Here is a 72,089-nt window from a genome sequence, read left to right as displayed (position 1 = left end):
TCTCTGTTCACAGCGATCTGTTTTGGTGCATGTCTCTTTAAATGATAACGAGCTACTGCTCACCTCACCCCTCTCTTCTGTTTTTTTGTGTATTCGTCGGCGCTTTACCATCAAAAACAAAACTAATCCACTGCGTCCTCATTGGCTCTGATGTTGCGAGAAAATGAAGACTCTTATGTTCACTTTTACATCCAAATACTAAGGGCGGAAACATGTTAATGTGGGACAGTCCGTCAGCGGTCGTGGGCGGGGCCTGAGCAGTATGACGTCATCAGGGCCGCATTAAGACCGCACTGGGCCCCGGGGCTATGACTTACTGCAGGGCCCCCCATCACAATAATATATATATAGGGTACAACGGGGCTAAAGGCCCACCTTAAGAAAAAATGTGCCATTCACTGCGCCTAAAATGTATAATTGTAGAAAAAAAAAAAATTTAATATAATAATTATTATATATTGAACATTAATGGATCAACAGATTTTGTGTGAAAATAAATCCTTCAAGTTGTTTATTTTGTTTAAAAATCGTATAAATGTATGAGGTGGCAAGAGGGGCCTTTTACCCCACACACGGGGTAAAAGGCTCACCAGCATGGGGTAAAAGGCACATGGTATTTATACAAATACTTCAGCTAAAATAATGTTTTTTAAAAAAATAATGTCTCAGTTAATACTTGTTCAAAACAATCACTTTAGCAAAGTTTGTACTCTCGCAAAGACGGGCATTTTGACACATAACTATGTGTATTTGACCGTTTAAGCACAAGGAGCGAAAGTTTTGTCAGTAATATGAGCAGGTGTATCAGGTAGAAACCGTTTTAACGCACGCATTTACCAGAATGAATTCTGCCCCGCAGCGTAATGTCCATGAACAGTATAAACCATTTGTTTTAAAACCTGCTTAAAACGCTTTGAAATGATAAGCTTAGACTACATCATGACGCGCTTCAATCAACGATTGATATATTTCTACCGGATTATCTCCCAACCCTTAAATTAATATAGTTTGTTCAAACACAAAAACAATATAAATCCAGTTAATAATCAAACTAACCTAAAATCTGTGTGGACGATGACACTGTTTTTATCTGCTCCATGTGCCCGGTTCACTTGCTGTTCCAGCAACTTCCACTCCATCACCAGCTTTAGTAAAATAACCTGATAGATACGTGCGCATATCGTTCAAGTCAAATATAGAATAAATGCATTTGATTGGTAAACCAAATTCAGACTTTACGTTTCAATCTCAAATGGTAATGCATGGAATTTACGGAAAAGCTCAACTAAATAACAGCGCTAATAAGTGGGGGGCGTGGTGGCTTTGGCGATCGGCGCTCCAGTCAATCTACTCCACAGCCAATCACGGGCCCCCTCCTTGCTCGGGCCCCGGGGCTTCAGCCCCACCTAGCCCAATAGTTAAAACGGCCCTGGACGTCATACTCAAAATAAAAATCTAAATGGCTTGATAATGGAGACTGTTTAGGTTTTTGGGGGATTTAAAAAAAGGAGTGAATGCATATACACACTGCTAAGACACATTTACCTGTATATGCAAACACCACATAAAAGTGAATTTTACATCTAATTTCCCCTTTGTACAATGGAAATGTCCCATGGATGTTAAAGGTTCTTCATGGAACCGTCAATGTCAATAGACACATTTTTAGGAAATATTAAATATGAATACATGACTATATTAGTATATATAAATGGTTTTGGCAGTGTATACTGAACCAGATATTAATTACTCAGTTCTCTTTATTTCTCTTTTTCAGACGTGCCTGACTACGACTTCTCTGATTTCTCATTGACTTGAACACAGCATTTAAAGGTCTAAACTTATGAACTACAAACTACCAATATTAACAACTAAGATCTGTGACAAATAAAGTTTACTGAGCTGCTTAAAGAATCCAATCATTTTGGGAAGTTTTTGTTCCTATGCATGCAAACAACAAATGCTGACATATCTGATTTTTTCTTTGAGTGCCTGTTAATTTTTGTCAGAAAAGTTACATTACATCACATTCAATAATTTACAGCCATAGTAAACTGTCAACAATTTATGTGTTGCTTGCAAATTGTCCGTTCTATTGAACATTAAGGTAATTCTTAAAAAAAAAAAAAACAGCCCGTGAGATTTGAACCCTTGTTATTATTCATAATGAATAGGTGTGGCTTCTAAGAAACAAAAACACTCATGTATTTAGTTGAGTAAGTTCTCATCACATATGCAAGCACAAAGACCCCACCCCAACACCCTCACCACAGTTTCCCGACAATCATCTCCCGCCTTAACCCAGACTTTACCCACAGAGAGTTTAACAGCTAAACCAGTTGTCACAGTCACTTGGGTCACTGGGTTCTTTCTCAGATTCAGGGTGTCCACTCTTGAAATTTCTATCCTGCTGTTTAAAGCGAATTTACCCAAGAACAAAATAGAATCATGCTGTGGAAACCTGAGATACCTGCAAGCGCCCATATGCACTTCATAAAATATGAGGGGGACCCATGGAATGATAATGACAGGAGAGTAATTGATGAAATTATTGCTCTGCACTGAAGATCAAGAGTCATTCACAATCAAGAACTTTCCAAGTTTCTGCATCAAGTTTTTTAGCTCATGTTGCCTTGTGCTGGTTTGGAGTTTTAAGAAAACATAGAATGCAAGTAACATTGTTATCTTTTCTGTTCTTTTTTTTTTGTCTTTTTTCTTGAAAAAGACAATTGCCAGGAAGATGAATCGGTTTTTTTGCAACACTTTGCAGAACTTCTTCAAGTTAGGTACTTTTTCATAGGTGGGATGTGGACAGACACAGTGGGAAAACCCTCTGGACTCTCTGCTCAGACTGATTACTGTAACAAGGCAGCATTATCTTTATTTTCAAAACATTTTTACTGATTATGAACTTTAAATATAAAGGGACAGTTCACCCAAAAATTAAAATTCAGTCATCATTTACTTTCCCTCATTTACTTACCAGTTTTAACATAGGCAGTGGAACAGAAATACATAGTAAGTTTCTTGGACATTTCATGAACTACGTAATGGTAAATAATACTTCTGAAATATTACATGCCATTACATGAAACACTAATTGTGCTCTAAAACAATAAACAGTCATTTATGCTCCTCAACCAACAATTTCAGGTAAAAGGCAGAAGGCAGAAGGCAGACTTTAGTCATGGAATGCAAGCCATTTTGTTCAGGTATCTGAATTATTTTCACAGAGGACTGATGAGCTATTTCAAGATAATTCCAACTTACATGTTCTATTTTTAGCTATTATTTTTTACTTGATCTTGTCTGTATCATTAGAGGAAATAAGTGTTATTCATGCATCTGTAGCCAGTTAGACTTTCTTTGACACAAGTTAAATAATTATAATTTATATCAAGTATAATATAAAAAAACTGTGTATATTTTCCTTTAAATGAAAGAATAAGAAGATAAATAAAAAGATGTATGGTATGTTAGGTGGAGGAGGACATGCTAGTAAAATACTGTTCTCGTTTTGATGTAGAAGGGAGTTCCCTTTGTAATTTCACAGCAATGAAAACAAAAAGAGACATTGGTAATTCATAACAGGGTGCTTATTCGTACTTGCGTGGAAAGTATTCAAATTAAATTTAAAACACTTGGGATGTGTTGATTTAGATTTGAAGTTGCTTTACGATCTGATTATTTATGGAAGGCTATACCCCAATGAGCATGAATTTCCATTCAAAGCATGTTTGCCTGGTACCAGTAACCTTAATTCATTCAGTAAAGAATATAACTCAATTAATTTTGTGTTAACATGCTGCTAAGCTGATGTTGTGATTGCATAACAACATACAGAAATATTGGTTTAAATAGTTGGATTGAAGTATTTGTTGAGGAAGATCAGACCTAAACCATTTGTTAGCACATCGATGGATAGGGTAAATTCTGCCGTTGTCACTATCGAGGAATTACAAGCAGTGACGCCTCGATTGCTTCAATGGATGTTGAGGAAGAAGTCTAGCTGACAACTGGACAGGAAGAGGAAATTAAATGATCTAAAAAAAAATCAACACAGGGGAATGAAGTGTTCTTCCACACAGTTAATTGATTAGATCTATATCTATCTAAACCATTTTTTTCAAAATGATTAAACAGGACAACATTCTTTTAATTCTACTTCATTACTCTGAAATTTTAAATGCAATTCTGCATCCTGTTTGCTACTTCAGTTCAAAATCAGAAACTGAATTCAAATGCAATCACAAGTCTGAATGCCCATCATGTTTTCTGAAGGCCACTGCTGCAGCGGCACCACTGACGGCCAGCGCAGATCTTGTTCCTTTTCTCCCAAAGGCTGGTTTGCAGTTGAGACATCAAAAACAAAAATGAAAGAAAACAAATGCCATTATCAGAACACTTTGTCATTACTGTAAAACTTAATATTCTGCATTTCTAAGAATATGCAAATCTGAAATTCAGATTGCAGACTAATTATGACTATAACTGCTATCTGATTATGAGTGCTGTAGAACCTCAATACCTGGAACGGCTTGAAACTCAATGACTGCTGGCCTAACATTTAACATGTGGACAAGAGGTGTACAGGCAATCTTTCTGATAACTTGAAAACTCTTCCCCTCATGAAGTGATTTACTTTGAGCTGTAATACTTCATTTAGCAATATGCATTTCACTAATATTTATCCATATTAAATGGCTATGAGGTATGGGACAATAAATGCAACGCTATTTAATGTCATTTTTGTAATGCACAGTACACTCGTAAAAATAAAAGGTCCAAAAACATTTTGGGATCCTTTCTGTTAACCGTTCTTAAAATACCATTGTTTCTTAGTGTAAAAAACATTTCAAGAATCTGAAGAACCTTTTCCCAATACAAAGAACCTTTTGTTCCATGGATGATCTTCAATGAACTATCAATAGGGAACCTTTATTTTTAAGAGTGCACTAGTATTAGTACACCAAGGTATCATGGGAGGCATCATGCTATTGAAGGCAGAGTGACTGTTGTTTTACACTTGTTTGCTTAAATTATTGTTTGTAGCTGTTGGCATCTGGTGGGAGGACTGCACCAAAGCCACTTCCTGAAATGTTTAACGTCTGGCAAAACCAATGTGAGAATCGTAGATAAGGAACAAATAAACCCACCTCACCTGTTTGAGCAAGGAGCCACTCCAGGTACAAATACTATGCAACAGGGGTGGGCTTAGCTGTTCAGGCACACCCTACGTAAATGTTCTGTTCCCCCCATCCAAATCCAGTTCCTCTTGTTAAACAGTCATTTACTCACAAAAGAATTCTGCTATGAAACATGCACAAAAACTTGGGGATTCTCTATTAAGGTGCTTCACCAAACAGCCCATGAGTGCTGTCTTTAAAAGCTTGCTGGACATGCAGACAGGTAATTAAGATCAAGATGCTAAGGAATGTGAGAAGGAGTCGCCCTCCAGCAGAGCAATATTCACAAACTGACAATTATGAGCATACCTAGGTAGTCAAATCTCTCATTCTGCAAGCTTGGCTGCATTACATCGACTTCCATACCTCTACTGCACTTGTTACAACAAGTAAGAACAGGAAACCCTGCTAGAGAAACGGTTCCTATGCTTTCAGGTAAGGGTGAGTCAGGTGTGGAGAACTGCCATAAGTTTACATACCATTCATAGCAAGTGTCAAAGGTCATTCTGGCATAACCCACATACCTAAAACACAAATTCTAGCTTGTTGACATTTGTTTTATAATTTAATGAAATACACAGTACTGTTCAAAAATCTGGGGTTGGTAAGATTTAAAAAAAAAAATCTTAACAGTAAAAACAGTAATATTATGAAATAATATTACGATTCAAATTACTGTTTTGTATTTTACTATATTTTAAAATTTAATTTATTCCTGTGATGCAAAACTGAATTTTCAGCAGCCATTACTCCTGTCTTCTGTGTCACTTGGTGATCAAGAAGTATTTCTTATTATTATCAATGTTGAAAACAGCTGTGCTACTTAATATTTTTGTGGAAACCATGATGTTTGTTCAAGATTCTTTAATGAATAAAAAGTTTTAAAAACACTATCAATTACTGCATCCTTACTGAAAAAACGTATTAGTTCCTGTTGCTTCAATGATAATACAGTATGGACAATGCAAAGCAGTACAATAATCATTAACTACAATAATACAGTAAAAAGAATCTTGTGTGTACCTTTTGTTACTACTAACTGTCTTCCAGCTTTTATTAACAGCCACAATTAGTCAAATCCTCAAACATTACAAGTGTTAATGGTGGTTGCAGACATGGATTTGAAGCTTTAATTTTACAGAGCTGAGATATCACTTTAATTTTAATTTTAATCGATTTGGACTTGGATAAAAGGTATTATACACTGGTGTTGCTGTTGGACACTGTCACTTTATTCAAAACTTGAGCTTTACACACTACTTGATCTGTCATCTTGTAATATTGCTCAAGTACAACTGTAAAAGAATAAATTCCCAAATCTTCATCAGAACAGCAGAATCCATCGCAGTATTCAAGAAATAACAGAAAACACATTTCTATTCTACTTGTATTGCATTTTTCGTTGGATTGAAGTGTGTCTGCTAAATGAATAAACATGGCCATGCTGGCCTTGAAATAAAATTTAAAAAATCAGTAAAAAAAAAGGTAATTTGATTCAGTCTTTCTTTTATTTGGGGTCAGGGTGAGGTTACAGATCAAAGACGGTTCTTTGGAATGCTGTTCTCCCACATGAGGACTCATGTGATTGTGTGTTCATGCCCACTATCTGCCATCCTCTGGATCTCCCTCTTATAACACGATCTATGACTGTGCCAATTCCTCGTTTGGGTATCATTTACGTAGGATTCCCTGTATCTGCTCTGAAATATCCCACTGCCACTATGAACGTCTCCCCCATGTCGCCTCTTCCCAGGGCTGAGTCAGTGCAGATGAAGCTTCCGGTGCCGTGACTCACTGAACATAGTGATCTACTCAAAACACAAGCTTGGCTGCTCCATTCAGCTGAGAAGACCCAGGACGGAATGAAAAACTTGTGGAGACCTTTTAATGAGACCATATGACATGAGTGTATGTGGCTGCCAGTGCTTAGAGTAAACACCTGGATCCACATTAGAAACTTGTTCAGACCCACAAGACACAATCTTTTTAATGTATTTGTTCCATCATGCTTGTTATGGTGTCATTTTGTTTTGATAGGAGAGAGATCAAGGCTATATCAAGGACATTCCTAGGGAGGAAAGTCAGGGATAATTAAGAAGTGTTTTCACACATCTCAAAACATAATGGCACCAATAATGAGAAATGGGATATCAGGTTTCATGCCATGAGGTTTCATAGTAATAAAAAAATATTGCCATTCATATTCCGCAGCCAATGACTGATGAAATGTGTAAACCAAAGGCCATGGGATTAAATGGGAACAACAAAATAATGTGAGAAAATGGTGATTCTGACATACCCGTTTTACACATTCATCAATACTCTGTATGGTGTGAAACACTGGGAACGTCTTGTGCACTGTGAAGTGGACTTCACAAGGTGTTCAGCCATCTTAAGTGAGATTCCAAATCACAAAGAGCATGTTTGCTCAGTCCAATGGACATTGTTTATTTCGCCTCCAGAATATCAGAGTTATCAAATTTACACAGAAAAAATGGATACAATTCACAATAAGGTTCATTAATATTAGTTAATGCATTAGGTGTCATGAACTACTAATTAAAATTTTTTGAAACATTTACTTATACTACTTATTTTAATTTTTCACACAAACATTAACCAAGATTAATAAATGATGTTTGTTGTTAGTTTATGATACCTAATACATTAGTCTTTATTTTAACTAAACTCAACATTATTGTAAAGTTTTACTTTTTTACAAAAAAAAGTACATTAAAGTAACTAATCATGATTAGCCTCTTTAAATGTTCAAATTGTATTTATGAGTGAAAAAAAGTCAAAAGGTTTTTTTCCCCTAATGTATTAAATCATATTGCATTGAATTTTGCAGCATTTTTAATATTAAAGATGATGATGGTGAAAAACTCTAAATATCACAAATATTTACTATAAGTATCAAACACAAATAATAAAAAATTCCCTAACTTAAGGGATTAAGTGAGTTTTGACAATTTTGTATATATACATAACTTTACGCATATACTGTACATACAGTATATATACAGTATCTATATATACACCCACACACACAAATACATCAATACATACACATACCTACATAAACTTTTTTTTTTTACTTTTGAATACATTTTATTTTATATACAAATGGTTGAATTTAATAGATTTATAAATATGAATAAATCAGTTTAGATTATATACACAGTATATACACATTTTCATCTTTGAAACCCCTTCAATTAAGGTGAACTTTTGCAGGTATTTCCTACTCAGTGTAAGAGCAGTGAACACTATGTAGGGACCATGTGAATTTCATTGGCAGCTACTTTCAATACACAGTCCTCCCTCTCTCCCTCCATCTGCGGCTGAGCAATCTGTGTCAGCCCTCGTGCCTGATTATGAACATGTGCCATTGTTATTGAGGAGAGGTTGAACCGGGGATGATCTTTCCCTTCGATGTGCATATGTGTTTGTGAGTGGGGGTTTGCAGGGTTGTTAGGTGGGATGTCAGTCACTGAGGGGAAGTGAAGGGTGGAGAGGGACGTGGGTGGATGGAGGCGGGTAAGTAGGTGGTGGCTGCAGGAAGCCATTGCAAATGTGTGTGTTTACGCTTGAACACGCCTGTATGTTTGTTTGGGGTCAAAGTGAATCCGTGATACACATGTGGAACAATTAATGCAAGTATTGCCCATGATGGAGTAGGCATGGCTTGCATTTACACCCACAGAAGACCACTTATAGCCACAGAGTTGTGCTTTAAATGCGCAAGAAGCTCTGCAAATCTGCACGAGAACTCATCGGTTACATTATGAAGGTTATTAATTATATACCAACATTATGGCCTACATAAGCAGCTGTCTTCAAAGGCAACATCTAAACTTTCATGGCATCTCATAAGTTACTGATATGGAACATTATTCATATGCAGCAGCTCTGAATTTAATATAAATAGCAGTCCTTATATGAAGTGCATAAGACTTGACTCACAATTGAAATGCATTTGCTCTTAGAATGGTTCTTCAATAAGAATGAAATTACATGAGAATACATGGCACTCAAATATATAAAATAATTTTGTTTAGCAAGGATGCATTAAATTGATCAAAAGTGGCAGTAAAAACATTTATAATGTAACAAGATTTCTATTTCAAACAAATGCTGTTATATTGAACTTTCTATTTGTCAAAGAGTTCAGAAAAAAAAGTGTATGACGGCTTCCACAAATATATTAAGCAAGCAGACCGTTTTTAATATTGATAATAATAATAAATGTTTCTTGGGCACCAAATCAGCATATAGAATGATTTCTGAAGGATCGTGTGACACTGAAGACTGGAGTAATGATGCAGAAAATTTAACTTTTCCATCACAGGAATAAATTACATTTTAAAATATATTAAAATAGAAAACATTTTTTCACAATATTACTTATACAATATTATAGTACATTAAAAAAATCTTGCAGACTCCAAATATTTGAACAGTAATGTATATTAATTCTATCAATGGAAACCCGGTAACTGATACGTGAGTTCATATTGAAATATAAGAAAAACACAGATATGGCATATTACTAAGATAAAGATGTGTCCACCTTTTCTAGTAACTTAAAAAAAAACAGAAAAAAAGGCTTAAACCAGATAATTATTTTAGTGATATACAAAAGAAATGCCATCACATATCTGCCTGGCGCAGAGTATCATGGAGTTTCTCGACTTCAGCTTGCTCTCCCCAATACTCCACCCAGAATTCACCCCGTGTACCAGATAACAGAGACCACAGGCTGACAGCGCCTCATCTCCTCAGTGGGAGTGCTGGTGGTAAGTAAATGAGAGAGGAGGAGGTAGCATTGACAGAGGTCACCCCACACAGCCCAGCCTATAACCCACACACTAGCACAGGGCCATGGCCTTTCAGCCGTGTCTCCAGAGATGCTGCAAACCTCACAGCACAGCTCAACACTCAGTAGGATGAAAGTCAGTGGAACTTCTTGTACGCGCCAATGTGACACCCACGTGCACACTGGAAACCACAACTTATTAAACAGAAAAATTGAAAAGAGGAAAAAAAAGGCAGAAATGCTTTTGACGTGGGGTAGCCGGAAAAGTAAAAAAGCTGTAGACAGCGGAGACAGTCCTGCCTTTATTTTGAGAGAAATGTTAGTTTGTGTTGTCAGCATTTCAGATGATATATTTTTTGCGCTGGATACTATTGGGTGCTATAAAACAAGCAGGTGGCTGACAAATGTCCCACACTAATGAGGCAAGGCTCTCTGGTGCTCTCAAGCTTAGATTGCTGCAGCGTCACAATGGCACAGTAGGACAACTGAACAAGCTGGCAAAACTCACCTGGCAAGCTGCAGCCCATTGCTAGCTCTGTCATTGAGAGGTCACCAAATGCTAGAGAATGCCAAAGCACACTGTAAGAGTCTGGCCCCCTTGCTTGTGGCTTTTAATGTCTCCCGGTGAAAAAAAATTACTGATGTCAGTGAAAATTTAGCCTACCAAGTTGTACCAAGGAAGCATTTACAAAAATGCACAATTCAGCCAATATGATGATGGATATGAGCTCTCATATAAAATCGGACAACTTATTCTTCACAAATTGAATTTTCTGTGTAATGTGAGCACAGTGCAGTTAATGTAAAATGAAGAGCGTTGAAGGAAAAGTAGGCAAGAACTTTCCACAAATATGGTACAAAATACAGCCCGGATCAACTTGTCAACAAATGGTCAACAAAACCTACTTAAACTTGAGGAAATATTTATGTCAACCTCAGGAGGTCAAACTAAATATACACAAGCCTTTTAGTTTTCTGTGGCTATACATTCCCCAAAATAGAAGACTGTTTGAATGTAAATTCATTAGCAATAAACATTAAAAGTGTAGTTCAACCAAAAATTAAAAACTGCTCAATAATTTAAACTTTTTAATTTACTCACCCCCAGGCCATTCAAAATGTAGGTAACGTTTTACTTCAGTAGAACACTAATGATGTTTTTAGCTGAACACATGGTCCTTGGTAATTCATAATGTGCAAGTCAATGGTTGCCGTCACTCTAAGTGTCAAAAAGGCAGGTACAAAAAATGGTACAGCACTCAAAAAAAAACTAATAAATAACATAACAATAATAAAATAATCTCCATTATGTTCACTCCACTTAAATTGGCTAAATCATTTTGTGTTGGGAATACATGAATAATTTTTGAACAGTGGATGTGTAGTTGCCAGGATGCTTTGCATGGGATTGCATTAAGAGGGAAACAAATTGGACAAAAGAGTTGTTATACATGTAATGGTGAGTTATTTTGGAAATTTAGAAGAGGTTTGGAGGTTAGAAACAAGTTTGGAGGTTACCAGTATGCAGAAGAGCAGCGCTCATGCTTAGGGTGCTGGTGGCTTCATTGACTTAATGATTCATTTAATGAACAATAACTCTGCTAATGCCAGTTCTGAGAACAGTCTTCTTTGCTCAACCCTTATGGTATATATTACTACTATACACCTAATTGTCATTAACATGCCAATGTGTGTTTTTGACTAAAGACTAAAACAAGTCCATTTAAACAAATAATGTTTTGTTGAACCAACTTAACACGAAACTTGTTTTAGTTTTGTTGTGTGGACCTGAACTAATTGCGTGGAAAAGTTTTACTTAATTTAATTAAGTTCAAGTTTTAATTAAGTGAGGAGCGTAAGCTTTCTATTGTGAGTATTTTGTGTTCTTACACTTTATTTTGATAGTCCACTTCAGACATTCTATCAACTATAACTTTGCAACTACTCGTCAACTAACTCACATTAATTTGCAACTACACGTCAATTAACTTTAATTAATTTGCAATTACATGTCAAACTAACTCTCATTAGAGACTGTTATGTTAGGGTTAAAGTTATTAGAATAAACTGACATACTCTAATGACTTGTTGATAGTTGCAAAGTTACTTGTAGTTAGTAGATTTTTCAAAGTGGACTATCAAAATAAAGTGTTAGCTTTGTGTTTTCTGTACCTGCTTTTTTGACTCAAAAATATTAATCATCATCAAGGACCATGGGTTTCTTCTAAAAATCTTCTTTGCTGTTCTACTGAAGGAACAAAGTCATCAACATCTTGGATAGCCTGAGGGGCGGTAACTGCATATTTTCATTTTTGGGTGAACCATTGCAAACAATCAATCAATCAGTCTGCACAACACAACACTGGTAACAGTGTTGGAAATTTAGCCTACCAAATCAGTAGGGTTTGTATTATCAATACTCTTGCTTTTCTTTTTAAATCAAGAAAAAACCTTAGATAATAGACTTGCAAAAACTTAAAAAATAAAGAAAAAAATTCTACAGAAAGTCTAAATAAAGGTACTTCGTGTGTCATAATTTTAAAGAATTTAAGAAATGTTTTCAACTGGGGGGGGCGGGGGGTTATGGTTATAAGGCTGCATTCAATGCATAAAAATCACAATTAAAAAAGTTTTTACTACAATTAATTGATTATTAATTCAACAAATTAGCAAAACAAAAAATGTGCTTTGAATTTGTATTTCTGAATGCTTTAACAAGCCATGGGATACTAAAGTGTATACCAAATTGAGGAATGTGACACCACATAATACCAAAAGATGGATGAAACCCAAGAGGCCAATGGAAATCTGATGTGTTCAATTATATTTCAAGGTGGTGAAGTCATGTGAACACAAAAGATGTTTTAACACAAGTGAAGTGACATGTGGCCAAGTATGGTGACCCATACTCGGAATTAGTGCTCTGCATTTATCCCATCCAAAGTGCACACACACAGCAGTGAACACACACACGGAGAGCAGTTCATGCTTAGGCCTTGCTCAAGGGCACCTCAGTCGTGGTATTGAAGGTGGGAGAGAGCGCTGTACATTCACTCCCCCCACCTACAAACCCTGCCGGTATGATACTCAAACCCACAACCTTTGGGTTATGAGTCCGACTCTCTAACCATTAGGCCACGACTTCCCTTAAGACAGCGGTAGTACTATTAGGTAGTAATAGGTCACTTTCATTTTCAAGGGAAAATAGTTTTATCCAAGGCTAACTTTTGAATAAGAAATAAATGCATTCTTCTTGTTCTTGTTCAAATTTCATTTTTGTTCTTGCATTGGCCTTCTGTTGCTAAAGCACAAAGCACAAAATGTCTTATCATTACCTCATTGCTTTTACTGCAAATCATGGCTACTACAGATAGCATGGAATTAAAACGATTCATTTACGTTCCACAATTCTCCCTGATTTCCCTCTCTGAACACAGTGAAATTCCACAGCTTTGGTGGAATGTTCTCAGTGCCCCTTTGGAGCAGGGGCTTGTGTGGGAAGGAGGAGAGGAGGGACTCTAATAGCTAACAGTGGATTTACATTCTTTGTTGAACATAATGGGGGAGCCAGTGGGGCCGTGAGCCAGGAGGGAGCTGCCCCACTGCGATTCCTCCTGTGAAAACAGCAACCCCGTCACTCACCGCACAAGTACCTCATTATCATCCACAGTCAGTTGTAAGTAAATCACTCCAATGCGCTGCAGCAGAGGTAAGCTCCTCGACCGACATGTTCAATGCAAATCATACACACAAAAATTTCAACAGCAAAGGCTTCAGAGCGGGTAGGACATAATACAAAACATAAAACAAACACGTCTGGTTTCCAAGCAACAGAGCCACTCTGAACGAACCCTGAGGGAGGTTTTTCAATGTTTTGGGGTTCACCTCAAGGAGATTTCCTTGTGGTATTTGACTCCTCTGACCTCTCTCAAAAGGTCTGGATTTGCATACCTTGGGAAAGCAGGAATTTTCGCCCGAGGTTGGTTTAAAGTACCATGAAACTTGTTATATGTTGTACTGATTTATTGCGACATCTGTCTCTGTCATAGTGCCGTGAGTGTTGACCTAATGGCTCTTTCATAAATATGGCTCTCATTTGATGCGAGCCGTTGTTGTGATTTATTCATCTCATGGGCACTGCAAGTAAGTTTGTGTTACTGCTGCGCTGCTGTGCTACTGACCGAGTTTATAATAAACATCTCAAACATACGCTGCTTAATATTTTACAGGAGGGAGACAGTTTGAGTACTTTGTGCAAAAGAACAGGATGTCATCGTCTAATAGCTTCAAGTCGCCACTTTTTGATTGGGCTGTTATGATTGCCATTCTGAGAATCTACACACACACAAAAGATTACTTAAACTTTTTACATGAGTCATTTGGTATATTAAATGGTTCAAGATTTTAATTCACTGAATATGAGTCAAACAACTCCCATTTTAGCAAAACAAGTTCATATGTGTGGCCAGTGCGTTTTGGAAGTGTACAGTACAGGACAGAAATATGTTCACAGACATTTTGACATGCACAGCAGGTTTTGGGGAGAAAAAAAATTATAGGTTGAGGTGTCACACTATATGAAAGAAATGAAAAATGAGCATCCACATATTACAAATTTGATTAATAAAAGGAGGTAAAACTTTCATGACCTTTCAAGCTTGAAAAATGTCCTCTGTATCTCCTGTTGTGGTTCTGATTTAAAAACTGATGTTAAAATGGGTTTTGTGGGTCACCTCACATGAGACTAATATTGGTGATCAAATCATATACTTTTCTCTTTTTTTACATTAAGATGACATGCAAATTCATAACTGGACTCATTTGTGAAAGCAGAATTGTATTTCTATCCTGTTTATTTTATTATGTTTCGTGCTGTATATCTTGCAGGAAAATGTCCATATTTGACATCGAATTTGAACATCGAGTTTTGTTCCAAATGATAAAAGCAATGAGTTACTTTAGAATAACTTGCGTTATTTCAGTTGATATGAATGTGTTTTACTGTCTTACTGCCATTTTAACTCACTCATTGCAATTAGGCGAGCTGATCAATAAAACAGCTGCTGTTTATATTCTAGAATATAAAGTACATTTCTGTATGACTCTAAGTGCTAATAAATTGCATTGTGCCTCAAGAAATATTATAATAATAATAATTATATGTCTGAACTTGTGACAGTAGTGGAATATGACGCAGTGAGACGTCACACAACTAAATAACTTTTACTTGTTATCAAAAGTTATGGCAGCCTGTAATTTACATTTAGTAATATGACTTTTTTTTTATTCATCAGAATGTGACAGAGTGGATATGTAAGGCTTAATATTCACATACACTAGAAATGTTTAATTTTGAATTAAAATACTAAGGCTTGCTAAACATTTAGTAGCATATTGTTAGATGTGTTAGATGTGTACACTCTAAAAAATACTGGGTTATTTCAACCCAACGTTGGGTCAAATATGGACTAACCCAACTTTTGGGTTAAAACTTGAACCCAACAGCTGGGTTAGTCCATATTTGACCCAATGTTGGGTTGAAATAACCCAGCATTTTTTAGAGTGTATAAATGCTTGAGGCTCCTTTATCTACAAAGAAGAAATATTTCTTTAATGAATTTAAATGAACTAAAGTATTGTTCAACTCAATGCCACAGCCAGACTATGGGTAACAGCCACTCTGCTTTAGAAAGACTAAGAGATTAATTTGATGGATCTTTCAGCAGAGCACTTTAGTCTATAGCACCCTGACATAAGTCTCCTCCCTCCAGCCAAGTGTTCTTCGCACATTTCCTTTCATTTGCTGATTGAGGCCTTCCGCCTGCACTCAGTCACACTACCTGTCACACGTTCAATAATTGCCAGCCACACCGAACATTAGATCTGCTCTTTGCCTTAAATCTGAAAAAAAAAGGAACTCATTTGTATCACATTTTCTTTTGCTCGAACATCAGAGGGTGGCTGCACGCAGAGAGCAAATGCAAGCTTTGGAAGGCAGCTCCAAGCATGTCGAACAATTTGTCAAACGACGCTTGGATTTTTTGTTCTTTTCTTATCTAAAATAAAATTTCAGTTTCAAAAGTATGTGCAACATAACCAGCTTGTGGCCATTTCGCTCCTGATTTTCTGTGAGTGTGTGATGCACTCGCGTGCATACACATACACACGCACACCGCGGGGGTGTTCGCTGAATCGCTGAGTACCGAATTGAAATGCACTCAGTGGATTAGTGCTATTTGAGATAGGAGTGCCTCTCCGAGGGGCTGAATGTGCCACAGGAAAACTGACCTGCGCCCATCACGATTAAAGCCGCCCAGTTTGTTATGCAACAGCACTACAAGTGCAGTCAGACAACTCCTACAGCTGTTTCATGCAGGAGTCACGACTCAAATGTGTAGGCTCTCCATTACCTTTTGTCCGCTACCAGCGCTGATTTTTCACAGACTGCCGCTGCGACCCATTGTAGCCTTCCTCCACCCCCACACGCTGGATTGTGAGCCCCCGTTTTGGAGTGTTTCAAATGGAGATGGAGGTGGTGGGGTGACCCCTCGACAGAGTGTGGGAAGCCCGTTTGGGCACCGAAGGGCTGATTAAGCCTTCCACATCCCCTGTTGTGCTCCACTGTGATGTAACACCTTCTCCTAGACGAATGCGGTGCACAAAAGCTTCAGCAACTCTGATGGATATAATAGGAGAAACATTCAGTATGTGAGTGTTTGAGATGAGAAACCAAGGGTGATGAATAAATATGAAGCCAGCCTCCGTCGCTCAATTCATCCCCATCTGGATGGACCAGGAAAGCCACATACGAAGGCTCTCTAGTTCCATTCGTCTCTTTGTCTTTGTGTTCTGCGCCGATGGTCGAGTGTATGCTGGCGTCTATGTATGCATGCATGTGTGGGTGTTTGGTAATGTGATTCTGCGGCACCATTATCCTAACACTCCCTCTTACAGAGCCGAGCGAGACTACGGCGTCACCTGTCTAATGAGCCAAAAGGTTCAGTGGCATACATGAGTTGTCCTTGATGGTACCTCAAAATCTTATTAAAGTGAGAACTGAGAGAAGAAGAATTCAGCCTGAAAAAGCGCTTCCTTTACTAGTCTTTAATACAGGAATGTTATCGCATTCCGGAAAAAATTATTCCGGGTTCTTTCATCTATGGACGCCGTTCAAGTATCTTTATTTGGCCTGCATAGAAAATGCATTTGAAAAAAAGTCACCTGTTTTAAAATGACAATAATGCGGCCCTCAAAAATCAGCACAACTAAAACCACTAAAACTAAAATCCAGAATATTTAAATGTAGGGATGCACCGATATTAAAATTCGATACAGATTTTAATATAACAGAACTATTTTAATTTTATGGCTGAAGAACTCATAAATGGCAGATATCAAAATTCTATACAATCATTGTAAATGCTACAAGTAAATTTAGTCATCACAATGTTATAATGTATATTACAGTGTGAAAATGGGTATTCTTTTTGAAACTTGCTAAAGATAATACATTTGTGATAATACATTTAAAGATTAACTTCAGCTGAGAGTTAGATAATGACAATGGTCATGTAAAACATAGGAGAAATTAGCATGCACAATTAAATATCCGATACATTTAAAAATCCGTCATTTAGGCTCAGAACTGATGTTATACAGATATATCGTTCATCCCTATTTAGACAATGGTAGAATTACTCAAACTATTTATCCTCCCTTTTATCACATTGTTTTGCTTACTAGTTTCTTCCATTTCCAGCTGGTGCAAGGAGCTCATGAAGGGGATATGTCTGAAATATCAGTCTCACAGTGAACTGCTCTCTTGAAGTCAGCAGGCCAGGAAACTGCAACAAGATGCTCAAGTTCCTCTTAATTATTTTTAATGCTCTGTTTCATACCCCTTCAACAGTAGCTGCGTGCTTTTTTGTGCAACCCACTAACAACACACTTCCACACTCAAGGCATGTCTTATTATTAGAGAACAATATACTCGGAACAATAGCATCTTACTGATTACCACACAAAATAGTTTTGACCTATCCCTCACTTTATAAAAATGTATAGAAAATTAGTTTACAGTAATACACCAACATTGTAGCCTTTTGGCTACAATGGCATTTGGTTAAAGCATTTCTGTTAAAGCGCAAACTTTTGTATTTAAAAATGGTTTGTTATTTGAGCTGTAGAGACCTGTCAGATCGTCCGTACCTACTAACTGTGCTTACTATATAGTTATAGTCATACATCTCCTATGTCTCTCCTTGGTACATATTAACAAATACTAAATAACAGAAATTGTTGGCAAGGAATTCCTGCACACAAGTTTCATGACAACACGTTTTATGATTATACTTGCAAAACAGTCTTATAGTTGCACATTAAACATTTATTTGACGTGCTGCCCACTTCCCTGCAAGGATTCTATTGTAAGCACATTACTGTGAACATCCATTGTTTTACAAAATGAGGGACAAGACTTAATTACTGTAATCAACAGTATGCCACAGATGCTGTCTAAAGAGATTCAGTTGTAAATAATCCTGAATATCCCTTTAAATACATCAAGCTACCACCAGGAAGTGTCTCATGACTTTACAATCAATCAATCAATCAATCAATCAATGTTGAGTTGTGATGCTTTTTTCTTTGCACATTCTTGGGACATATAACTGGTGGCTCACAGGGACCCAGGGTCAACTAACCTGGATCATGTGAAGGCAAAAAATCCTAAAATAAAATGATTAAAAATAATATTATAACCAGCACATGAATTATTAGATAAACCAATGAACATTACCATTCTCTGCGCATAAGCATAAGTGTCAAAGTCCCCTGACAAATGCAGTTCTGTTGATAAATTTGGTTCCAGATACTAACATGGCAACACTAATTCTCAAAACAATCAGGCTACTGAGATTAACTTAACTTCATGTTCATGTTTATTAATTAATTACATTAATGGCTGCTTCCCCACCGAGCCAACAGTAGCAGTATTTAAGAGATAATGCAAAGGAATTAGGTTAGAGAACAATATCAGCATCTCTGTTAATCATCAACTGTTAACAGCAGGCTTTCAAGCATTCTGACCAGCAACCTGACAGCATCTCTATTCAACCCAGGTCTATTAAAGAAAAGATGTGTCTACCTGTATATCACTGGTATTTCACCGTGAACATATACTAAGACAGGAGCATGAACCAACAGGATTGTTATCATTTTTGTACCGTTTGCCTTGAATGAACTTGTAGGTTGGTATGTCTTAGTCACACATGCTTAAGGGGCTGGAAGATTCACTGAGTGACAGTGAAAGGGAACAATAAGACCTTAAGAAAGCAAGACTAAACCTAAACCAAATATACATGTGCATACACTTATATGTAACTGATTCTACAAGAAAACAAGGTTTTAGAGGGCAGTGTTTAAAGTAATAATTCACCCCAAAAATTAAAATTGGCTGAAAATGTACTTATCCTTAGGCCATCCAATACTGTTTGTTTCTTCACTGGAGCAGATTTGGAGAAAATTAGCATTACATCACTAGCTCATCAATAGATCCTCTGCAGTGAATGGGTGCCATCAGAATGTGAGTTCTGAAACATCTGATAAAAACATAACAGTAATCCACAAATAATCCACACAACTCTAGTCCATCAATTAACGTCTTGTGAAGTGAAAAGCTGTGTGTTTGTATTAAACAAATCCGTGTTTTTAACTTTAAACCATTGCTTCCGGTTAAAATATGATTCCTCCATCCATAATATTGCTTTCTCCACTGAAAAAGCAGTGTCATCTGAAACAGGAGAGAAATATGCACAGATCCAGCACCGTTTACAAGCTAAAAGAGTTCAAAACAGTTCTAAATAAATATGTTGGTGGATTTTGATGTGAGATGGGAGGATGGAATTTTTAACTAGCGGAAATATTATCATGTGTTATGGACTTGTATTTTGGCCAGAAGTGCCAATTTAAAGTTAAAACCTCTTAATGATGGATTTGTTTCTTACAAACTTGCAGCTATTCAATTCCCAAGATGTTAATTGATGGACTTGAGTGGTGTGGATTACTGTGATGTTTTTATCAGCAGTTTGGACTCTCATTCTGATGGCACCCATTCACTGCAGAAGATCTATTGGTGAGCAAATGATGTAATGCTAAATTTCTCCAAATCTGATGAAGAAACAAACTCATCTTCAAGCATTCAAGCTTGAAGATGAGTTCTTGGATGGCCTGAGGGTGATTACTTTTTCAGCAAATGTTCATTTTTGGGTGAACTATTCCTTTAAATTAATTGTAATATTGTACAAATATTTTTGTTTTACAGTGATACTTCTTTATTGCCTTAACAATTTATATTCTCAGCTCATCTTCACACAGAGATCACCAAGTTCAAACAAGATCAAGCTGGGGGGCCAGTCTGGAGACAGCACCTTTAGATCAGGTGCCTCTGAGGTGATTCACTATGGGTCAAGTAGAACCTTAAATAAAAGCATTCTGGAGCCTAACGTAGACAACTCTGCCCTGCACACGGTTGTACACACATCGCTTCCCACATAAATTACACAAAGGCACGATCACCCTCTCACTTCCTCTGTTTACCCAGTGCTTAGTGATGAATGACCATTAGTCTGCTTCCTTTCAAAGGCCCTGCGGGGAACTTTGCCGATCAGGGTCAGAGGAGTTTGACACGTTATCGGATCAGTGCTCCCGAGTCCTGAAAGTGATGATCTACCTTCACTCTTCACACAGACACTGAATCCGCGCAACACAATGCATTAATGCAATATAATGTGCATATAAAATGTTTTCAGTTGTATATATTGGGCACTAACCACAAATTTTAGGTTACGATTATAGCTTATCCAACAGTTCTCTCAATAATAAACATGTCACTTGTGCCTCCAAAACTTGTATTCCTTGAAAGTGCCACACATAATATTTACATTAAAATAATTTTTAAAAATACAGGTGCATTAGTCCATCAGTGAATTTAGTTGCCTGGACTACGGACATTTGGATGTAACTTGGCAAAGAATGAGAGAGAATGAGAGAGCGAGTTAGAGAGGCATCATCTCTCTGCCTCTTCACCAGCTGCTTAGTGGAGCCTGGCTCTCCTCTCCAGGACTTGGAGAAGTGGGCTGCATTGGCGCAGATAGGCTGAGGAGGGTCAGGGGGGTCCTCTCCAGGGACAGCTGTGGGGGGTGGGGGCTGTGGAGTGGGCTAGAGTGCTTGAAGCAAGGTGGGAAGTTCAACTGCAGAAAGTAATTCCACCGAGACAAGCATAAAAAACAAAGAGACAATAGATTTGTCTTTTTTTGCACTTTCTCTCTCATTACTGTCTATCTCTTTCTCTCACTCCTTTTTTCAGGAGTCAACATGTTAATATAAACCTTAAGTGCAATGACAGTAAACAGATTGGGCTTGCAATGGATGAGACTCAACTCAAGAGATTCCCCCTGGACTTCTTAATTAATTAGTGGAAGTTAATGAATGTGTGATAAAAATATTAGACTTAAAGGTGGAGTTTGAATGGCGTTGGGGTCACAGAAGTGAGGAAAACGACTGCTTGTATATCTTCACACTGTGATTCACAAAATTAAATAAACAGCCACCAAAATTTTCATTAAAACCTTAATTTTTCACTCGAAAGGATAGTTGAAAAAAGGACAGGCAATGATAAGTAGAGTGGCGAACAGGATCAGAAAATGTTGCAAGCCAAATTAGAACTCACATCGCCCACATAAAACCATTATGTTAAAGCTCCAACCATTCTCACTGTCTGAGGTTTTTGTAACTTCAGCTAATGTTTCTAGTGCAGCTCTTGCCACTATTCTTATTCTAACATACAGTACCATTCAAAAAATAAACAAATTATTCAATTTGATCAACAGTAAAAACATTTAAATTTCTTTTAAATAAATGCTATTCTTTTGCTATTCTCGATCGTATTCATCAAAAAAAAAAAGAATCCTAAAAAAAATGTATCACAGTTTTCACAAAAATGTTAAGAGACACAACCATTTCAACATTGATAATTATCAGAAATGTTTCTTAAACACTAAATCAGCATATTAGAATGATTTCTGAAGTTTTAAGTTAAACTGAACACTGGAGTAATGGCTGCTGAAAATTCAGCTTTGCCACCACAGAAATAAATTTAACTTTAAAATATATTCAAATAGAAAAGAGTTGTTGTTGTTGTTTTGTTTTGTTTTTTTACAATATCACAGTTTGTACTGTATTTTTGATGAAATAAATGCAGCCTTGGTAAACAAACTTCTTTCAAAAAAATAAAAATTAATTATAGACCCCAAAGTTTTGAACGGTACTGTATATCAAATTTATAATAATAGTAATAATAAAAGAAGAAGAAGAAGAAGAAGAAGAAGAACAGCTGGCACATATCTTGTTAAATGGGACATTGGATGAAATGAAAGCGGGTTGCTGTGAACAGAGATGTTTTTGACCAGGTAAAAAGGGTGTTGTTTTACATGACCATTGAGCAATTTTTACCAAAGAATGTTACAGACGATTTATGAAAACTCTAAAGAATCATATCAACTTTTGGAAAATGGGCATGATGTCCCTTTTAAGAGACACATCGGAAACAAGCTCTGACATACTCATAAAATGAAATTTAGATCTTAAATGCCCCATAAATTATGGATTATAAGCTTAATGGTTCTCAGGGTTATTTGAGCTGTCTATATAAAAAAAAAACTGTGTGAACTTCGGATGAGAGTACTGGAGACTCATACAGTGGGACATAAATTAGTTGACGACAGGGTCTTTCTCTGGTGAACCCCGGTGGTCCTGTTCAGTCTGTGGACGGTCAAGTCATTTCATGACCCATGTCATCCCGTCACCTGTATGATTTTGACTTTTCTGGGCAAAGCTTAAGACAATTTGAGTAATTTAAATCTTGAAAAAGACAGACTGAACTCAAATGCTGAAGGAACATGATATCATATGTTTTCTATGATACTGGACAGCATTTGACGGTTGGGGGGAAAAAATCATCTCCAAAGTAACAGCTGAACCTCAGCGTGAAAAACCAGAAAGAAAGAAAAGATCCCCCATGAGGAGAGATGGTTTGCACTTCCTACAGTGGGTAAAAAGGGCTTTCCTTTTTCTAAAAGATCCTGCTAATTTGTCTTGGAGGATTATATAGACATGGCAGAGTGCTGACAGACGTTTTTCGCCTGCATACCGATTGCTTTCTCCTCGTTCTTGGCCTTGATGACGGGAGGTCTGTCGGCGGGAGGTTACCAGGCTGTGATAAACGCGGCCTCCTGTCAGTTCAGTCATTCAATAACAGCAAATCCAGAGCACATGTACACCTGCGCAACCTGAGACGAGGCATCAAACTCGGCCGCATGTTCTGTCTTATTGCATTCCAGTGGGAATGAGAGGCTTTGTCCAGCTAAGGAGGGACACTCGTTTACAACATAGCTGAAGGCAGCGGCTGGCGAGGAGCATCACAGACGCAGATTGCTTCATTACAGTAGGACTGAACCTTGAATGTCTAATTTTCTAAAAAATGCCACTGGTTGTGGACATTAATGTTTAAAATTACATGCAAGCATCAGTCAAGGCACAAGGGGGAAAAGTCCAAGTCTCTCCCGGCATGTTAAAATACATCAATGCCGTTGACATTCTAAATTCTGGGGGCAACATGTAGCAACAAAGAACACCTGGGTGAATCATACAGACAGAAATTGGTCTGACATTTCACAATGATGAGCTAACAGCTCTTGATAAGTGAAAAGCTTTTGCATACATTAGCGCTCGTGTCAACCCTTCCTACTTCAGACACCGCATAGGGCCATGAGTCACATCGAGACACTGATGAGAGTCTGCTTCAATAATGTTTGGAGGTCAGACCATGATGACCATTTTCTACTGTTTACTAAAGGCCACCAACTTCTGTCTGGCGTTGCAGCCTGCATCAAAATCACTTTTTGAGCATTGGATGTATTGTTGTTCTTCAAAAAAAGGAGATATTTATTGCTCTTAACTAAAAAAAGAGAGAAAGAGAATAAAGAGAAATAAAAATTGATCCCATTTACTTTATGCACTTTCCTGGTGAAAAATTAATTGGTGCACATTAAAAAATGTTGTCTTCATAACCTTTAAACAAAATGTAATAATTTTCTTTTTCTTTGAGACAACTTTCGTTTTCTGTTGACGTCACTTTAACTGCTGTAGCCTTTTTATATTTTATTAATATAGAAGAGCATTAAATTGACATTAAAGTGACAATAAAGACATTTATAATTTTACAAAAAGGTTTCTATTTCAAATAAATGCTGTTTTTTCTTTTTATTCATTAATGAATCATACAAGAAATATCATGGTTTCCACAAAAATACTGAGTAGCACTGTGACACTAAAGAGTGGAGTAATGACTGCAGGAAATTTCAGTTTGTCATCACGGGAATAAATTACATTTTAAAATTTAATCACAGTTGAAAAATATTATGTCAAATTGTAATAATATTTCACAATGTTTTTTTAATCAAATAATGCAGCCTTAAGCATAACACTATTCTTTCAAAAACGCCCGAAATGCCTATTTTTTACAATCCAATCAACTATACAGATGGATAAAATCAAGCTTGTCCTATTGTACATTTTCTTTCATTGAACATCCTGTTTCATTTAAGAAACAAAACAGGCTATGGGGCAAACAGGGTTGCAAATGAGTCTTTATACTCACTGTAATACCAGCATATGTGCCATAAGGATTTTATCAAGGTATGCACTGTTTAAATTAGCATGTGCATTTCCTGGGACTCAAACCTCTACTACCTGTTGAGCTACAGAAAATTCAACTAAAACTGTGTTTAACAGATGTATTTATCATACATTGTTTATATCATAGAAATATTCTTCTGCATTTTACAAAATATTGTTTAAGACTACAAAACACAGGGGGAAAAAACATTTAACCTAAAATCCCCATTTTATGGAAAATATGATTAAACAAACTGAGTGACAGACACAGTAGGCATGTTTCCTTTCAGCATTGTCCTCAGCGGTCAGACCTCACATCAGTTCAGCCCCAGACATTTTTCCCATCACTCACTCACAATTCAAAAACTGAAAGAGCTCATCTCTGGACATCCCAGAGTGGCCCCAGAGAAGTAGTTCATCATGTCTCATCTGCACCATGTGGGTGAAGGGACAGAACAGACAATATCTCTTTCCTGGAAACTAAGACTCTATTGATGTCACACTTCTGTGGCAAGTGTGCTCATCCTTGGTAAAGACCTGCTATAAAAACAGACAATGCATTGAACACAAACCTATGACACATTTGCTGGGTTTCTCAGACAAAACATGTCACACTATGTCACACAAAAAAAAAGTACCATGGGTTTTTGGATAATACCATGGTACTCTCTCAAGTACTTCAGAGTGGTATGTACTATAAATCCTCAACCTTTGGAAAAAGTACAGAAATACTTCTTACAACAGAATTCTTAAGTAAAGAATTGGTACAATTTGTTCCCTAAGTGGTCACAAAACCCTTACAAGTATTATTTCTTTTTGTATATATGTGTATATATACTGTATAGTGCATGTGTGTTTATGTTATATTTATGTATATACATAAACACACATGCACTATATATATGCACATATATAAAAAAAAAAATACTTGTAAGGGTTTTGTTACCTCTTACGGAACAAATTGTACCAATTCTTTACTTAAGCATCCTGTTCTAAGAAGTATTTCTGTACTTTTCCCAAAGGTTTCAGGCCTGTGAGGGCCTACACATTGAGATTTTAAAAAAGGTCAAAGTGATCTGAGGTTTAACCTTTGCTGGTGTTTTGATGCGATTGCAGTTTAAGTTGTATGTGGGATTGGGAAATTCTGAATGTGGATTTTTCACAAACACTTGTCATCTCACTTTCTCTCTCTCTCTCTTTCGATTCAAAAACAGTCAAACGCAGTGAAAGCCCATTGGGAGACAAGGCACCCGAGTAACCATAGCCGTTGCTAGGGTAACAGCGGAGAGCGGGAGGGTGTCGAGTAGGTGTCCAAACTGTGTCCTCTAACAGAAACATGACGGACTCAGTAAGACAGGATGACATAATTTCAGCTTTTCAACAACAAAGTCAACAAAAATATGACATTGTTGTTAAAATTTTATTATTTTATTATAATATAAAACAATATTTCAAGCAATATCATATGCAAAATCATGTTGTGGTATAATATAATGAATATTATATTATATTACATAAAAAACTGTAAATTTCCTGTAAATACCAAGCAAGATAAATTTACCTGAGAAAAAAAACTGCCATAAGCTCCCAGAGAAAAAAAGTATTTGATGTATATGTTTGTTGACTTTTTCTCAGCACATTTTTTTACTAAAAAAAACTCACTAAATGTATCACTTTATCTCTTATTTTCACACAGACATTTCTGGCAGTGCATGTTCACGTTTACATATAGGTTTGGTGTACATTTATCTCACCCCGCAGCGCTTGGCTATGAAAGAACTCCATCATGCGAGTGCGAAAAGATCTGAGGACCTGAGTATAGCCTGTGCTTTTTACATGATGAATATTGAAAGGCTGTACGACTCCTCTAAGGGTAGAGTGACAGGGAGGTGAGAGGCATATCTACATGTGTCGGTGTGTCTAAGTGTGTCACTCTTTAATAGCGGTTGTGTGGGCTGCTGTACATTCTTCTAGCCTTATTCACAGGGCTCGTGTGGGCGGTTAATTCGTGTTTGTATTCCACAGGTTTACCTTAGGGGGGAAACGTTTTATTATACACTCTCTTTGAAATCGATGACTAATTGCTTTCTTTTTTTCTTCTCCTTCTCTCAGCCAAAGTCCATTTCTAGATGGCACATTTTCTTGGGTGTGGGGGTGAGGAAGATGGGGGGTGGACGTCTCAAGGTGAGTGGAGCAGACGCTGAATTGTGCCAGCGAAGAGGTGCCTGAGCAGATCTTTGTTTCCTTGCATGGATTCTTCCAGTTTTTCGCTTTTGGAGAGAAGACAGGCAAGAGGCAAGAGCTCCGAAGTGATGTGCAAACACGGGGGTTGAATCATTGCGAATGACACTGAGCATTTGCATACAAGTGCATGCAAATAAACCGACAACTCAGAAATATGGCCAAATATGTGGTAATGACAAATAGAGGTCCACATGTGTGAAAATGAAATGAATGGAATTGGTGAAAGCAAGATCAATTAAAGAAGATCTGACATCATTAAAATGAATCGCCTCACTATGTTGCCCTCAAATAAAACAGTTGCCATGCCAACTTGCTACTGTAAACAAAAGCTGCAACGCTTGCCCAGCCTCTGGGATCCTCTGATTGGTCCACTGTTTTGGAACTGACATTGATGAGTGGCGTTGTGTGTAAAAGTTGAAATTCGTTTAACTTGACACAGCATCTTAAAAACGTGGCGCTCACGTGCGAGAAGCTGCAGAAGATGCAAGACGCGAGTGCAATAGTCATACACATCCGTCTAGCGCATGTTTACATAGAAAAACAAAGAAAAAGTAGCACATTGGAATGGAAAAACGCGTTCTGTGTGAATGGCCCCTTACTCCTACTCTTAATGGAATAGCTAGTTCAACCAAAAACTCATTCTCATGTCGTAATAGAACCTGTAGTATTTTTTCTGTATAGAACACACATTTTTGAAGAATATCCTTGTCACTCTTCTCTATGACAAACCCCAGTTCTGTCAGGACCACTATCGTCAAAGATGATTGACAATTAGCATACAGTTTGGATTGGCGGTATGGTTCTGTTCTGGGCAAGAACTCCCTGCGCCTCAATGCAGCCTAGCATGGATGAGAGCAGGGAGAGCAGCAATAACCCCCCAGGGTAAACAGAACAGAACTAACAAATGTATTGCAGATATTGTTAAAGTTCAATCATTTTATGTACACATTTTAGAATTAGTCTGATTCAAGGAGAATCAGAAGGCTGAATCCCGACTGACAGAGGAGGAGTTGGGGATGGAGGAGGGTAATTAGCTATTGAGCAATGCGAAAACTGCTGATAATACTGAGGGACCTTATATATGAATGCTTAGATAGGTGTCGTAGTCCCATAGGTAGATGGGGATCAGCTGAAGGTCAGCTGATGCGAGCTTGACTAACGTGACCTGCCAGAACTAACGCTACGCTTGATAATTATAAATTAAATGCCATAAAAGTATCATAAAAGTGCTTTATACTATTTGTACGCTATAATCTATAAGTCTTTTGAAGGTAAATGATAAGGTTTGCGCAAGAAATAGACCAAAAAGCCCACTGAAAATCTTGATATCTGACCTGGTTCTCCTTGGTATATGTTCACAAAAGTTATACTGAACAAAATAGTAATTGAACTGAAAAGAACGGAATCAAAAGACCAATTTATTCACATTCGTAAAAGAATTGGCCTTTTGAGATAGATCTTTTCAATGAATCAGTGATTTGTTCTAGGATTTGTTCACAGTCTCAATGATCTGGTTGCAGCAGTTAACAGCTAACTGAAAATTATCAGTCAAGTGTAAGAAACGTTCGTATAGCATCTAAACATAGTGCATAGATAACTTACTGTATGTATTGCTTGTTTTTGTCATTTTGTTTGAGCTTGACAGTCCCAGTCCTCATATTCCTTCTGTAAAACACAAAAAAAAGATTTTTTGAGAAGAAAGAAAATCAGATGGGTTTGAAATCACATGAAGGTTAGTAGTAAATGATTACTAAATATTCACATTTTTTGATTGAACTATTCCTTTCTCGACACTGTTGTGCCTACACTTACTAATTGGATATCACAATTTCTGCTAAAAATACACCTGGTTTCTTACGTGAGATGCAAAGAACATCATCTTTCTTGAACATACTGACAAAAACAAACAAACAATGAGAATCCATACTGTAAGAGCTCTTCTTATGAGTAACACCAAACAAAATGAACCTTAACATGCTGCAGTAAATTACAAGACGCCTCCATCCAAAGCAAATAATCTGGCATCATTCGAAATGCATTCACAAAGTCCAAATGAATCGTGCATATCAAAGTTGTCAAAATGTATGAATGATTGTGCCTATAATTATGCTCTTGCTGCATGATTTTCCCTGCTCCTTATTTCAAATGATTGCACAGGCAAAATAAAAACATGTTAAATGTGAAAGAGTAAAAGCTGAATTTGGCACATTCCAGAGAAATGCATAATCCAAGCCTGTACTGGTTAAATATTTTCCTCTTATATTTGGCACGTAAAAAGAAAGCATTTTTCCCCTTTTAAAACTAAAAATAGAAATAAAATAAAAATATTTATATATAAAAATATAAAACAATCACATCATTTTTTTTTTCATTTCATAATAGGTGTCTTTGACATGCAAGAAAAAAAAAATTCCTTCCTTAGGCAAACAGTCAGTGCTGTTACTACCTGAAGATGCAGTTCACTTATTTTTACCTACATGTTCTAATAAAAAAGATAAGAATTATTGCACTACAAATCATAGTATGTTAAAAATAGATAGTTTAAGCTGTGTAGTGCATCCATTCATGCTCTTTGGACTAATTTGCCCACTGTCCTTTGCTCTATGAAATAAGTGGAAGAACTTGACTTTTTCAGATGTAGCAAAATGGAGTGGAATGTGCGGCCAAAGCTGTTTTTAAGCTGCTTTTACCTTCTAAGGTTATTAATGTAAATGCTAACGCATGCATGTAAGTGGTAAGTGACAAGTTGGAATTCAAGAAAACATGAAAGAAGAATAGTATATTAATAACTTAATATTAACCTACATACATTAATACATTCTGTAAAATTGTCATTCATTGTTAGCGCAGTCACATAAACCTTATTGAAAAGTGCTACCTAATCAACAAACATCATATACTGACGGTTTCAGTGACAACAAATGAAAGTAGAAATTTTGACTACTGTTTTTGTTGTGAGTAAACAGCACCACAACACCATCTTTTCAGTTGGAATTAGTTAACTGTCAATTAGTTAATTGGGTAACCTGTACAGACCACATATCATACTACCTATTCTGACTTTCTGAATACTTGAATTGTTTGGAAGTCATTATTGGGCTACAAACAGGGCCAGGATGTGTCAGACAGCATGAAGACCCAGACAAACATCACATTTAAAAGATTTCTTAATGCTTAAAAACATATCTCGATAGGATATATATGACGCACTCACAAATAAACAAATAAGCTCAAAGTCTGTGCCAAAGGCTAGAGGCCAAATCTAAACCCACGTGTTTTGGTCTTTGATGGATTGATGAAACTTTGGTAGTTTCAAAGGTGACGGTGATGTATGACGTACATTTGTCACTAACCTAGAGGTCAGCAAATCAGCCTGTGTGTTTGTTTATTTGAAGGGGCAGGGGGGACACCACACAGAGACTAGACTAGTGCTCTCACATGACAAAAGTCTCTCTCAGCAGCGTCATAGGCTTCCATAACCAACAGCAATGAACAAACAACACAGAGTTGTGTGGATCTGCTGAATAATAGTGAGGTTTAGCACACCACGAATAAGGAAGCAAAACGAGGTGGCGTGTGAGAGAGAGAGACGGCCAAATGAAAGAGGGAGGGAACGGTTTCTTCATAGCGGTTCAACCACAGTCCATCCGAGCTGAAGATAATATGACCTACACTGCAAGAGGGACGTCAAAGGCCTTTGACAAGTTCAGATCTGTTTGCTTTAGTGTGGGCTGAGTGACGTCCAGCGTTATCAAGCCTTTTTTCACATCAATTAAAACATTTCAACTGCCTCATTGTACGCCTTCCGTAAAGGTCTCGTATTGCCTAGTATAAGCTCCTTCCCCAGGCCGGTTTTTGTATCACAAACGGTACAAACTATTTTCAAAAATGCCACAACATTTGGGTAGTTTTACAAGGCAAAAATAAATGTCTGCATGACATAGTTGTGGCGGTTTTTTCCCCGAGACACGGCATGCTAAACACATGCAGAGGGGAGAACATTGGGTGTGCAGACCACAGAATTGACGACAGAAAACTCGGCTGGCAAGTAATGAAACACATTATTATACACATTTTATCTTTCAATACAAAGGCAAAAAGATAATGCAGGGTCAGGTCACATTTTGTAATTTATTATTGGGTCACTGCTAAACAGCGCACAAATTAATTGAAAGGCTGAACGCAGTTCAGTGCACTCAGTTAAAGACTTTAAACAGAATATAAGATTTAATAACCACTGTGGTCTCTGGAACCATATCTGGTAAACGAAAATACTGCTGTAACAGAACAAAGTGATTCCACTCATTTCAGGCTGCCAGACTGTCAAAATAAGCACATCTTCCTTGAGAAGCAGCTAGCATCCAGCTAATGAGCAGAAGGCTTAAGGTGCGGTCACGGCAGACTTTGAGCTCAGTGCACTTACAATACGCGTGCAAATGTGGGAGAGCGGAAACGCAAGCACGTGAAGAAGTTTCATCTTCCACTGTGTACCAAAGTTCAAGTTCGGTGATCTCTGACCTAATGAAAAGACATTTGACAAACAGAGCATATAAACATAACATCTCTTGGCTCAATACAAAGAGTACAAGTTTTGAAGCAACAGGATTTGCAATGTTGTTATTTTATAAATATATGCTACAGTTGATAACTTTGGGGTCAGTAAGATTTTCGTTTTTGTGAAAGAAAATAATACTTTTATTCAGCAAAGATGCATTAAATTGAGCAAAAGTTGTTATAGTTTTCAATTTCAAAAAATGCTTTTCTTTCGAACTTTCCACTCATCAAATAATCCTGGAAAAAAAAAATCAGTTTCCTAATATTAAGCAGCTTTTTTAACATTGATAATAATAAGAAATGTTTCTGGAGCACCAAATCAACATATAAGAATGATTTCTGACGGATCATGTGACACTGAAGACTAGAGTATTGCTGCTGAAAATACAAAGACAATGATATAAAAGAGCTGTAGACAGTTTATTCTATATGGGAAAATGCTTAACGCGAAACTTGCAAACGCGTGTTGTATTTATTCTGGGCTCACCTGCTTGCCTGTATATTAGGGTGCAAGCGCCAAGCTGCAGCCAGACCCTTCTCGAAAATTCAGCTTTGCCACCACAGGAAAACAAAAAACAGACATTTTAAAGGTAAATAATAATATATACATTATTGTTTGTTGTTTAGAGGGTGATATTATATCCTGCTGCCCATATTCGTTGCCGTTTCCGAAGGAATTCAGCATGTTCAAAGCTAAGTTTATGTCAGTACTGTACGTTTCTGATAGATGGATCTGTTCTGTAAAACTGACACCTTATTTTTTTTATTTGTTCATACCTGAACTGACACCAATTCTATTCTTTTAATAGGTGATTTGATATTTTTTTAATCAACAACTTTATTTAAACCAATGGTTCATCACAGAATTCCAAAGGCTCTAAATACTTTATTCTCACAATTGTAGCTATATAAGACAATGGCTTCCTGACCTAATTTGAGAAGATAAGATAATGGTTAATGGAACATTGTCATCTGCAGTACAGATACCATCAACATGAGACAAGACTAAAAGAAAAAAAATGCAGAATATTGGTCAAACATCATCTAATTGCAAAAATGGGGAAAAAGCAGCCTCCTTGTTTCAGCTAGTAATTTATAAAAAAGTGCTTATTATAGTCAGAAGCGGGGTTATTTGCACTTATTGCATAATGTAAAAATTTACCATTAGCAGAAGTAATTTCATTACCCAAAAACACAAAAAAATCTGTTCAATAAGTTATTTCTCCTCAAATTAAATAATGTTATATTATCTGTGACACAAAAGCAAAAATCGGCTTACAATCACACACTGAGCAAAATGTGTGAAGATGCAAAATGAAAGAAATAATAAATAAATAAATCACTGCCAATATCACACCTGCCATGTTGGCCATGGTTTTATTCTCTGCCTACAGTCAGCAAGAATTCTTTCTAAACACCAGCTGAGGCCTTCAATGGTAAAGAGATACTTGTATAACATGTGATGTTGAAGTTTCTAGGCTATTCTGTGTACAGTACTGTGATCTCGCCACACCACCAATGGCGTGTGAGGGCTGCTGGGATCCCAGCTGATCAGATCAGGGTAAACCTATAAAACCACGCCATGTTTAGTTATAAAACGAGAAATGATTTTGCCGCAAGCGTTTCAAGTGCCCCTAATCAAATGGTTTCCAAGGTCACAAAAGAAAACATAACTCAGATAAGATTGTCCCCTGCCCTTATATTTTGCTTGTCAGGAGGTCGGTTTATCAGATCGGTCCACTTTGAAACATTTTATAAGGCCATAAATGTGTAAAAAAGGTATTTGAATATTGAACAGGCCAGCCCACGCACTCACACCTTAGTTGATATGTACACAGTCCATTTGTATTGAATAAAGTCTGGTTTAAAACAAAATTCTAGAAAATTTTACAAACTGTTACCAGTAACACATTGAATTAAACTTAACATTTTTGAAGTAAAAAGAAAAATGTTCTTGTAAAACATACTCCAAAAATCCTTGTTTTATTTACTTTATTTTGAAAAATCTGTGTGATACTAACATTAAAGCATATAGGAACTGAATTATTGTTTTATGAGTAAAATAAACAACCGCTGACACAGGTCATTTTTGCATGGTGAACTTAAGAACTCCAGCTATTTATTGTTAAAAAAAGTGAAAGGGAAAAAAAATCTTTTTGTTTGTAAAACCCATGATTTATCAGATTACAAAAGAGATCAAATGGGACAAGGTTACTCGAGTGTCTAGCAACAATGTTCATTTAGAGTACACAATTAAAACATTTCAGAGAAGCGAGCTGTTTTGTTACCACACCGCTGACATCAGTGGGCTTTCACAAGCTGATGTGACATAATCAGACTGTAAACTGGAAAGGGCACAGAATGTCATTGACCCTTTAGAAAAACCACTGCATGGAGCCAAAACAAAGAAAATGCCAACAGCGCAAAGCACAGTTCAAACCAACGTGATAAGAGCATTGTATGTAAAAGATCACTTTCAAGGGCTCATTTAATTTGATCCGTTTCATAATGCATTTTTCCCCGCATACAGTAGGCCTAATTTTCTTATTATTTAGGCCTACATTTCCAGCAGGCCTATAAGCTATAGAAAAATGTGAGGAGAGTAACCCTAATGTTTTTCAGACATGAAAATTAGTCTACTTGAAAAAATTTTTGTTGAAATCGGTGGCCTTCTTAGCGTGGCTGTCCTGTGCTCTTCTCCTTTCACCTGGCCTACTCGTCATCACTAAAGTGGAGACGCTGTGACATCTTAACGGCATCAATCAGCCAGGGGAACAGAGAGGGTGGCTACAGTAGATGCTCTTGACCCGAGGTAGGCAGTGTGTGTGGGCTTGTCTAATGAGCACACACTCCTGGCTCCCCAAAGGATGTCATCCACACAGGTCTGAGTTGAGGATACGGCAGGTTAATGAGGACTGGCTGAGAGCTGCATGCGTCTCTGCCGGATTATGCGCCCGTTTGACTGTACTGGCTGATGCCTGCTTGTAGCCGCAGTCGCACAGTCTGAGTTTAGGTCCCGCACGTGGGTTTGACAAGACGACAGAACGCATCACATGGATCTATCAAACCTATTCTCAGACGATGCACCCACAGGCCACCCACAGTTCAATAGCCATCTGATGTATACTGCAGTGCACACTGAAGTAGCTGAAATTGGCAGCTCTGATTGGCTGATCGTCGCCATACATTTCATGTGACAAATTAATTGGGAGCTGCAAAAAAGCAACAACCTGACAACTGTGACTGGCTGATCGCAAAAACACCACAAGGCTTTTGCTAGCGACTTTTGTTCATAACTGATGGATTTTGCAACATTAAGTTATTGAACTGAACTGAATCAACACTGAACTGTATAGCTGAATTGAAATTGTTTTACAAGTTATGAACTTTACACAGCTATTGAACTGTATCAACATTGACTGGAATTGAATAATGACACTGTTGTCTTAGAGCTGCTTTATAGAAGAATTTTGATTTGCCTCAGATAGAGCTGCTTCGAAACAATCTCTATTGTAGCACTATAAAAACTTGACATGGCTCCTGAGCTGTGACGTTAAGCCAGATGATAAGAAAAAAAGCATTTTAACACTTTTAAGAGCCACAAAAATTAATAAATATTTAAACTATTAAATAAATAAAGCAGACATTAGTACAACATCTAATATAGTGCCATTTACTTTTGAATGGTCATCAATGGAGAAAGATGCATTTTGGGTACTTAGCAGCAATCTACATATGGTACCTATAAACAATATATATTTTGTTTTATATTTTGAGTTGCATCTATAAAATAATACAAAACATATATTTTCCAAAATAATGTTCTTTTTAGCAACATCATATGACCCCTTTAAATATAATTTACCTAAAAACTGGGAAATTCTTTGATATTTAAATTTTATATGAACTACAGACATTTTTTTTCAGTATTCATTAATATTTGAATATATAATTACCTGAAATTAATAAGAACATAGACTTTAAGAAAAGTCAGTTTTGTTTGTTTATTTCTTTCTTAACGCCAATCCAGCATCTATGGCTATATTCATGTTAATCCATACACAAGTCGATCCATACACAAGTCTTGTCTTTACACACACATCCGGGGACAATTTAGAATGTTCAATTAACCTAACCTGCATGTCTTTGGGCTGTGGGAGGAAACCGGAGCACCCAGCGTAAACCCACGCAGACACAGGGAGAACATGCAAAGAAAAGTCAGTTAAACTTTATGTCGTTAGTCAAATGGTCCAAGAAACAAATTAGTTAATTTTTAAATAGCACAAGACAGGGAATTTTCTGTGTACAGGTGCATTATAAAGTCACTTTTTTATTTATTTTTTGTGGCAAAGGAGGGCGCATGCTGTATACTGTATGTGAACAGATATGTGCGTGCATGCGTGTGTTTAAGTATGTGAGAGGACTGGGCACGAAGTTACGCCCCATAGTCCTGTTCCCACAGCTGGGTTGGGCCAGGCAGGGAGGATAAAACAAGAACCACAAAAGCCCTCAGGAATGCACTTCCACTAGGACTGGGAAACAAATCTGTTTCATTCAGACATCAGAGTGAAATGTGCATTTATTTGAATGTATGCATTTCTGAATTTAAAAATTAATACACCGAGGATGCAAATCATCCTAGAAAAATATTAATAAAAAACTCAAGCAATGTTGCAATGCAACATATTGTACAGCATAACAGTAAGAATTTAAAAATTAATTATTTATTGAGTCTTCTCAGCTGTCTGCAATAACCAATCACAAGGTACTGAATGTTGTAAAAATAGAGCATTTTGAGGCAGCAGCAGCAAATAGAAATCATATAAAGTTGTTTGACAGTGGTGTCTGACAAAAAAATCTAAACTATAAAAGAAATCTAAGCATATCCTGGCAACCACAGAACACAGAATGAAGAGAAGACCTTGGCATTTCTCTTCACATACCTCATTTCATTCAAAGCTGTCCATCTCCATCCCCTATCTGGGAAGGAATTAGCTTCCAAGACCGTTTCATTGTTTCCCACACAAGCATTATGAGCTTAATAACGCGTGGGTGTAGTTTCGATCAGTCAGGTAGGTCAGGTTTCTGTTAACGTGACTGCATACCTTTGAGCCATATCGGCACACACAATGATCTGTGGAATTCTTGGCATGCCCGACATAGTCGCAAAGACAGCAGCTTAGAGAGCAAACAGCACTGAACCCCTTGTTTCAATCTGGTTTCTGCATTTGAGCAGCAAGTCACAGGTCAAAGCGTTCAGAATTCACACACTGCTAAAGCACTCAATATCAAGGCAGTTTTATTTTTCATTATCTCTTGAATGTGCAAATGTGGATGCGAGAATGTATGGAGTATATGACATGACTGATCTGATGTGTTCTAGTTTGAATATGTGCATGCATGAGACCACCTGGAATTCTTACAACCTTTAATAAGACAGTGGAAGCAGTTCTGCAGATTCTCAGTGATGTTAAACAATTATGAATAATGTCTGCCATACAAACTTTGGTTAATTAGTAATTACGCTGCTGCCATTGCTTTCTGCAACTATTTCTGCAATTTCAAATGATCCCATTTAGCTAGAACTAAATCGTAATTGCATCATCTGTAAAAAGTTACTTGCATCGTCCTCAAAGACCAAAACTGTAATCAGCTAATCTGATTGATGCCTCTATGACTTGAGCCATATTTCACTGCTTACAACAAACAAAAGACCCAAAGTAATTTCATTTGTTTCCAAACGTGAGTCAAATGTGGACTGCAGGTGCAGATTTATATATTCGATAATTCCAGATGGGTTGAAATATTTCAACCTTTGTAACTACACAATATGTGAATCAGAATGTGATGTATTCTGATCATAATTATGTGCGCGAGGTGAGAGTTGTCAACAATTTGTGTCTTTTCTTTTATACGAAAACACACTACTTGCTACTTCTGTAGAGTCTAACTTTATAAATATTTAGGCTGTTTAACACTGCAGCCTTAGGCAAAAGTATTGGCAGTCATTTGTTCTATAGCTATTCATTTATTATTAATTCATTCCACCATGGTCAATAAGAGGAGGAAAAATGCTCTTTCTGTCCCGTTTCTGTACTGGAGACGAAAAGAGAAACATCACAGGTCTGTTTGGATAAAACATCAACTTCACAAACAAATTAATTGTGTATTAAAATTCCACTAGGGGGCGAATTGCGACAGTTGCATTCTGAGGTAATTTGGCAATAACTGATAATGAAGTAGCGGAAACTTTGACTTCTGCCAATGTACCTCTTCTTTTGGTTGCTTTCAGTTCCTGTGTTGCAGTGTTTGTCTGCACAAATAAACTGATTTTACAAAAGCTAATTCATCCAAACAGTTTTTTTTTTGGAATGGCTCTGCTATTACCAGAGGCCAAAGAAAATAAAAGCTAAGTGAAATCTAATCAACTGCCATTGAAGCAGAATCAATCTGAATGTGTGCAGAGCTTTTCTACAGCTGCTGATGTCCCTGACAGAGAGGAATAGATAGAATGCCCTTCATACTAACAATGCACACCGGCTGCCTGTTCTCTTCCACTGCGAGCGTGAAGATGTCAGACACTTCTCCAAAAGACACAGCTGAGGGAGATGGTCAGCATCCAGCAGCTCTCATTTCATGCCACACTCTTGCAGCAATGCTCACTTTCACCGTCATGCTGTCATCCACCTGGAGTAGGAAGATCTTTCACAGAGGGAAGAAATAAATAGAAGTTTGGAAAATAATATGCAAAGAATAATGCCAAAATGTCCTGAGCTCTCATGTACAGCATGAATTGGAATGAGAAGGCATGAAATAAGATGGGAAAGGTTGCATGCAGTGGTAAAACAGCATGCAAAGAAATTACCGACGAATGGTTTTTACATTTCATCAAGGATAATGAATACACGATGCAAAATGTGCATCATGACTATAGTAAAACAGTTTTGATTCAAATGTACTGCTGACAGAAATATGATGAGAAACTAATGAAAAAAATTATCATTGTTTTTAAGAATACCTAGGTTTCAAATAATCCAATCATAGTCAATAATGTTGGGGATTGACATTAGAATTCATTAACACTGTTTTACAATAATGTAGGCTACTCATTACTAGCACTGGATTTTGACACAAATTTCATGATTCGATTCAATTCTGATTCACAAGCTTCGATTATTTTGGATATACTGTATATCAGGTACAGTACATGCCAAATTTTATCAAAGAAAAAAAACTCAACTATGCTGTAAAATATACATGAGAGTCAGTTGGTACTACATTACTATATAACTGATTTGTATACAAATGCTTAAATTACACTCAATTAAGTTTTTACAATAATAAAGATACAATTACATAATTGTATTTCTACTCCAATTCATTTTTTTTTTTTATATAAACATTTAAATGGTGGCTGTCAGTAAAAACTTGACGGATTTATTTATTGTTATATCGGTGCATATACTTAGCAAAATTCTCCTCTCTAGAGTTCATTTTTCTAGCTGACTAATGAGTTTATGGTCACTGAATATGTTTTTCTGAGGTAAATGTGACTTTGTGAGATTGTTTACAAGCTGTTATATTGACATCTTTCTGTGGCTGAAACACTGATTGAGCGATTATATGAGACAGGATACAGATTTCGGTGAGTTGTACTCTTTCTTTTAACATACCTTCGGATGTTTATTCATGTTTATTTCATGCTGAAACTGGTATTAAAGCAGAGCAGGTGATCGACGTGCGCTACGTGCTTCCACTTCTCTTGAACTGAGGCGCTACAGCGATCTGTCACTCCACATTAAACAGCACCAAAACAGCATTTATTGTTTGAATATTGTAATAAAATGGAAAGAATTTGAAATCTGAGACTTTGTTTCACATCAAAAGTAACAAAGCACAAAGCTTATTGCGATTTATTGGATGGGCCGGCATGCTACAATGTTCCATTCATTAACTGAAAAGTGAAAACAGGCTAGACTAATCGATTCTTGGAATGCAAAAATGAGAAGAGATTAAAATCGAGAAATCTATATTTTTATCCAACCCTACACATTATATTATATTATTATTATATTAATATGTTTTTGTTAAATGATTATGTTTTAATAACATTTTACATATTTGGTTTAAGTTAGTTCTCAGACTATTCAATTTCATTTTAGTTTAAATAAAATTAACTTTAATCAATACTCAATCATTATGATATTTTTCTCATTGTTTTATAGGTAAAACAAACAAAAAATCTGTGTAAAAACGAACGCTGCTCTTGCATTTGCAGGGGAATGAGATGGATTTAGTATAATTTTAGTATAATCCATTCTTGCAAATTCCCCCTGCATCTGCAGTGCTCAAAATTATCATGTTTCCATTAATTAGCCATTGATTGCATATAGAGGGTTCATTTCCCATCATGCCCTTTCGCTTGATTCTGAAGATGTTCATTATTAACCCGCTATACTGGTGGCTCACATTCCTCATCCCTTAACTGTGAAATCTTGAAGCAATGCTAACTTCAATTGTCACACCATCACGCTAATTTAGTTTACAGGCTAAATTATTACATTTAATAACTCTAACACTAATATTCCTGAATTAAGACTGTACTCCAATATCAGATGGTGCTTCGAGATTTCCGGAAAGCGTTCCCAGAGAGAAACTCTTTTACATTTATGTTTCTTTGAGTGGGTTCATCAAGAAAGCACACAAAGACAGTGAGCTTGGCGTCTCGATAAAGCAATCTCACCATTGTTCGCTGCACAAAAAGCTTCCAGATTCAAGTCGCCTCTTCTCTCCCTCTCCCACTCTCGCGTTCAGCCTAACTATCTGTGGCAGTGATTGAATCGCTCTGTCCTTTGCTGCAAGGGCCCTACCTTATTTAATCCTTTACGTGGCAGGTCACTCTGGGAGCGGATGCTGTGTAAACAGTGTGGGCCCTTGATGTGGGGACTCTGGGGTAAGAGAGCAGGGACCGAGGGTTATGGAGTCTCCCAGCTCTTGGGAACGATGGGCCTTTAGAATGTAGGGGCAATGGTGCACTGACCCTTAGCAAATAAGAATCATGTTCTGGCATTCCAGCCTTGATTGGCACTTTGAGCTTGAAAAAAAATCTCAAAGGAACACAGGAAATGCTACTTGTGTAATTGGTTATATATTAGCGCTGCATTCTCCTCGTTTAAAGGATGGGAAATTCCTGGGTGACACATGGAAGAGACTGTGGCATTACACAGGCTGAGGTTAGCTGGAGAAAAAGCCAAGATCAAACCTGGCGGCCATGGCAAGGACATAACTACCTTAACACCACTTGCAGATAAATTATCTTCATGTCTTGTTCTCTTTCTATTTGTCAATCTTTTATCTATCTCGTTCCAGAGTCTCTGCAACTGAAATCTTTTGGATCCCAAGTTTGGATCAGTAATTGCACGAGCAGCATGTACTGTATGAGCACATATATCAGAGGTTGGGATGGGCAAAAGATCACACCAATGATCGGTCAAACTGAAATGTATGCAACTATACTTCAACGTCTCAAAAACAGGCTGAATTTTTAATTGAGCAATTTGTTATGGTAGTACCTTGCTTTAAAACAGCTAGATGGATCCTAAATGTGCGGTTACATTTGCAATTTTGACAACAAAAGAAACATCCCAAAATATTCTCCCAGCTAGCAAATGAAACAACCCTAAATAACTGCTTTCCAAACAGCCTCATTTTATAGTATTGAAATGTAGAGTTAAACAAAACTGGCAAAGGTCTAGGATGAACACATGCTATTGGTAAGCACTGCAAATTTGTGTGTCAAAGCTCACCAATCTAGGTAATATTAACATTTTGTCTAAATAAAATTAAAATAAAACAATAAAATTTTGAATCAATGGTTTGAAATGCTACAAGTGAATTTAAACACCACAACATTACAATGTAAAGAAAAATTGATATTTAGAATTTTGGTAAATTATATTTAACAGTGTTAGTTTTTAAAAAAATTTAGGTGAGCGTTATATTACAGCAAAGGTCATCTAAATGTAGAGGAAAAAAGTATGTACAATATCGGTTATCGTCTAATATAATAAATGTAAAAAAATATGTATCTATATCTAATGTCAGCCAATAACCAATATAACACCAATATATTGTACATCCCAATACTACACCCGTTGAGTCCTTGAGTGTACAAGATAAAACTGTACTGAAGTATAAATTTTGAATTTCTGTATTTTCTAAAAAGGGTTGGATTCACCAAGTTGTGCATGAAAACATATGACGTAGATGGGAAGGTTCAAATCATAGACGTGAGTAGGCAGTAGACACATACGTGAGTGAGTCCTGACCAACTAAATTCCATATCAGAGGCAAGTCACCATGCAATTTCTTTCAAGATAGCATCTATTCGAACACAAACATCAGGATAGGTAGGGCAGATAACACAACACACGACGCCAAGCCAATTTAAAAACAGTGACACCATTGCTAGGCAATGGAAACGTGAAACCATTCTATGCATGCACAAACACACACACTCTCTCACACACACACAATCCTTGGTATGTGACCTGGGGAGAAACTACAAAAACAGGCCCATCTTCTCATAAATTAAGCAAAACTTGTCAGATTCCCACTGTCTCGGCCCATTAAATTCTAAACAAGACATGGGAACCGACTCGGTCGGGACCAACCGCCAGCCATCCCTCCCTCACTCCTCATTCCTGTTTTTCCAGTAGAGAGCTGGTCAGCCGGGAAGAGTTCGACTATCACCTGCTTCATGTTCTACACCCCAGTGTAGGCCCAAAAATGAGTCACAGAGGAGGGATCGGAATGAGGGCAATGTAAAACATGTGAAATCGGCTCTGGAATTTCAATAGCACCACGGCATACCGCCACCCCCCGTCAGCACCCCACCCCCAGCCAGAGAGAAATCTGATCAAGATAAAGTGTAGAGGTTAAGGAGACGACCCGCTTCCACTGTAACAACCTGGTTCTGCGCTTGGGTGGGAAACCTGGAAAAGATTCGGAAGAAGCATGAAAGGCTGCAAAGAAAATTCTGGACAATAAAATAAACTACCAATTATTTTCATATACAGGTTGATAAGCAATAAATGGCCGATATTACAGTTTTATAAGATTTTGTCTAAATAAGCTTTAAAAAAGCACAACTTGATATATACTAGCGGTGTAATGATCAATTAAATGTTCATGTTTTTGGTTGCATTTGTGAGTTAATAAAAATATAACTGGTTGTATATAATCATAATATTGATGTATCAATCAAGGGCCCCAGAATCTAATTAAACCATAATTGCATTGCAGCATGTTTAAGGTACAGTATCAGCAAATATTGTATCGCTCAGGTCGTCAAATCAGATCATTACGAAACAACCAATTTACATTCCTAATATCAAAGGACAGCATTCAAGTGTTTATTTGGTTGATTAGGAAATGCATTAAAAAGAAAAATCAGGGAGAAAAAAAGTCATCCATTTTAAAAAGACACTGTAATGCACAACTAAGACACACATTTAAAATATTAAAATATTTAAACATAGGGATGCACCAATATTAAAATTCTATCTGATACAGATAAGCAGATGTTATATGGCTGATAACCAGCACATGGCAGATATTGGAAATCTATATTATTTTGCCTAAATAAATGTAAAAAAAATATAAAAAACCTAACATCAGTAATTTTAAATGCTACAACTGAATTTAGCCATCACAACATTATATCAACCATTCTTTCCTTAATATTGTTCATAATATTATACTATATGGGTGCCATGCAGGTACAATCTCTTTTCACAGGCTGATCTGATCTTGTCTGCTTGACAGGTGCTAATACCTTTCACAGTGGAACAGGATGTACACTATGAAGATCACGGGTAAAATTAGATGTTTAACATCACAGCTTCACAGAAACATGTTCCAGACATGACCTATATTCCCAAGCCTCACTGAAAGGCAATCTGACTGATGTCTATTGTATTATAAATAAACATAACATTCCCTCTGATATCTTTTGGACAAGTCGTCCTGGACTCTGTTGCACACATGCAGTGAGAAAGAAAGAACTGTCGGTTTTATTTCTGCTCGTCACATCTGATGTTCTCCCATCTAAAGAATAGGATCAGGAGGGTTCGCTCCTGGCATTCCCAACCGGGGCAGATTTTGCCAGTTTCTCTCCAGAGTTATAGACTCTTTAAAGGGCCATAAGTGAACTCTGACATCCTGCGAGAGCTTTTAAAATGCCTCTGTAATCCCTTGTTTGAGCAGTCTGGAAACGTCTTGTCAATGCCTATCAGTGCACCATGACTGATGGCATGGGCAATAGCTATAAAACATGCGTATGGGTGGCGTACGGTTTTGAGCGACTTTAAAACGAAGGCTTTACGAACATATCCCTTTTATGAATGATCGTGAGATAGTGCCATTTAGCCTGCATGATATTTCGAATGCACGCTAAAGGCATTCCCTCTTAAAACAAACCAAGCTGCCCTGCAGTCTCCAGTCACATGAACCTGGGAATGATCTGTTAAACATGGCTGATGGAAGACAGACCGATCCACTCTAGCTCCCCCAGATCACCACTATGCCTGTTTCTAAGTGCCTTTACTTGACCCTTATGTTCATCTTTGAAGGAAACGCCAAGGAATGCATGGGTTTGGGGAGAAAAACGAGATAACTGGGGATGTGAATCGACACGTCCTGTTTACACCACAATAACAGTCTGAGCGAACGCTGTGGAGAACAAGCTTCAGGCATGCCGGTTATGCACTGCGCCACACTGGAGGTGTGTGGGCAGCGCTGGAGGAAAAATATGAACACAATAGAATGAAAATATGCTTATGTAAGTGAGGAGGGGTCATGGGTAACAGCGTGCAAAGTATTTAAACGCTGGAAGGTGCAACCATATTGTTTGAGCTTCTGGCGCCTTGAATTTGTTTATGCTGCATCTGTGTGAGAACAATTAACTGTTTGTCTGGTAAATAGACAATTAGTAATAAGATAAGAGGGTCTATTAAGACTGAATCTTTGCATGAACACTTTGTATAGGGACTAAATCATATGAAAAATTCAATAGGCTACTAAAAACTCAAGTACGAGGCTGAACCTTGACCACACATACTGACATGCCATCCATCCACATTTTACTGCCACTAAGTAGCTCTTACACATCTAAGTGACTTTTCTGGAAGGTAGACCATTCAGTATGCAATATCGCCATCATCTGGTGGTGTATTGTTTAACGGTGCATTAGTGTTTAACTAACTAAATCAACTTGTATGCTACAAATGTTTTCGTTCTCATCCATGCAGAAGATTACAGCCTATTGCTCTGTCCAACCCCTCACCTAAATAGCAAGATGTTGAGTCGGAGCACCGTAAGAGTAGGCAAGTTTAAACAGGGAGGAGACAATCCGCGGTTTTGGGAGACCATTAAAAAGATGATAGGTGGGGTGTTCAAAGCATAGAATTTACTTAATCATCACCGCAAACTCATGTGTTAGTTATGAAAACAGACTCAGGCATTTAAGCAATATCACACGAGTAAGTGGAATCACAAAATGTTGATATTCAGACTGAAAGTGTTTAAGTGTGATATTGTTTTGATACACTAGTTCTAGAAACAAAAACTCAATTTGATCAGTTAGCTTGTACATTTGTCTTACTCCAACAAATAATAGTTCTAAAAGAAGTCAAAGCACTCTACCACCTTGCATTTATTTTTGTATTGTACTTATCCAGTTGTATTGTGGGTGGTGTGAGACACATTTATCAATAAAAATGTTCAGTGTTCAAGGCCTCTCCCACTTTTGTGGGAAAATGTCCCTTTTTTTTGTTTGTTTTGTTTTAATGAATATTCTGAAGAAGACAAAAAGTGCTTTAATGTAATTAATTTGCCTATATTCTGATTGAATTTCACATTCATAAATAAAAAAAAAAAACTTTATGGATTTGTTGTCTGAAAGCTGTACATAGTATTAAACACTCTTTGAATGAAAAAGCTTTAAAGATTAAAAAATATTGGTGAACTCTATAAAACATTTATTTTATACATATCCTATTGTACCCTTATTCTGAATTTTATATTATTAGTAGTAGTAGTGTTATTCTTTTTTTATGTAGGTCTATTCTATGTATTTTACTTGTTTTCCTCGACAGTAATTTGTCCTCAGTGTTCACTCATCAGTCCACTTAAGCTCCACTCCAGGTTTTCCATTTCCTGCACCCCACTTTAAGTGAACATGAAGTGAAAACACCAACGCTCAGAAACTCTTCCTAACTCCAGGCAAGTTCACACAATTCTACACCGCTCACACACTCTGGTCTGGGACGCTGTGAACACAGGCGAACAGAGTTATACATGCAGTAAAACATCCTATGCTGTTGCACTAGACACCAGAAAAATAAAAGGACTGGAACTGCACTATTATTTGGAGTTAAATAGGCATCCACTTCTGTATTACAAAAAGTGTGTAAACAGTGACATCTACCGGAGTTATTAGTCTACTGCAACTTATTAACAGTTCTCCTCACAGTGTCACTTTGGATAATAAATTATCTTGCAATGTTAATGTAAAATTATGCAACAATGTTAAATAAGGATACATTCAGTTATATCAGGTGTAGAATCCAAAACTTATCAAATCAAACCAATTGTGGATCATTTATAGTGTGGTTAAGAAGCACATAACTTTACCTGTTCAATCATGCGACCGCTGATAAAGTTCATGCCAACCAAGTATTCCCGTAGGACGTTTAGACCTAAAGTGTGAATGTTTCGAAAAATGTTGATGGGTTCTCATGTATACTTCATATTTCTTTATAGAATACTATCAATCATATCCATATTTGTCTACCAAACAATCCCGATTACCGGTCACCGGAGAGCTATCTAGTAGGCTATGTTTTATTCACACGCAGCGCTAGGGGTCGCTATTGCGCTGTTATAACCAGCGAAGAAGAGAGGTAACTATGTACGTAAATCCCTCTTTGCTCCTCACAGTGCCATATGTGGACACTACAGAAGGGGCTGTTTCTATTTGGCCGAGCATGGAGTAGCTATGTTAATACTGTCTTGTTTTTATTTTATTATTTTATTTTATTTTTTGATCACAGATAAGAGAGAAGTTAAAGGATGCAGAATAGAGAAAATAATATTGATTGGGGGCAAATATTTGAGTTCTGCAGGGGCAGAAATATGAAATGTTTGCATGGTGGAGACAACGTTAAATGGGTTTTGAAATTATTTATAAATATTTTATGCAAATAAAAAACTGATCAAATTCTGATAAATTAAAGCTATTTAAAACCCCTGTTTGAATCAAATGAATTCTAACTCCTTGGTTAAAAATGAATGTTCCTTTAGGGATTTCTGATAGCATGTTTTCGATTAATGAGGTCTGTTGTTGACATTGCTTCTTTAAATGTACAGTAATACTTAAATCCAGCAGATGGTATCATTGATTGTGTGTGTGTGTGTGTGTGTGTGTGTGTGTGTGTGTGTGTGTGTGTGTGTGTGTGTGTGTGTGTGTGTGTGTGTGTGTGTGTGTGTGTGTGTGCGTGCGTGTCTTTCTGTCACAAAACATAGATATACTGTAGCGACAAACCATCATTCTTTGATGCTTTATGTTTTAAATTCTACTTTGTCCACATGATGGTGAATATTAAAGGAGTTAAATGGACAGTTGAAATAATCAAAGTGACGCTTGACACGAGCTACCGGTAGGTGGCATTAATTACACTACTAATTATTACACGATCTAATCGAAACTCATTGAAAAAAGTGCAGTCCGGTGCAGCAGACCTTCCCCATCTGCCAGACAGCTTTTCCTGTCAAACATTTGCTTGCTAGGTCTTCTACTTTCTCCAGCATAAAAGCTCAGTCATCATCAGTTGTTGTTCAGATACAAATGTTTTCAGTCTGTCAGCAGAAATAGAATACATTTTGCTATAAAATGCAAATAGATAACATGAGATTCAAAAGCTCTGTTTTTTGAGGGTTTTTTTTTTTTAGATTTCAAATATTGTTCAAAGCAAAGTTTTGAGGGCAAACACACCTAATTCCAATTTTCCCACACTGGTCCTGTTTCTCTGGCAGAGGAAGCAGGCCTTCTGGTGTTGGTATTTAAAGTATAATTCTGTGTAAAGTTATTTTGCATCGGGGCACAAAATACAAGAGTGCCAACTATGATTCCAAGTATGCTTTTTATGAGCTGCCAGCCAAACAATCCAGTGTGGGGCAAGAGGACATATTTTAGAGGCTTCCGTGAGTGTGTGCCAAACAGAAATAAACAGCACTCAGTTAACAAACTAGTGGGACACATGTCAGTGTCACCATTTAAAACAGTGCAATAGTCATTGGATTTTTGAACTTATTGCCTGCATAGTGTCTGCATAGTATAGTGCATATAAATTTATCCACCTCCAGATCAGCACAGCCATTTTCTTAAAATATATAGTAAAATATAATGTATTGACCACAGAAGGTCACAAGTTCCACAAAATTCTTTAATTAGCTTTCCAGTGGCCCAGTGGGAGATGTCATAGCATTTTATATTAGTAAATACTTGTACTTGTGGTGTCAAGCAATACAAATTCTATTAAAGTAACTAAAAGCTTTTTTGCATTTATTGTTCTCTGGATTTTATGAACACGCTTGTTGAGTGTTTTACATTCTTTAAAAGAAGAAATCTCTGTCACATTTGGGAACTTACATGTTACCACACTTGATTTTGTGAGACAGTTCCACAAAATTAAAACCAGCACATATTTCGGCAAACATACTTGAATATGGGATCCATTTACTGAAGTTTTTGCATTATTTATCCATGGCAAGAGCACAAATTTATCAGCAGTTGAGTGTTTCTGTATGTGAGAAGTGGTTTGTGTGTGCATTTTGCTTCAGCAGACAGTGGACTCCTCAAGCATTCTTAAGGGAGCATTAGTAACTTCTGACACCTGTGCATGGAATTGATTATAACTTCTTTTTTATGTCTTCCTGCATTCTTCAATTTTATATTATCTACCTAAGGGCATCTGCATTAATTTACGTGTGATAAAATATGTCCCACTTGCTGAAACCTTCTTATAATCATTCCCACCACATTCCTCTCTTTTTAATAACCACATCTCCTTTTTATTTGGGATAGAGACCTCTATATATCATTTAAAGTGGAAATTCTCATACTTTCCCTGATTCACAAAAAATGTGTGATGGTCTAAGTGAATCACACAGCCTTTTCTTTGCTTCAGTATTTAGTTATTGGAAAGAATGTTCTATAGTTGGATGATTCACTTCCCTTTTTGTCAGTGCTGGCTTTTACTGCTAGTAGGCCCGTGAGCTGACCTTATGAAGTTTCCACAGAAGAGGTCTGTTAGATCATTTAGCCTTTGTCATCCTGTCATTATGCAATCATGCAAGGTTTGTTTAAGCTCTTCTACAGTGTCGACAAATTTCTGTTCTGATAAAAAGTGAGTTTTACAAATTAGTGTAACAAATCAAATTCTTGAATAGCAGAGACATTTCATGCAGAAACTGCTACAAATTATATTTATGGATAGTTTAAAACAAGAATGATGTCAATTTTGTGAAGAGGTTTTGTTGATTTAAAAGCTGTAAGAGACACATTAGTCAGCATTAAACAATATTACATAGATGCCAGCTGTGTCCCAATTCAAAGGCTGAATACTTCAAAGGCTGCATTAGAAGACTGAATGCGTCCCAATGGCATATTTAGACAGGTTGTGAACCCTGATTTGTTTTCAGACTGTTGAATGTAACTTATAAAAAGTCCATCATAAAAAAGTCCAAAAAGTGCCCATTTAACAAGGCTATAGGCTCGGCGCAATGAGTATATTAGCGTATGTTAGCGGTCACATTACTGAAATTTCACTGACAAAAAGGTCCATTGTCTATTCTCAATAGTGTAGTTATGTATGGAGCACAGCACACAAAAAAGTCACTTTCAAAGCAAGCAGATTTTTAATGGTAAATACTGCAAATTTGCACAACCATCTCGAATCAGGACTAGAATCTGAGTGGGGAAATCATTTGACCTTCCAGATAGAATGGATTCCAACTGAAATTATTGACAAATTTGTCAAACAACAGTAAACGTGACCATACTTTTACTGAGAGTAAACAAATCTGGCATACCCCATTTTCTGACATTCTATAACATACTACATGCTTGCGGTATTTCTGATGACAAATGATTCGTAATGTTTGCTTTGACATGCCCAGTGCAGACACAACCTCTCTCATTTTGAAACATTCAGATTTGCATTGTGTGAACACCCTTGAAGTGTTCGTTCACTTTGCAAACCATCTCCTATTATCACAGAGCAAGATGTTCAGTAAATACAGTCAAGAGGTTTTCAAAAAATGTGAACTTTAACACGCTCCATCTGCTGCAGAACCAATCACACATGTCCTGACTCCATGTACAAGAAGAGGTTATGGAAAAATACTGAAGGATTTTTGGACGCAAGCCCGTCCAAATTTACAAGAGCAAAGAATATGTCTCTCACATTTGAACTGTGTTGATTCAACACATATAGCATATGCCTTATTTACTCTGGCATATAACAAAGTCAAATTTAGCCCAAGCATACTTAGTTGTTGTGTTTATCCATGTCAGTTGACTTTTATAGACCACACATTAAAGTCAGAAGTATCCTTATGTCCAAATGATTCATTTTGGCCAAGTGCCTTCAGTGTAAGTTAGCAATTTCATAACTCATCAATTTTCAGATACATTCCGTACGAGGGAATCATGTTAATAAGAAAAAACAACAACTGAAAAACACTCAGTTAGTCCTGAGTCAGTTAGTGATGTAAGCATTGGGAATAACCCACTGCATGGTAGCAAATAAACTCAGCATCATATAGTTATTCTTATGGTCGTGGGAAATAGCACCCACTGACAAAACCAGGAGAGCTGGCAATGTGGTATATGTAATTTGGTTTGAGCACTTGAAGTGAAACCTCATAATTGTAACACTGAGACTCTGTTCATTCACTCAGGTGCTTTATGGTTGTTATTTGTTTCTGTATAAATCAAAGGAAAACCTAAATATTGCAAACTAGGGGGGAAAACAATAGGAAAGGGGATACCTTTATAAAAGAAATTGTGTCTAGAAAGTCTTTTTTCCATTTATTTTGATATCCAATGATGTTAGGTTCAGTTTGTCTTGAACATCAAGTTTAATTCAGATCTGCACTCCAGATATCACACACAATTCACCATCATTCCAATTCTGAGGAAATACAGAACGGATGTTCCTCAAGGCTCTGTCCATGAGAAATCAATTACACTGGCTCTCAGTAAAGTTTTTATTGCCTCACAAATCCATAGATGTCTAACCCGCAACACTGCTAACCTTTAACATTAGCCTCAGTAATCAATAGTTTGTTTTAATCAAAATAAAATTTAAGCAATATAAGACCTAATGAGACTCTAACTGCCTAAATTGACTTGCAACATGCATAATTGGCTGACAACTTCCTGTTCTGAAGTCCCTCCCAGTGATATTTAAAAGACCACCATCATAAACACACATCGTTTTCCTACAACAAACCCTTTCTCAGTGTCAAGTAGATTTCAAATAATTTACAGCTAAACAGCAAGGACAACAACTGTCACATATTTTTGCTATAGCACAATAACAGTCGTGTTTGCTTTTGTTGATGGGTGTGTCACCACAAACCTGGAAGCTCTGGTCCGCTGCACTCATGGAACAAACACCCACAGATCTGTCTGAAGCCCACGAGACAAAACCACCACTCATGGTTCTTATTAGAGAACTACAACAACAGACCATCCCTAACACTAACATGTATATGTTCTTCTCATAAGGGAATTCCTCTGAAAAGTAAAATGCGCTTTTAAAGTGTGATCATTTGGCAACTGTATAGGGGTCAGTTATTTTAAATTTACATCACGATTTTTAGAAAAAACAAACAAACTGGTAAAACAAAAAGAAGAGAAAAGGAAAAGTGGATAATAAATAAAATCTTTACTTTAAATACATCTGCTAAATAAATTGTAAATATAAATTACTGTACATTAATGATGATGACATATAACATTTGTTTTGGGCACTGAGTAGATCGATAGATAGACAGACAGACAGACAGACAGACAGACAGATAGACAGATAGATAGATAGATAAATAGATCTCACAAACAAGTGTATAGCACCAAAGCATCACTCATAAGCAAAACATTGGTTTTAATATGACTTAATGAAAGGAGTTAGTCTTCAGAATGATGAATATAGCCTTTTTTATTTAAATTTAATGGAATTTAAAGTTTTAAAAGAAACCATTTACTCGTGCCATTCCAAACCCATATCACGTTGCAATGATAATAGTGACTGAGAATTTAACTATATAAAAATGTACATAAAAATGATAAAAAGCAACATCAAGGTCATGTGTTTGTTTTGTGTGAATTAATGAAATAGCTTGAAAGCAACGTAAGTTACTTTGAATAAAAGTGTCTGCCAAATGTACTGTATATGATAGATTTGTGCTCAAAAGTTGTAATGCACTTGATTTGTCCCTATAGTGTGATTCAGCCTAACTCATTATTTAATCAGCAAATGTTGACTTTTTAGATTTAGATTTAGATTTTTTTACACATACAAATAGACCCATTATTTCCACTATGATAACCTCAGTTTGCTGAATTAAACATGCAACTTGATGAGGTTATTTATATTGTGACAATATGCAGCATAGTACCGTTTTGTAGCATGTAGCATTTTATTAAAAGATTGAAAGTGATAAAATTTGCTTTAAAAAAACAGCTCTAAATAGCAAGCTGAAAGTCTGCTAGCTGCTAACATACCTACTCCAAATTATCAAGAAAGAACAGAAAGTGCACCTAACAGGTAAGTAAAAATGTGCAGACACAGCCGATTAAATGCTAACATTACAACTCTGGACTGGCTGAACCTTTTCTGCCGTGTACACAAGTAAATGTGTGGGGGCGAGGAGTGGGAGAGGTGGGTCAGTCCTGCCTGGAGCTGCGCACAGAATGTTGTTCTAATGCCTGAATGTGGAATGCCTTATTCAAACACTGAAGTCAGAGCTGGCTCCTTAAGGGTTTAATATAAAATAGCTGGCTACCCTTCTTCAAACAGCATTCTGGGGGATGCATTTGATGTTGAGGGCCGAGTGAAAGGTACATCAAATAAACAACAAATAATAAGGTCTTTGAATTATAATTTTTTTAAGTGAGTGAGAGAGAAGTAAATGCTTTCAAATCAGTTAAGAATGAAATTAAAGCATAAGAAGATCTTCAACCCCAGTAAGTTGAAACACACAACCCTTAATGAATGACATATGAAATGACATGCAATTATAATTTTTCTCTTTAAACAAAGTAGATTAGTTTGATTGTAAAGGATTTTTGACAAGCTGTCTGTGAGGTGTTCATTTAAAACACTGTGCTGTTAAAACAACCTCTATTCTTATATAAGCAATAACAGGTGCTTTATCTGGTGAAATCCAAGATGGTCTGGATCATATTATGAATAAACCCAATATGGACTAACCCAGAGACTGAAAACTGGCAACTGTCTGGAGCAGAGCTGGAATACGGTATAAGATTTCTTGAGTCTGTGGTCTGTAGCAACAGTGCCAGACCCTAAAAGCAGATTCTCAATCAAATAATTTAACGCACTGGGCGTCCAATATCTAACTAAAATGTATGCATTTGCCAGACACATTTTTCCAAAGTGAACAGTATATGTTTTCCTGGGAATCAAACCAATCATTTTGGCATTGATTGTGCCAGGCTTGTGTAGCTGAGCTACAGTAGAAACATCAAGCAGCTTGTTAAGGCAATCAGCACTATTACTATTTTAATATGATTAACAACATATTGCAATAAAATTAACAATCTGTCTTAGCCAGAGCTATAGTGCAATGGACTATACACATGACATATGAGAGCTGTGGCCCATGGGAACCCTGGTTTGAGTCTGATCTGGTTCAAGTAGGGGATCATGTTCCACTACTTGTAACGCCCCTGTGGACTGTTTGTTGTGGTTTCTTCCCTTTGTGTTGGTTTAGCCCGTCTAATCATTAGTTAATCACCGTCATTGTGCTCACCTGTCTGCCTCTAATTATTCACCCCTTATTAGTTCCTGTCTGTCTGAGCATTGGTGTCGGTTATTGTTAATGTTACCCTGAGTGTGTGTCTCACCTACCTGAACCTGCCTTGTTGTGTCTACAATAAATGTCATTATTGGAATCCTTGTTGTCATCCTCGTCCTCGTCGTCCTGCCTGCCTCCACACACCCGTTTCCGTGACACCACTCCACTATCCTATATAATAAAAACTATGAAAGTCAGTGAGACCCAAAGCAGAAGAAAGAAAGCCACACAACTTTGGAATGACATGAGAGTGAGTAAATTATGAGTTTTCATTTTTGAGTCAAGTCTGGTTTATTATCGTTAACCAAAACTAAAACCATAAAAACATTTTCATAACTTAAAATAAAATATATATTAACTGAAATACACTGAAAAAAAATTATTCATTGAATTTACTAAATGTTTTAAGGTAAGTGGTTCCAATCAATTTATTTTAGCTACATTTAAATAAACAAATTTAGTTTTTAGTTGACTGACTTTCAACTTTTTTTAAATGTAGCTAAAATAAATTGTTTGCAACCACTTACCTTAAAAAAATGTATTTCAGCTAGTTCAACATGTCTCATTTTCATTCAACATTTCTCATTTTCAAGTATATAGACACAAAAAAAACTATTAAAATGACAAAAATATACACAACAAAACTTTAAATAAAATTTTAATTAAAATAGAAATACAATCTAATTCAAAATATCAACACAAAATATAATAGTCTATAAAATGATATTAAAATTACACTGTTTTGGGTGAACAATCCCTTTATATACATACATTTCTAATGTTCATTTACACTATGACTCTGGGTCACTACATGGTCAAATTGTACTCCTGACAAAGAGTGATGACACTCTGCTGTAATGTTTGCAAGGTCGAATGTGCACACTGTTGCAAGCGCTCCAGGTACACAAACAGTGCGAGAAAAATTAATGGCTTGTCCTAAGGGTTTAATTTCACATGGAGAACAGATTACACTCTGCTCTTCCCGTTCTTTGCTTTTCCCGTACAGTCTGTTTGACAGAACTCTGAGCTATAGTGGAGCTATCCCTGGAGAGATTACAGGTTTTACCTAGATTTTACGGGCTGTTGAGGTCACTGCAACTGGAAACAGGATGGAACAACAAATGCTTGAGATGCCTTCATATGATCTGTGTAAAACAGACAGGAACAACAGTTGATTCATTGTGAAAATATTAACACAAATCATTGCTAACAGGCTAAGCAACAGCATATGAAAACCAGAGCATGTATAACTTCATTTTATCATAAGTAAATATTTTGCTCTGGTACAGTGGCATTTAAATGCAAATAAAACACTTTCTTTTACTTTTTATGGTGTGTTGCCTTAGTGTGGGTAGATTTCAGACATTTTTTTTTAAATATACAGGTAGCTACTCATGCTGTGTGTAAGTGATGCAGTAGTGTGCCAAAAAACTATGGCACATTTGATCTGAAGCATTGCTCAGCCAATTTATTTTTATAAAGACAAACTAAATGGCTAGTTTTAATGCTGTTCTCAGCTATTCAACATGTGCCAAGACACTGGGCTGTTTCATGGCTCATTTACCAGTAGCTTTAGCTCTTTACTTGGTAGCAGGGCCAATCATATTATCAAGCCTTTTACTAGCAAGCGGTTCCATAAAAATAAAGCTTGCAGTGTTGTGTATTAAATGCTCATAGCATTATTAAGAATGAAAATATGGCTCCGTATGGAAAGTAGAGGAGATTGCTAATCAAAGCAGTCTATTTGGATCTAGTTTGGGTCATTTTTATTGCTTGTTTAATGCTTCTGTCCTTAAATTTAAATTTGATGACATATTACCTTTCCCCTTCAAGTTTACAATAAAGACTTCACATTCGGGAACAAGAGCGGCTGTGTATTAGACTGAAAGAGGACTGTGAGTTCATGGGTGAGGTTTGAGCAAAACACATTTGGCATTCTGTAGGGGTCTGTGTCCACATACACTTTGATTGTTGGCATATATAGACTGAGAGCATATATCTTCCTTTCTGTGACATTAATATTGTACTTTATATGTTACTGAGCAGTTGGTGTGTTGAACTATACTGAGCTCAGTATGCAGTGTTATACACCAATGAAAAAGGTCATTTTAACCTTCTTAATCATTTTAGTTATTAAAGCAATATGGCAGAGTGCTTGATGGCCATGTATGCACGGCTATGTGATTCAGCTTTAAGTAGGTGTGTTGTTTTGTCCCTGAATGTTTCTGTGATTGATCAAATCGGTGGAATAAAAGATTCAATGATTCATTCAGACAAGTCAACTCAGTCAGTTGTTTTGTTCCTGAATAAATAGGTGCTGCTGAATGAATCAGATGAGTTCAAAGTTAAATGACTCGCTCATTAAAACAATTCTGTTGAACTGCTAAATGCTGCTAGACCAATCAGATTCAATGACCAGAAATAATAATACAATAAAATCTTAATCTTAAAAAATAAGTTTGAAACATCTGCAAACGGTAGTGGACACCACTCTTCACATGGTTAATTTAATGGCTTTTGTCCATTCTATTTTCAACTTAGCTGCATCTACTCTCTTCTATCAAACCAAATAACAGGGGACTGTGGGTTCTGGACACCATTACTGCAATTTCCAATTACAGTTCTGTAGAACTGAAGGAACATTGCCAGTGTCTGCTTGGATCAGGATCTGGATGTTGGATGAATTTTAGCTTCCAATCCTCATATCCTTCATTTTTGTTGTCTGCTTTTTAGTTATTTAGATTATGTTGTCGTAAAAGAAATATGATTCTCCAATGTCTGGTTTAATTGTTTTAATTTATGCCCCAGCTCAATCTGTGTCTGTAGAACTCCTCAAAATATTCCAAAAATTTGGTCATCATTTACAAAGTTGTACACATCCTACACCCCCTTGCATGTTCGTTATTTAATCCTTTTGAATATTATGTTTTAGATTTTGATAGTCATTTCTCACAGTTCCACAGATTTCCCCCATATCAGTGCAGAAAATGTATGAAAAGTCTGCTGATTCTATCTCAGCCTGGTATATGTCTAATACTGGTATAAAGATGTAAAGTGTTATGGTTTCTAAGTTTAATTACATGTTTCCGAGATTCTCATCATTTAAAGGGATTTGTTTATATGATGTGATGATCTTTTGTAGCTGTTTACGCAAATGGATTTAATTACAGACTGACGCGCTGTATTAAGACCCACATGTGTCAGAAAGCGAGCATGAAGGGGAATAGAGGATTGTGGGCTGGGGAAAAGCCTTAAGCATGTGCTGCTTACATTGAGGCATCTGATAATAAAGTAAAACACAAAAGTAACAGGTAAAAAAGACCCTGGGCTTTTAAGCAGAAAATTGCAGTAAAAAGAGCCAGATGTGGATCATTCCATACATTCAGATGTTATCAAATCAGTTGAGACTAGAAAGTAACTTTGCCTTTGGAATGGAATGTGTGCACAAGACCTACTTTTAAACTTTTAAACCAACTGATAAACTAAAATAATTGAGTTTCACTCTTACAAGAGGCATAATTATCAGAGACGTAATGTAACTAGATAAACAACTGCTGAGAAGAATTTGGGGGTTTAATATTTTAACCTGTATCAGGTATAATGGTATATATAATGGTAATGGCACAGTATCTTTCAGGGTGAGCTATTCCACAATCACATACCCCCTGGATTCTGCTCAGCAGCTACATCATCCGAGTTTGGGGATGTTTTAATAAGGGACAGAGCCAAACATGTGTTGAGTATACATGTCAGGGGCCTACGTGTGATTTTGATTTTGCATTACACAGCTCCATTGTTGAAGTCCATCTCAATTGTTAAGACTGTTTAGTTCAAATGTTTTACCTATTATCCTTAATGCTTACGATTAAACACTATGTTACTAATTAAGTTATTATTAACTAATTAAGTTCTGTGACTGGTTAGTCAAAAATATGTGATGTTTTATTCAAATGTGATGACAAAAATGTCTTGTATTAGTCTGAACAGGCTGAACAAAAATTACGATAGTAAAATCTGTGTTATAAAATATAATATGATGAAGTGATCCTAATTCTGTTTAGATTTGCATTAAATCTATTTTCTTTTTTCTGAATGAAATATGACCCCTTCACAGATTACCAAATTTACTGCTTTTCATGATATTTCTGTGGGTTGCCAGTCGTTGTATATTTGTGTTATCTATCAATCCATAAAAACGATTTTAAAAATTAAAACGTCTTATGTTCAACAATTTAAACGACTGCCAAATGTATATATGCAACAAAGGATATTTTCAATATTTGTTTTTTGTGCCATTCTATTTTTTTTTTTTTCGCCATTGTTGCCTTTAGCTTGCTTTTCAGGCACTATTTTCTTTAAAACTACTTAGAAACAATATTTACTGAAAATGTTTCTCTTCAGGTAGGGGAAAATATACACAGCCAACTTTTAATACAAACTATGGTTACACTTTACTTGAAGGGGTGTGCATAAGACTGACATGACTAAAAATGACATAACTGAGCGAATGACACTTAATGACAGTTGTCATAAACATGCATAAAACCTCCTTTATATTCATGACATGTGTCATGTCATGATTATGAAGGTGTCATGTCAGTCTTATGCACACCCCTTCAAGCAAAGTGTTACCCAAACTATTTTCCAGATAATATTTAAAGAATTTTCTTTGGCTTTAGAGCAGTGAAAACGACAATTTTGATCATTTTAGAAACAACATGTTGTCTTTATAATATCACATTTGCTATATTTATTATTCATAAATATTGCTACCTTTATATTTTTGAAACGGGTCTTGAAAGGATTTGCCTGTTTTAAATTTACGGTTCACTCTGATTGCAGGAGTAAATCTCTGCGCACTGGCACCCCTCAACTGCATGGGTTGGTCCTGTGAGCTCGTCAGAGGATACGGAGGCTGCTGTGCTGTTACTTTCTGACATGTCTGGGAAAGCTTCCAGTGATAAGGAGCCGCACAGAGAGTTTACCAAACTTTTGGAAGTATTTCTGACTTTTTTCTCATTTTTCGCGACGTGTGTTGTGTTGAAGTGGCGCGTGTCAAACTTCACGAGACTGACTGAGGACCGGAGCTTTACTTCTTGGCATCTATTTTCAGCTGATTAAGGGATTATATGCATTTTAATACAGGAATGACGAGATGAGAAAATCTGGCGCTGGGGTAGCAGTGAATACTTATTTGCATTGATTCAGCCAGATCGCGCGCTGCATGTTCAAGAAATGTTTCCTAAACGCACTTACAGGTAAAACCAAGGTCGATCTAACTTGACCGATTTTGTCTTTTTTAAAAGAACATTATTTTCTTTGTTTGTTAAGTACCCAAAGATGGTTTTAAATAACTTTTGCCTTGTTTTGCACTGAGCATCAGAATTATAAACACTTCTAGAAAATAAATTGAATCTTATGACGCTTTACCGGATTGTATCTCTCTACTGACTTAAGTGTTACTAAAGTTGTCAAACATGAGGGGAAGGTACATGCTTGGTTTCGGTGTTTTGTGTCTGTTGACATGGGCTGTTTACGTGTCAGAGAGTAGCCCGACCGATAAACAAGCCAAACTCAGATTGATTTCCATAAAACGAGCAAGACAAAACAAATCACGACAGGGTCCGATCATCAAAACACGTTCTCCTTCATGGATCAATGATAGACGCCAACAGATGCAGGGAGATGAAGATATAAACGTTACCAGGAACGTCCAATCCAGAAAGGTCTTGGCACAAAGGAGACCAGCACAGGGTAAATCTAGGATCCCAATCCAGCAGGATGATGGAACACCTGGAGCCAGGGCCAGAGTTTCCCGCATGCCAAGCAGCGCTGGTTCTCCAAATTTACTGGCGTCATTTGCAGGGAAAAACCGCCTGCTGGTTATTTCCGCACCTCACGACTCTGATGGTTACTACAGATTGATGATGAGTCTTCTCAAACCTGATGTTTACTGCGAATTGGCAGAACGGCACGTGCATCAGATTGTCATGTTTCACCAGGAAGGGGAATTGGGTGGGAAAATCAGACGCATTACTAACGAAGGCAAGGTGATGGAAGAGCCATTAGATACGACTATTATTCCGAGGCTCATGAACTTTCTTAAATTAGAAAAAGGAAAGTTTGGGATGGTCCTTCTTAAGAAGACGCTTCAGGTAGAAGAGCGCTACCCATACCCTGTCAGACTGGAAGCGATGTACGAAATTATCGACCAGTCGCCCATTCGCAAAATGGAGAAAGTCAGGCAGAAAGGCTTTGTCCAGAAGTGTAAAGGGGCTGGGGTGGAGGGGCAGGTGGTCGAGGGTGTCCCCAGCATAGACCCCCAAGTGGACCCACCAATGGGGAGGAGAAAAGAGGTGTGGAAACCCATCCGAAGACCGGCTACAACAACTACTCCAACTCCAACGAGACCAACGACCACTACCACCACTACCAAAGCAACTACCACCACCACCACACGTCCCCCAACTACAACCCGATCCACCACTACAACGACGACAACAACGCGGCCGACCACAACCACAACACAGACCACCACCACTCCAAGGACTACGAGAGCTCATACTACCCCACAATGGATTCCAGCCCACAAGACCACCACTGAGCTTTACTATTACAACCGTAGAGACAGACACCAGACAACCTCACCCACAACACTTCCCGTCTACACCAAAGCTAACACAGCAAAATACAGGGACAACTACACAGATAAAAAAGAATACAACCACAAACATACCAGCATTATACCTACACAACACAAGCCACCTAAAGTTAAGCCTACAAAGAAAAAAAATGGCGATAAGGAAATTAGCAATGCATACGAAGAGAAATATGATGTAGGTGAGCCCACCGACATCTATCCTGAAGAGGAGGAAGAAATTGTGCCTGCCAAGAAAGGCAAGGGCAGGGCAGATAAAAAGAAGAAAAAGGACAAGAAGGACAAGACGGAGAGGAGGGGTAAGGATGGAAAGGGTGGTAAGAAAAATGGAAAGAAAGAATCAAAGATCCATGAGAAAGAAGAGTATCAGAAACCAACAAAAAGACAACCACCACCCCCTCCGCCACCTAAAGGAACTCTGGCAACCTTTTTGGACTATTTTGAAAGCAAAAGGAGACTAATTGTGAGTAGCTTTGTAAGTAGTCTGATTAAGAAATGTGGATTTCTGTAATGTATTATTTACTGTTCTTCTGTTTCAAACTCTTTACTTCAGTTGATCACCTCTCCAACAGAGGAGAACACCATGTATGTTCAGCAAAGGGATGAATACTTGGAACATGTGTGTGAGATGGCCATCAGGAAGGTCTCCATCATCACCATCTTCGGCACGCTTACAAACAGCACCATGAAAATAGATCATTACCAACTTGGTAAGCCACATTCGTCTTGTTGGAAACAATATATATGTGCAGTATATCAAATATATACTATATAATAACCACCAAAAAGGCATTAAAAAACTTTAAAAAATGATAGGAGAATGTGTTTTCGTCACTGCCTGCTTTTTCCTGTTATCTTTTCCTATAGTTTTGCTTTCCTCATTCTTAAAGGGGTCATATGATGTTGCTAAAAAGAACATTATTTTGTGTATTTGGTGTAATGAAATGTGTTTATGTGGTTTAAGGTTCAAAAAACACATTATTTTCCACATACTGTACATTATTGTTTCTCCTCTATGCCCCGCCTTTCATACCATACATCCTTACCATACTGTGATGATGCCCTGTCCGGCCGGAGCGATGATTCAAAAACATGAAAACCCATTACAAACGAGGCATTCTTTGCATCAAAGTTACGCCTTCTTTCTTTGCGTGAACATTTGGGCGGTGTTATGCAAATCTTCCCAGATAGTGACGTAGGTATGTGGGGGCGTGTTAGAACGAGCCGTTTTAGGTAGGTGTGGCTGACTCTTAACTTTTATATATATAAAATATATATATATATTAATATCTCTTTGGATTTGAGACTTTAGTCTTTGCAACTTTACAGATCTTCTTTATGCACCAAGAGCTTGTAACACTTCAAAGAGAAAGGAAAAACTGAAATCGCATCATATGACCCCTTTAAACAACCACTGCTGAGAATCCATGTCATGTTTTGACTTATGGACATTTGAACCCAGGTTATGGAAGTTCCGGTCAAAACATTCCATCCATTCCCACTGAGCCAAATTGAACTCAGGCCACCCATCATATAATCCTGCAACGTTCATGAAAAAGAACAACTGTTTCCTGTTCTTTGAGAGCTTTACTAGTTGTGACATGGAACTATGAATGATTAGGCTGAAGATGGATATGATAAACACAAGCCATTTTCCTATGCTGGAGATTAAGGGCTTTTAATGTGCCAAAACAAAAAGCGCCTTTTATCCAACAGTTGGCACTCACTTGTAAGTTAGGGAAGCACTTTTCCAGATTATGACCTCATATGACACAGAACCTCACAGCAAAGGAACTTGAAGTTTGGTCTGGGAATGGAGTGAATGGTACTTGTTCAAGTGTCACGGAATGCTGCTAGATGAATCAAATGGAAGAGTGCAGAGAGTCTGCCCTGGCACGTTATTCTCTCTAGTTCATTATCCAAGACATGGGAAAATGTCTGTTTCCTTTGTAGCTGATATTCTGACTGGAGAGTTTTAGCTCAGAAACAGCAGTCAGTTCTTGACAGATCAGACAGCTTTGCAGGGTGGATAGATTGGTAAAGCATACAATAATATACATTCTTATAATTTCTTCATTGTCAGTGTTGTTGTGGAACTGCTCCAAAAGCAGGGAAGCCCATGGCTTGAATTAAAAAACATTGAGTATTGTTGGAGTCATTCAAATAGCTTACTCCCTCAGACATGCTAAGATAATTAAGACCAGATTTTTACCTGAAATTTAGCTTTGAATGCTTCCTACCTATCTGGTTTTACCAGGGTTGTGTGCCATTTGGAATTAAGAATGCCATTTAAAGAGGTTTAAAGGCCTTACAGATACACTATATTGACAAAAGTATTGGGACACCCCCTTCCAATGAACAGGTTTGACTACTTTAGTAATTTCCATGAGTACAAATGTTAAAAAATATAATGATATTCTAGGGAATTGTGTGCTTCTAATTTTATAGCAACAGTTTGGAAAGGACCCTTTTCTATTCTAACATGACAATGCCTCTGTGTATAAGGCAAGGTTCAAAAATAAATGATTGATTCACTCAGTGTGGAAGAACTTGACTGGTCTGCAGAAAGCCAAGTCCTAATCCCAGCTGAACACCTCTGGTGTGACAGAAGGGGGTGTCCCAATACTTTTGTCCATATAGTTTATGTAAAAAAAGTCATTGATGTTTGGTGATGAGTTTTTGGCTCAAGGTCTGCATTTACATATACATACACTGACTGAATCAATCATTTCTTTTTGAACCTTGTCTTGTACACAGAAGCATTGACATGTTAGGATCGAAAAGGGTCCTGTCCAAACTGTTGCTATAAAATTAGAAGCACACAATTCCCTAGAATATCATTATATGCTTAAACATTAAGATTTGTCAAACCTGTTCATTAGAAGGTGGTGTCCCAATACTTTCTTCATATAGTGTAGCTAGATAGACAGATGGTTCCAACTCAACTCATCAGTTGAATGCAAGCTAATTCTTTAATTCAAAATTTTGCGCAACCCTGGTTGTTACTGTTGTTAATTTACCAGACGTCACACAGTTAGATTCTAGAAGCGTTAAGACAAAATGCTGTGAAAGGGTTTAACATCATCATCCAGACTACCTCTGAATGAGTCCGTGGCAGTGCTTTGACTTTTATTCCATATACTCATCAGTCTGGTCTGCGTCACATAGCTCTCTGCGAGGGGTCCCTTTCACTGCCACAGGATGGAAAAATGGAAGCAAAACAGGTGCTCATAAACATCTCTCTCTTAAAGGCAGCTAAGTGAACACATAAGGCTCTCTATGAAGGCATATATCAGCCTGGCACGTTTTGAGCATGTATAGCCTGCCAGCTCACTGTGACTAGTTCTAGTGCAGCATCAGAGGTACTAGAAAAGGAAACATGACTGACTGTATGATCAGCGGTTCCTAAACCACAATTAAAGGTCCTGTGCTGTGGCTATGGTAGGCATATATAATTAGGAGCGTTGCTGAGGCTAAACCTAATCTCTCATTTTCCGTTTGTAATGCTTATGATGTAACTCCGCAGAGAGGGGATTTCATTTTATCATTATTATTTAGAAATTGTATTTATTTGTTTTATATTCAGATTCCTAGTTGTTGTTTATATAGTGCTAGTCAAGTAGTACATGTGCCTAAAGCCTCCTTATTATATATTCTGGCCTTGAGAGATAAATAAAGATCTTATTTAAAGAAAACCACATGTTTAGAGGGAGAAAAAGCATTTTGCCTCCGCTTTGATTGGTTTTTAATTGTACTTCACCTCCCGTGCTGAAAGTGGAGTGCCTTAAACTGTTTGTTTTGTTGTCCACTGGAAATCAGAGCGAGAGATTCTTTGGATTTTGCGGAAAGGAAAACAAATACTTTGGGTTGGCCGCGTCTTCCCGTGCTGTCTCATGCACCCACAGAGTTTCCACAGAGCAAAGAGGGTCTTTCACATGAGTTGCTCTGTTTTTATCTGTCTCTTGTATAGCAAAGGAAGCCATGCTTCCAGAATAAACACACAGAGCTGCCATCCCTAAGGCCCTGCAGCACTTCATTAAAAGACAGCATGTCTGGTGATTTTCCATTTAGACAAACAGCAGAACAGCATTGAGCTCCTCGTATAGCCGAGGGCCTCAGTGTCCTGAGTTCTACCAGCGTTGACCCCACCGGAGGGGTCGCCCTGTGTTCTGCATGTTATGAAAGACATGCATGTCTCTTTGAACTGCAGTCAAAACAAAACTAGCAGACTGTGGAGCCATCTGTAATCTTCTGTATTTATCTCTCTGGTTGGTTGATAAGTCTGTGGGATTTTGTGTGGCGTCTTTGCAGAGAATGACAAGCCCATGAAAGGTCTGAAACAGGAGGATTTGGAGAACCAGGATCTCATCACAGAGCTGAGGAAAGAGTACGGAATGACCTACAGTGATTTCTACATGGTCCTCACAGATCTGGACATGAAAGCCAAGGTAAAAGACACGTAACTTGGCACATATTACATTTTCACCGCTTTAAAGCTCTCTTCTTCCACAGTACTTTTCAGGGGTACGTGAGGTGTGCCAGCGCAAAGCCGAGTCCTGTTTGCAGACAGCTGGAATAAACAAAGAAGCCACTGTGCAGTCAGGCAGCGGATAGACAGTAAAATCTATTGAAAATCTTCAGAACCGTAGCCAGTCAGACACCCACAAATACTGAGTTAATTCTGGGCATGTAGTGTTTGAACTGAATTGTGAGAGCTGAATGTTGACGTAACTGACTATGTTAATAAATAAACTGCCCACAAATAAACATGAATCATCACAGTCACTGTAAATGAGTCTTAGTCTTTGTTTTAAGAACAGGTTTTAACATCCATATTAATTTAATTAGGTATGCCTTCATTAACTGGCACTATAAAATAAATAAAATTCATAGCAGATCTAGCATTTACACTAAATTGAAGTGTTGAATTTACATAAAGAAATAAGTTTATAAACATTTAATTCAAAAGAATAATCATAAAAAATACAATTGCAAAGTCAAAAGAAATGTGATATTGGACTGCGTTTTGGATTGCATTCTTGCTTGAACAGCATATTTGTTGTGGTTTGCAGAAAAATGTCAAGAATTCTTCACAGCTCTGTTGATTTGACACATAATTTTGGGTTTGGCATTCTTGGCTGCTCAAAACCTATTGAGAAATCCCCTTACTAGTGAAGATACTTGGTTTCTAACCCTCTATGACACTTGTTTCATGTATCTTTTTATTTCCAGCAATATTATGAGGTGCCAATTGCGATGAAGGCTGTGTTTGATTACATCAACACGTTTTCATCACGCATCAGAGAGATGGAACAACTGAAACGTGATGGGGTGACGTGTAAAAAAGAAGACAATCCAAGATCATTGGAGAACTTTCTTTCCAGGTAGTTCATAAGCATTTTCTATTGAAAAGATTCATTGCTGGGAATCTTACAAGTAATGTACTGTTCTAATGATTTTGGGCTACTCGATTTTAGGTTCCGCTGGAGACGCAGGTTGTTTGTCATATCTGCACCAAATGATGAGGAATGGGCCTATCAACAACAGCTCTATGCACTAAGCAGCCAGGCGTGCAACCTGGGTAAGAATAACAATAACTAAACTTTGGGATGTCACTGAAGGAGAATTTCGATACAAAATTTTTATTGCACATAAATACACATTGCATTATTGGGAAGGATTTTGACTACAGATGGACCTTTTTATTCTAGAATCTCTAGAGGGTTTTGCATATGCTTCTTTCTCGTGTCTCAAGTTTGCCAAGATAGTATCTCACATTGATTTTCTCTTGTCACTCAGTGAAGATTGAAACCAGATCATTGTTACTGTAGTTCAGACTAAGCCAGCTCTCATAAACTCCATTGAGTTATGGATTTGGAATTTTTCTTGGTATTATTCCCAAGAACAATGTGTATTTGTGATGATACTTGCATTCAGAAATGTTTCCCAGAAAATAAGCTTGACACAACAGCGGTGAATGTTTGCCATTTTGTCTCTTTCCCAGAAATCCTGACAAACACATAACTTATGTAATTAGCTAACTATTCAGCATTGCAGCAAGCTCTTTAATGGCTCCTTTATTTTTATATTATATAGCTCTGCATAGAGTAGGTGAACTTTATTGACATTCAAATAGTATATTTATTAGTGGTGAAGTGTAGCCTCATGGTCTTAGTCAAATTCCACATCAAATGCCTGTGGAAATCATAAAGAGATGTTCCTAGTTGTGAATAAACTAGTTAATAGCAATTAACAACTTAGGTTTAAAAAACTGAGGCTACAAGATTCACATTTGATGTATGACTGTGAGTAATTTATGTTGTGGAACAAAATGTGAACGTCTCCTGAAATAATGTTAACCACATGCCTTAAATTACTAATAAATTCTAAACTGCTATTCCAAAAAACATTCAGAAATTACCAGAGGGAGCTCTAAGAAAATTAGCTTACAAACTGAAGTCACATCTTTACTCAGCTCTATAAAAATAATAATTATGTGGCAGAATGTGAAAAGATCTTAGAACAATTGCAGTGTTTGACAGGCATGAACCAAAAAAGAAATGACTTTCTCCTCCATTTAAACTGACATCAGATTTGAATATGGCTGTCAAGTCAGACTTAAATATCTTGAGAAACAGCTTTGTTTATTAATACATCCCACACATATTCCATTACCAACAATCTGTAAGCTACAAATATGCCCCTTAAATGGCCTAAATGTCAGCAGGGGAACATTTAAAAACTCAGGGTGGTGTTGAGATTTTAGAAAAATTCTTTCTATCTTGGTCGATTTGCAGGTCTTCGCCATGTATCAGTACTGAAGCTGGTGGGGACAGAGCTGATAGACATGGGAGGAGTGTTGGATCTTTACCCCATCAATGGTAAGACCACTGATGTTGAAACACTAGCAAAAAAAAAAAAAAACACTTCTGGGAAGTGAGACTTACCAGTAAACTCCTAAAATGTGGTCTAGACTTTGAGGTGCGAGAAGACCTTTTAACAGGTATGTAAACACTTGTAGCAATGGTTTAAAAAGCAGCTGAAAAATCAGATGCTTACTTGTTGTGGTCTTAGTAAACATATAAAGCATATTGTTTTGCACTTGTAGTAAACAAATTCTTAAAATCTAGATGAAAATATACCTCAGAACAGCCAGGTGTTTAGTTTAGTACGTTAAGGGTTAATCAGCACGTTATGTTAGATGCGGTGGTGTTGTGTTGACACTGGCTGCTCAGTCAAAAGCAGCCAGGAGCCCCTCCCTGCATGAGTCAGCCTTTCCAGCTCCAGCCGGGCTCAGAAATGACCAAACAGTTCTCACAGGAATAATATTTTGCGGGACAGAAATGAAGAAGGGCTCAGGTGTTTACATATTTTCCATCATTGTTGAAACTTCAGACATCGTTGCGTTCACTGGCACCGAGGCTCCTGTGTGTTTTGAAAGGCTGCATCAGCAGTCTGTCTGGTGCATTAAGATCAAAAAGTGATTCTGTAAGCTGTATTTAGAGTGCTGACCCATATCTAGGCAGGACCCATATGTAAGATGAAAGCAAAGTCAATATCTGATAAAACATGTCGATTTTATAAAAATAAATCTGGTTTCTATGAAAATGTTCTGTAAGAGATTCTTGTAATATTATGTATGTTAAAAAGCCCTTTATTTAAAGTCAGATGTGCATATATTTGCTACAGGAGTTTTGCTAAAGGATTGAAAAGATGGTGGACAGATAGAATGATAAATTTTTATTTAATTATGTATCGATTTATTTATTTTGACAGTTCAAAAGTTTCCTAAAAATCCAAGTATTTTTCCATGGTACCACTACAGTAACCGCCACTGATTTTTGAGGACTCCATTACTTAGTCAATATTTAAATGCTTTGTGCCATTATGAATATTTAAAAAAAAAAAAAAGACACTGTTGTACAATTTTGTAAGACAATGATATTTTTTTATTCAGCGAGGGTCTATTTAATTTATCAAAAGTGAAAGTAAATACATTTAAAATGTTACAAATTATTTTTCATACCCGCTGTTCTTGGGAACCTTCTATTAATCAAACAATTCTGAAAAAATGTATCACGGTTTCCACAAAAACATTATACACTGCAACTATTTTCAACATTGATAATAATAATAAATGTTTCTTGAGCACCAAATCAGCATATTAGAATGAATTCTGAATAAATTATACTTTAATTACGTTTTTAATTACAATAATATTTTACAATATTACTGTTTATTACTGTACTTTTAACTTAAAACAATCTCACTGACCCCTAACTTTTGAACAGTAACTATTTAACTATATACTAATTATACTGTATACTAACTTTAACTATCAAGCTTGACAAGGTCAGTGTAAGTGGAAACAAAATGAAATGCTTAAAAAACTCCCTTAAAGATGGCAGAGTATTCAACAGGGTTGAAAAGAGGACAAAAATTAATTCAGTATTCTCTTAGAAAGTGCATAAAGCACATTCTGTGGACAGTGAAAGCAAGATTTTTTTTATTTCAGTAAAAGCAAAATGTAGGTATAATTATGTTTTATATTACCCATTAAATTGCAGTGATGATGAATGGTGACATGCACATCGGCTCAGCTAAAACAAACCTTTTAAAATAAAATTGTTTTGCATTACGCACTGAACTCAAATCTATCAAATAATGTGAAGTTCAGTATCCTATTAATCACTGCTAAGTCATTTGTGGTGAACAAATGGCACGATTTTCTGTATATCCACCATATGTTGTTTATGTGCAGCTGCACACCTGTTTTCTGACACCCACGTTTATGTGTTTCAGGAAGTGCAACGGTGGAGCGCGAGGGCATATCTGCCACTCTAGTGAAGGACATTAGAAACTATTTCCAGATCAGCCCCGAGTACTTCTCCATGCTGCTGGTGGGAAAAGACGGAAATGTCAAGTCCTGGTACCCGTCCCCCATGTGGTCCATGGCCATCATCTATGACTTGATCGACTCCATGCAGCTCCGCAGACAGGAAATGGCTATCCAGCAGTCTCTAGGCATGCGCTGCCCGGAGGATGAGTATGGTGGCTATGGCTACCACCATGGCTATCATGAGGGGTACCAGGATGGTTATCATCAAGGCTATGGTTATTAGGGTTTACGCTTTCATAAGACAGTGTCAGGGTAGGAGATAACTAAAAACTTCCCTTTTAACTGGCTTTACATTTATCGTATAGAGCTGTTCATTTTTAAAGATGCATCTCCTCTGCTACACATCTGTCTCTTAATGTCGGTGTATATCGTTTCACATCTATGGACAAAATCTTTTGTAGATAAAGACGTTAACAAAACATTTGTATTTATTGGATGTCTTCTCTAGAAGAAGTGATCGTTTTTAAAGGTCACAACCTGCTTTTTCTTGTTAAACTATGTTTTGATATTGTTACTCTATTTTTAAAGAGCACTGTCGCTGTATGTCTTATTTATAAACGTATAAATTGTACTTTAATTTCAATAAAAATATATTGTATTGCTATCATGCCTTTTGATAAATGTTCCAAACATCGCAAGTCAACTCTATTTTTAGCGGAACTTTTGTAGAATACAGCTGAGATTTCATTTTAAGTGCTTACTTTGTGATCTTTGAGTTTCTTCCTCCCTTATTTTATAAAGGCACTCAAATATAGGCATATCAAATATCTGCTTAAGCACTATGTCAAATGCTGTAGTTTGACTTTTTCTTTGCTTTGCTCTCTCTGCTGGTCAATAATATATTAGCAGTTGCCACAAAATAGCAGTATTACTAAGAATTGAAATGAAAACTACAAATATTTTAGCATGTAGGATTAAAATACAGATGTTTATTATTGCAAAAATCCAAGTATTTTTTTTAAAGGTCATATGTCAACAAATACAACATCATGCACAACATGGCACATGCTTTGAAACATAATTATATTCCCATTACAGATGTACATTAAAATTTAAACAAGCTCCTCTTAATACCTGCACCGTCACTTTATGTCTTTCAGTAAACTACTATATGAAGGAACCAAGAATAGTCCAAACAATAAATATTAAAGTAACACTTTCACAAACCCCCATGAGTTTGATGCATGTTCATAATGTTTACACAGTTTGTAAGAGAAGAAAATAAACAACTCTTTGATCCTTTTGCATGTCACGCAGACATTCCATGTGACTGAAACAATTATCATTCATTATAATACATTTACATAATACATATAAAGGCTGATTGCAGAATATTTACATGATAATTAGAGAGATGGGTTCAAAACAGACTCAGAAAGATTCTTCTTCAGATTCGCTCTCTGTGTTAGCCTTGGTTAGTCTCTCCAACTCCTCCCCATCCTAAAATAAAAACATAAAACACAATCATGAACTACCACATACATTCTTTTCAGACCACTGCAGAAAAACATGACAGCTTTTAGTGACTATAGATATATCTTTATAGATAGATAATAGGTGGTACTATCAAATGAAGAAGGTTTGTATAAGTTCTGGAATTTTTTTGTAGGGACCATTCATACGGAAGATAGCCTTGCATTTTAAAACTGAGAGGCAGCAGAATGGAAAAGAATGCAGGCCATCAAAACATTGATAAAAGCATTTTTAAATGTTAAAAAAGTGCTCAAGCAAGACAGAAAAACGGAACAGCGACGGAATAGTCAAACACACTGCTTCCAATAAAAACTCTAAAATGTATTCAGGATTGACTCCAAAGTGTTTACAGAGTAATTTAATTTTCTAAAAGAACTATGGCATGAGGAGCATATCAGAACTTGTGTGTCATTATGGATTGTCCTATTCTGCATTGTGCATTTATGAACTGAGATCTGATTCCAGGGATTATTTATTAATAAAGATGCGACTTTTACTCACAGTAGGGTTAATTTCATACAGTTTGCTGTTGTAAACTGATCCCATTCATTTTGGCATTTGTTGATTATGTACAATTATATACAATTTGGATAAGATTTTTTACAAGTTCTGGGTAATCATGGGATGCAAGACATGACATTGAGGCTGTTATTATTAGGAATTTGTTCTAGTATGTAGTCTTTATATGGTCTAATGCTTAGATGATAGCATTGGTTTCAGCGGTTAACCCTAAACTCTGACTGCAAATTCTGCTTCCATGTATATAATAATTACGGACAAATGCGGCTGATGTTGGTTCTCCAGACTTTGATCCATCTTTATATAGGTATGTATAAAAAAAGGTTTTGGTCACACTTTAATTTGAGGTCCAGTTCTCGCTATTAACAAACCATTAACTACGACTTTTGCCTCAATAAACTGCTTAATAGTTAGTTAAGTTAGTTGTAAAGTTTAGGTATTGGGTAGGATTAGGGATGTAGAATATTGTCATGCAGAATATGTGCTTTATAAATACCAATGAACAGCCAATATGTTAATAATAGGCATGCTAAAAAGCAACTAGTTAATAGTCAGAATCAGTCCCTATACAAAAGTGTTACCAAAGTTTTCAGAAAGAAGCTAAAGTGAACCATTTTCCCATTCTGCTGTGTCTCACAAGGGTTCTATAAAAAGTGCCAACATGCTACTAATGGAATTTCCTGCTGTATAATATATTTGATCTAAATAATGCAATAATCTAAGGTAGGGCTTTGCTTCTCCAAATTGTGTTTTCATTATAGAGAATTCAGGTTTCTTAGTCATCCTTACTTAATTGGATTATAGTTTGCCAGACCTCCTCTACAAAGAGCTCCTTGTTTA

The 72,089-nt window shown here is 36.9% G+C and overlaps 2 protein-coding genes and 1 long non-coding RNA gene across 4 annotated transcripts in view; 1 reads left to right on the top strand and 2 right to left on the bottom strand.

The window, feature by feature from the left end:
• Nucleotides 1–17,725: 17,725 nt before the first annotated feature.
• LOC107673673 (uncharacterized) lies at nt 17,726–46,458 on the bottom strand. Of its 2 annotated transcripts, XR_001632427.1 has the most exons (4): nt 46,408–46,458; nt 46,231–46,295; nt 28,585–28,647; nt 17,726–17,849 (listed from the first exon to the last, which is right to left on the bottom strand). It is a non-coding gene; the product is annotated as an uncharacterized LOC107673673 (long non-coding RNA). The 2 variants fall into 2 exon arrangements; XR_001632426.1 differs by lacking the exons at nt 17,726–17,849; nt 28,585–28,647 and adding an exon at nt 41,769–42,530.
• A 12,122-nt stretch (nt 46,459–58,580) lies between these two features.
• Nucleotides 58,581–69,834, top strand: LOC107673676 (coiled-coil domain-containing protein 80). Its single transcript, XM_016467386.1, has 7 exons — nt 58,581–60,821; nt 60,912–61,068; nt 64,670–64,806; nt 65,591–65,742; nt 65,836–65,939; nt 67,156–67,239; nt 69,161–69,834. Exons 1-7 carry the CDS (start codon nt 59,178–59,180, stop codon nt 69,478–69,480), a joined length of 2,598 nt encoding a protein of 865 aa, XP_016322872.1. The 5' UTR covers nt 58,581–59,177; the 3' UTR covers nt 69,481–69,834.
• Nucleotides 69,835–70,205: 371 nt separating this feature from the next.
• Nucleotides 70,206–72,089, bottom strand: part of LOC107673679 (probable UDP-sugar transporter protein SLC35A5) — a 5,826-nt gene continuing 3,942 nt past the window's right edge. Inside the window, exon 7 of the mRNA XM_016467389.1 lies at nt 70,206–70,697. Within this exon, the coding sequence (XP_016322875.1) occupies nt 70,629–70,697 (69 nt within the window). The 3' untranslated portion in view covers nt 70,206–70,628. The remainder of the gene's footprint in view (nt 70,698–72,089) is intronic.

The sequence above is a fragment of the Sinocyclocheilus anshuiensis genome, unplaced genomic scaffold, assembly GCF_001515605.1.
Source record: "Sinocyclocheilus anshuiensis isolate Anshui unplaced genomic scaffold, SAMN03320099.WGS_v1.1 scaffold628, whole genome shotgun sequence".
Classification (NCBI taxonomy): domain Eukaryota; kingdom Metazoa; phylum Chordata; class Actinopteri; order Cypriniformes; family Cyprinidae; genus Sinocyclocheilus; species Sinocyclocheilus anshuiensis.
This window is presented reverse-complemented; position numbering and strand designations above follow the sequence as displayed.

What these genes read in the sequence shown, in the direction of transcription:
- LOC107673676 (XM_016467386.1), top strand. Translation starts at nt 59,178, where the DNA reads ATGAGGGGAAGGTACATGCTTGGTTTCGGTGTTTTGTGTCTGTTGACA. An exon ending in AATAGATCATTACCAACTTG is followed by an intron (nt 61,069 to 64,669) that starts GTAAGCCACATT and finishes GCGTCTTTGCAG; the next exon opens with AGAATGACAAGCCCATGAAA. An exon ending in CAGCCAGGCGTGCAACCTGG is followed by an intron (nt 65,940 to 67,155) that starts GTAAGAATAACA and finishes GTCGATTTGCAG; the next exon opens with GTCTTCGCCATGTATCAGTA.